The 72,089-nt window shown below is 38.0% G+C and overlaps 3 protein-coding genes and 1 pseudogene across 3 annotated transcripts; all 4 read right to left on the bottom strand.

The window, feature by feature from the left end:
* Window positions 1-6,195: 6,195 nt before the first annotated feature.
* LOC138421021 (olfactory receptor 4P4-like) lies at window positions 6,196-7,134 on the bottom strand. The gene has a single exon (XM_069554744.1). The coding sequence runs from the start codon at window positions 7,132-7,134 to the stop codon at window positions 6,196-6,198; it is 939 nt and encodes a 312-aa protein (XP_069410845.1).
* A 26,867-nt stretch (window positions 7,135-34,001) lies between these two features.
* On the bottom strand, window positions 34,002-34,910 carry LOC138420668 (olfactory receptor 4C11-like). The gene has a single exon (XM_069553979.1). The coding sequence runs from the start codon at window positions 34,908-34,910 to the stop codon at window positions 34,002-34,004; it is 909 nt and encodes a 302-aa protein (XP_069410080.1).
* A 7,458-nt stretch (window positions 34,911-42,368) lies between these two features.
* On the bottom strand, window positions 42,369-43,304 carry LOC138420667 (olfactory receptor 4C15-like; annotated as a pseudogene).
* A 23,172-nt stretch (window positions 43,305-66,476) lies between these two features.
* On the bottom strand, window positions 66,477-67,406 carry LOC138420732 (olfactory receptor 4C6-like). The gene has a single exon (XM_069554154.1). It carries the CDS (start codon window positions 67,404-67,406, stop codon window positions 66,477-66,479), a length of 930 nt encoding a protein of 309 aa, XP_069410255.1.
* Window positions 67,407-72,089: the final 4,683 nt, after the last annotated feature.

Raw genomic sequence — 72,089 nt, 5'->3', positions numbered from 1 at the left:
GAAAAATGGAATTTTTGAGCAATTATCTGATGGAATTTAATGGAGTTAAAATTATCTTTGAAAAAGTAAGATTCATTTACCCAATATCTAGTTTGCTGAAAAACTAAGCCAGGGGTTCCTCAGTTTTATCTAGTCTGATAACCCCACTCCACTCTATTTTCCGCTTTTTCTACTATAAATGCATGCTGCAATCCATGGGGTCACAAAGAGTCGGACACGACTGAGCAACTGCACTGCACTGAACTGCTATACATGTCATTATTGAGGATGAAATCTTTGCTCTCCACGTTTATGATGACTTCCTCCTTGCTGAAAAGCTTTAAATAAAACTTTGAGTGTTGCCAGCAATTTTATGGTTTTTGGTTTCCCTTACCTGACTATTTGGGGAGCTTCTTAGGTGGTGCTACTGGTAAAGAACCCACCTGCCAATGCAGGAGACATAAGAGGCATGAGTTCAATCCCTGAGTCTGGGAGATACTCTGGAGGAGGTTAGAGCAACCCCCTCCACTATTCTTACCTGGATAATCTCATGGACAGAGGAGCCTGGCGGGCTATAGTTCATAGGGTCACAAAAAGACACTACTGAAGCAACTTAGGGCACACACACACACAAACCTGACTACATTAGTGTCTAAACTATACTTTGTCATTTGATGCTTAAAAGAATTTTATTTGCTGCCGGGGTCCAGCCCCGGTGGATCCAGGGTGATTCGAAGGTGGGGACGGAGTTGGCGTCTTTGGAAAAATACATATTTAATCACAGATATACAGAGATTAGAGACGGATAGTGTAGTAGGAAGATTAGTGGAGAAAAAGAGGCTGAATAACTTGGATTACGTGGAATAGCATCCATGCTCCAGATGGGAATTCAGCCAAAAAAACGGGAACAAGAAAGAAGCCACATGGGGGAATCAGTCTTTCCGGAAACTGATCCGATTTCTTTATTTTTGGGTGTGCTTATATACCTTTTGTTACACATAGGGATGAATATAGAGTCATGCGGAAGTCAGCAGTCCTGACCTTTATCAAAATCAGGTGCTTCACCTAAATGTATAAAAAAAGGTACATCATCTTCTGGCCATGAGTGAGGCCTGCTGACATTTTATGATCCTTTCTTTCTGATAACCAAAAAACTTATTTCTTCCAAGGGTGTTTTTTCTTAAACCAAGCACCACCCTCCAAATAAAGTTACATTCCTATAGGGTGAGGGTGTAGTGAGTTACAATCAAGAAAGGAATTTATTTAACCCAAGGTTAACATGATTAGTCTTAAAGGTTAATACTTATTTCTCCTACATGTTAGTTATATTCATTATAAGGGTAGGGAACATGGAGATTTAGCAGCAAACATCAGCCCAACAAATGAAAATCCTTTCACCGATGTTCCCCTTAAGATCTATTTGGTCTTAAGATAGTGATAAAGTTACATTTTTACCTAACAAGGACACAGTGATTTATAACAAAGCACAGTGATCTATTATAAAAGAGAAAATCCATTAACTCAAAAAGTCTAGTATTGCTAACATCAAAAACTACTGTATTTCCTTTTCTATATTCCAAATACATTGATTAATATATTCCCAGGTGCTTAAGGATATGGAGGCCTGGCAGCAATCATTGACTCAAGAAGAAGAAAAAGCCCTTTGCTAATTAAGACTCTCAAAACACTCCAAAACTCTCTGTGCTGTTTATGGTTAAGAGGTAGTAAACAATCATGTGCGTAGTGGCAGGAGTATGGATAATCCTGTCACACAAGCTAGTCTGTCAGCAGAGAGGTTTGACCTGAGACACCCTTGTCCCACCCAGAGCAGGGAATTAGCAGCAATTATTGACACAACAAATGAAAAACCCCTCACCAATATAATTCCTAACCAACCCATTTTCTAATAGTTTCTAACTCCCCCAAAGAATTTGCCTTTAGTAAGTCTAAAACATCTCGTGCCTCTCAGATTGGGAGGCTATAAACAATCACATGTGGCCGGACGAACCTATACAGGCGGGCTAGATAACCTTCAGAGGAGTCCTAAGCTGAAACACTCTTGTCACGCCCAGGAATTTTCATTGCCTTGGAGCTGCACGTTTACTCCTTCTCCGAGAGAAACAGTTATGGGGGAGAGCCCCCCGTAAAGTCAGAGGTGTAGGTGAGAGCATAAAAACTCTGGTTTTGGGGTAGATGCTCGGGAACAGGGGGTTTCCTGAGGCTCGATCACGCCTTTGTGTATGCCAAGCCTCCTTCCTCATGACCTTTGCCATGGGCGGAGTTCCTCACACTGGCTCCCGGAAATCTGCTGAGTTTCAATTTACACCTCTGTAACATAACATAGATAATTAGATCAATATTTCAGAACTAGAGTTTATAGGGCTTTATAAGAAAAAATTATCACATATATCTTGTGAAGATTGAAATCATATTGTATTATAATGCTACTTAAACATGAATGAACATAGGCCACAGAAATTTTCTGCTTGTTTCTAATATAATGAAAAAAGTAAAAATAAAATATTTATTATAAAATTCTTATTTCACAGAAATTAATTTATAGAAATTATTTGAATTGTATTCTAATGTAATATTAGAAATAAGAACAATAGTGAAACAATTTTGAGCAGTTTCCATTCTAAGAACAATATTATACATTTCCTTTAAGCATCACAATTAGCTTATAATCTAGTTACTAATATCTCTAAACAACAGTTCAGTTCAGTTCAGTCACTCAGTCATATCCAACTCTTTGCGAACCTATGAACCGCAGCATGCAGGCCTCCCTGTCCATCACGAACTACCAGAGTTCACCCAAACCCATGTCCATCGAGTTGGTGATACCATCCAGCCATCTCATCCTCTGTCGTCCCCTTCTCTTCCTGCATTCAATCTTTCCCAGCATCAGGGTCTTTTCAAGTGAGTCAACTTCACATCAGGTGGCCAAAGTATTGAAGTTTCAGCTTCAACATCAGTCCTTCCAATGAACACCCAGGGCTGATCTCCTTTAGGATGGACTGGTTGGATCTCCTTGTAGTCCAAGGGACTCTCAACAGTCTTCTCCAACACCACAGTTCAAAAGCATCACATATTCGGCGCTCAGCTTTCTTTATAGTCCAACTCTCACATCCATACTTGACCACTGGAAAAACCATAGCCTTGACTAGATGGACCTTCATTGGCAAAGTAATTTCTCTGCTTTTTAATATGTTGTCAAGGTTGGTCATAATTTTCCTTCCAAGGAGTAAGCATCTTTTAATTTCATGGCTGCAATCACCATCTGCAGTGATTTTGGAGCCCCCCAAAATAAAGTCAGCCATTGTTTCCACTGTATCCCCATCTATTCCCCATCTATTTGCTACGAAGTTATGGGACCGGATGCCATAATCTTCATTTTCTGAATGTTGAGCTTTAAGCCAACTTTTTCACTCTCCTCTTTCACTTTCATCAAGAATCTCTTTAGCTCTTCTTCACTTTCTGCCATAAGGGTGCATATCTGAGGTTATTGATATTTCTCCTGGCAATCTTGATTGCAGCTTGTGCTTCATCCAGCCCAGCATTTCTCATAATGTACTCTGCATATAAGTCAAATAAGCAGGGTGACAATATACAGCCTTGACATACTCCTTTTCCTATTTGGAACCAGTCTATTGTTCCATGTCCAGTTCTAACTGTTGCTTACTGACCTGCATACAGGTTTTTCAAGAGGCAGGTCAGGTGGTCTGGTATTCCCATCTCTTTCAGAATTTTCCACAGTTTATTGTGATCCACACAGTCAAAGGCTTTGGCATAGTCAATAAAGCAGAAATAGATGTTTTTCTGGAATTCTCTTCCTTTTCAATGATCCAGTGGATGTTGGCAATTTGATCTCTGGTTCCTCTGCCTTTTCAAAAACAAGCTTGAACATCAGGAAGTTCACGGTTCACGTATTGCTGAAGCCTAGCTTGGAGCATTTTAAGCATTACTTTACTAGCGTGTGAGATGAGTGCAATTGTGCGGTAGTTTGAGCATTCTTTGGCATTGCCTTTCTTTGGAATTGGTGTGAAAACTGACCTTTTCCAGTCCTGTGGCCACTGCTGTTTTCCAAATTTGCTGGCATATTGAGTGCAGCACTCTCACAGGGTCATCTTTCAGAATTTGAAAGAGCTCAACTGGAATTCCATCACCTCCACTAGCTTTGTTCAGAGTGGTGCTTCCTAAGGCCCACTTGACTAAACTACAGAGGAAAAGGAAAAAGAGAACAAGGTCTTTTCAGGGCCCCTCACTTAGTCAGATATGATTTATCTGTATGCTTCCTGTTCATTTGTTACTAAATTCATATTTTAATAAATCACTTGAATCATAACTGCCATCTTTACTATTAGTACAATTTTAGAGTAACTCAACATTTTATAATAATAATTTTATTGGAAAACAAAGTCTTTTAACCTAAGGTAATGCATTAAAAAATGAAACGCTTAATAATTTCCTCATTGCTTCCAGATCTCTTTAATGAACCGATGCAAACTAGCATGCATCATGCTGTAGACCTCATAATAACTCATAGAATTCGCTAGGTTATCAATTGCTTTAATAATAATTTTTTCTAATTTTTTATTACCTATATGAACATTCCCTTTACTTCCCCACTTGAACTCTGAAATTTTTCATCATCCACTGTGCTGTGACATTATTTTGTCTTTCTCTATATGGATTCATTTACATATTCAGCCTATCTGTAACTTTTTTCCCTTCACACCTGCTGCTGCTGCTGCTAAGTTGCTTCAGTCCTGTCTGACTCTTTGCAACCCTATGAACTATAGCCAGCCAGGCTCCTCCGTCCACAGGATTCCCCCAGCAGGAATACTGGAGGGGGATGTCATGCCCTCCTCCGGATCCTCCCCACCCGGGGACTGAGCCCACATTCCCTTTCCTGCATTCGCAGGTGGGTTCTTTACCACTAGCTCCACCTAGGAAGCCCCTATACGTGTGCAATATAATACATTATTCCTCCCACTCGAGTTATTTTCATGATGTCCAATGACTCTTATTTTGTTAAAGAATTAAGAAAATAAAATAAAATTCAATTATTTGAAAACAGATACTACTTAATTCTGTATATATACCTAGGGGATCTCAAAGTGTATAGAAATTCTATGGAAATTGAAAACATGTACCCTTTGTTTTGAGCCTCCCAGATGGCACTAGCAAAGAATGTGCCTGTAGCGTAGGAGATGCAGGAGGCCTGGGTGAATCCCTGGGTGGGGAAGATCCCCTGGAGGAGGGCACAGCAATGCGACGGTAATGGAAAACCAAAAGTATACACTAGATCGAATAGTTTCAGTACCAGCATTTACTTCTGTTTTTACAACCCCATTGACTTCAACTAAGATAATATGCAGATTCTGCAATGTTCCTGCCACTAACCTTTTCACTAGAAGAGTATCCATACATCTCAGACATTGGGAAGTGGGCAGACATCCTACTTGCTTGATACAATCCCATCCTATGTCCATTATTTCAGCATGATTATTAGCAGAACTCCTCTTTTTACACTCAAATAATCTCAATTTGATCAATAAATCATATAGCTATCCTTTCTATGTCCAAACCAATTTTTCAGTATATTTGAAAATATTGTTATGGTAAAAGGTTATATAATTATTAATTTTTGTCATTTTTAAGATGATTTCATTAAAATCACTTTAGATACATCTTCCAATTTTTATATAGTGATTCTCACATAAATCATATTTTTGCTGTTCAGCTCCTACATAACTAATGTTTGCTTTTCAAATAGTTGCAATGAATATGGGAAGTCATCAGCTGAGTAGAAAATAAGACTTTATATTTCTTATACTCCTTTTTTATGAGTATGCAGGGAGTATAGCAAGGTTCTATGGACTTTCTGTCTTGGATGATCAACATGACTGTAGCTTATGTACATTTGGAGATTCTTTTCAAGAAACTAAATTATGGGGAGAATAGAATGGTATCCTTCATTTAGCGACTTATGGAAAGAGAAAAAAATCAAAGCAAAATGTAACTTCAATAAGGAAATGATGACTCCCGTTACTAGGGGAAGATGTTAATAAGAAACATGGATTGTTAGAAGAAAGGATTTCAACTGATGCTAGTGTTTATGCTTAGTTTTTCTGGAGCAAAGTCCATTGTTTATTAAACTAAAGTAAGCAAATATCACTTGAATAAGATGTGTAATGAGGAAGCAAAATGATTTCAGATGATTTGCCTTGCAATCAAAAATAGCTTCTGGCACCACACCGTCCTCAAGGCACTCTTCATCTCTGCATTTCTGAGAGTGTAAATCAGAGGGTTGAACATGGGGGCAATGATGGTGTAAAAGAGAGCAAACACCTTATCTTCTGGAAACGTTGTGGCTGGTCTAATGTAAGTGAAGAGAATAGGCACAAAGAACAGAACCACAACTGTGATGTGGGAACTACAAGTGGAAAGAGCTTTGTACCGGGTTTCTGCAGGGTAAGCCTTGATGGTGTATAATATCAAAATGTAGGACAGCATCACGACCACAAAGATCACCAACCCCATCATGCCTGCGTTGGCCACCACTAGGATCCCAACTACGTAGGTGTCTGTGCAGGCCAGTTTCAGCAAAGGATACACGTCACAGAAATAGTGATCTATTTCATTGGGACCACAGAATGGTAGGTTAATGGTGAGGAGACCCTGGACAAAGGAGTGCAGAAATGCCCCAGCACAGCAAGCGCTGATCATGGCATAGCGTCTGTGCCTGCTCATGATGATGGTGTAGTACAGGGGCCTGCAGACGGCCACATAGCGGTCATAGGCCATCACGGTGAGGATACAGATTTCAATGCCCCCAAAGAAGTGCATGGTAAAGAGCTGTGCCATGCAGTCAGTGTATGAAATTGTGCTACTTTCTGCCAGCAAGTCAGTGACTAACTTGGGTGTCACTGTTGAGGTGGAACACAGATCTGATAGAGCAAGGTAATTAAGGAAGAAATACATGGGTTGATCCTTTAGCTGACTGCATGTGATAGAGATCATGACGAGCAAGTTTCCCATCCAAATAGCTATGTAACAAAATAAGACTAGTAGGAAGCACACGTGTTTGATTTTCATGCTCTGGGAAAGTCCCAAGAGAATGAATTCAGTGATGTTATTGGTATATTTCATGGTCTAATGCAGTGAAGACTCAGTGAGTTTGCCTTAAAAAAAAAAAAAAAAGACAGGTTAGCATGAGAAATATTGACTAAGCATGGTGTCAATCAGAGTGAGTATTGGAGAAATATATTCATTTAGTAAATCAGCTTCCTACACTATACTTTTAAATAGTTAATTCTAAGCCCCATATGATTAGCTTGCCATATAATATGCCAGATCTGTTTACTTTCTAGAGTGAAAGAGAATAGTATTAATAAGTACACTTGCTCAAATATAAACAAACATGCGCAGTCATCTTATGTATGGGATGAAAAGTGAGCTTAGGAAAGATACATTTCTTTTCCTGAAGCAGCTTGTTTGCTTAGGAGATTCAAACAACCAGACTTAAAGTGAAGGGAGTAAGGTAAGTTGTGCAGTTGCAGGACAGAACCCTGTCTTTATTTTAAATGTTTGTAATTTTTTGTGGAATATGATTTTTTTAATACTGCACTAAATTATTATCTTTATCAGTGAGTTACTTGCACACAGGGCAAGTGACTCATTTGCCTCACTGAAGAAAAGCTATAGCGAACCTAGACAGCATAAGAGATATCACTTTGCCAATATAGGTCCATATAGTCAAAGCTTGGGTTTTTCCAGTAGTCATGTATGGATGTGAGAGTTGGAGCACAGAGAAGGCTGAGTGCCGAAGAATAGAAGCTTTCAAACTGTGATGTTGGAGCAGACTCTTGAGAGTCCAAACAGCAAGGAGAACAAACAAGTCAATCCTAAAGGAAATCAACCCTGAATATTCATTGGAGTGACTGATGCTGAAGCTGAAGTTCCAATATTTTGGCCATCTGATGTGAAGACCTGACTCACCAAAAAAGACCCTGATGCTGGGGAAGATGGAGGGCAGAGGGAAATGGGGATGACAGAGGATGAGATGGTTGGATGGCATCACCGACTCGATGGACATGAATCTGAGCAAACTCCAGGAGACAATGAAGGACAGGGAAGCCTGGCATGCTACATGTAGTCCATGGGGTCACAAAGAGTTGGACACACTTAATTACTGAACAAGAAGAAGTCCAGATTCTGAGAAAAAGTATGATATATTTACAAACAGTGTGGAGAAAAATAAAGAAAATACTGTATCAGGTGAAGCAAAAGTAACTGTGGCATTTCTTTTTAATTTAAATTAGTAAAAGGTAATAGTAATTATGTGTAAAATTGAGAAATAAAGGTTGCCTAAAAGACTAATAACAATAATGAGGAAGTGGATGGCACTTGCTTGACACAGATCAGGTTTCAATAATTTCTATAATAGAATATTTTACAATTTGACTAGTTATAATCTCCCTGCTTTGTTATCTTTTAGGTTACAATGATTGCTTTTAGAAATAATGAAAATTTCATAAATAATATATCCTAAGAAATATTTTTCAAAATATCGCATATATTATTAGTATTTCTATAATCAGAAAAATATGTAAAATTTACTTCCTTAAATAGCTTTACTTTAGGTTTTAGACGCTTTCATTTCCAATTAATTTTCCATTATGCTTCTATAGTTTATAAGCATATTTTTAGTCTAAGAATTTAACATCATTTTGATACTTTGCTCATTAGACTTTTGGAGGAAAGGATACCCTAACCAAAAAAAAAAAAAGTAGAAACATTCCATTAATTCCCAGGCAGGATAGGTTGAAAGTTTGTCTCTCTCATGTTAAATAGATGCTATACTAACAAAATGGGAAAATAATTAGAAAACTTAACTGGTTCCCTTTTTTTTCTCTTAAATATTTCTCCTTGACAGCCTCTAACTTAATATCAGAGACTTTATATTCATGTTATTTAAATTATAACTTATATTTCCAAGACTCCCATGTTATTTCCAGTTTCCTTTGTTAATATTTGAGTTACTGATTTTATATATACAAGATCTTCATATTCATATTTAAGTGATTTAAGGAGAACATTTTGTATCATAAACTATAAGGACTAACATTGCTGCTAACACAAATTCATTATATATGACAACAAATTTCTTTTTAATATGAGCATTTCTAGTATAAATATAATTGTTTTGTGGTAGTGCAGGTAGAATTAGCAGGTACATACTATGAGATGGGCATTGATTATTTTCTCTTTCACTTTGTTTCTCTTCATATCATATAGATTGAGTATCCCATACACCATGAGTATCCCATACACCAGGATAAAAAATAAAAATGTGCTGAAAGATTAACAGCTAAAACTGAAGCTATTACAACTCATATCAAATTGATTGTTATTGAAGGTCTTTCACAAACATAAAAGATAAGTCATGATAATGATAATAATACCTAATATTTCCTGCAAGTAGGTTTAAACATTTCACATTTATTGAACCATCAATCCTAATAAAGACCAGTGATCATTTTGTTATCTCTCTGTTGCAAAAAAAAGGAAGCCAAACAGTTAACAATTTGGATAAATACTGATAAATATTAAAGACTGTTTTTAGGTTTATTTTAAATTTTTTTCACTATTCGGATGTTGCTAATTCGGTTGTCAGATACAAACTATGATTCTAGGGAAAATGTTGCTTTTTCTTTTGTTGTTATTTCTTTCATAACCAAGTTGTCTCACATGACAAAAAGTCATGAATAAGCTAAATTTTTCCCAACAGCTTCAAAGTTTTCTCTTAACACCTGTACCAATTATATTTGGTAAACTAATTATATTTGCTCTGTGTAACTGTTCATCCTGTTCTCATTCTTCCTTATTGGATTTGCTCTACCTTGACATTCCGGATCTTCTGATATCAAGGTTTTCTATACTATAGCCTTCCACTTTTTCAATTAGTCAGTATATACGTATTTTGCAGAGAAGCAAAGGAAGCAGGAGAGTGATAAATCTCTATACTAGTACACTCCCTTAACTTATTTTAACTGTAACCATTTTTTTCTTTAATATTTTTTTTTTCTCTTCTGTCTGAAGCATGGTTTTGTTTTTTGTTTTTTTTACTTTTCTCTTATATAGCCCCTACGTGACACAAATGCTATCATTTCTTCATGAATTTCTCAAAATCATACCAAAAAAAGTCTGTTTAACTTTAGCATCTTCTGAGGCATATGACAAGGGGAATGAACATGTGGAATTAGCATGTTTATAGGTAAAATTTAATTTAAATTATATATGCAAAATTTATTTTTCTTACTTGAAAGTTATTATTTACTATAGTTTGATTGAAATTTGACTTACCAGATTATTATCTCATTAGATAAAATCTTTTATCTCTGAGTAAATGGTGGCAGTGTTCTGAATGTGGTCAGAATCTTAACTGCATTGCTAAAGATTCATGAATTTTATCATATAATCAGCTCACATGATTCTGGTTCTAGGACTTTGCTGCTGTCCTTATAGAAATAGGAAATGCTCTTCTGATTTTTGAAACTAAGACAAAGTGAAATGATTGCTAGCATTTATGTTGAATAGTGGTTTGTTTGTTTGTTTTTTCCTACACAAATGTTGTATCTCTTCTGGGGTTCTGGGAATGGAAATGTACACATAAGCCTTCTGTCTGATTTCCAAAGGTGTTTAAATTAGGTGACCTGGGAGATCATAACCCCCAACCTCCCTGTCACCTTTTCTAAGGATGAGACAGTTCCCCAAAGAAGGGCTGGCCAAGTCCTTAAAAAACAGTTATGCCACAGCTAACAATTTCTTATACTCTGAGGAGTTAGTACTAACTGAAACCCCACTTTTGTTCAATACTGAGACTGTAAATCATGGCCTTTATGTTGAAACACAGTTTGAGGAAACCAAAGGCCAATATAATCAGAAATAAGCTTTTTTTTCTTTTTTTTTTTTTTTAACGTGGACCATTTTTAAAGTCTTTATTGAATTTGTTACAATATTGCTTCTGCTTTATGTTTGGGTATTGGTCATGTGGGGTCTTAACTCCCCAATTCAGGGACCTACCCCACACTTTCTGCACTGGAAGGCAAAGTCTACTGAACTGTCAGGGAAGCCCCAGAACCAAGATTTGAAGTTTGGTTTATTATAGAATAAATGGTTTGAAAAGAGAATGAGAAACATCTTGTGTGTTGCTTCAAATCTAAAGGAACCTCCCAACCTCACTAGTTACTTTATTATATAGTTTTAAATTTCAATTTGTTTAAAACATGTGCTTATTACAATAGATACTTAACTGAATTGTCATCAGACGAGGTGGTCAAAGTAATGAGGATTCAAAGAAAATTAATTTATAGCACAGCATATGATATTTTAAAAAGTAATAACTGTGTGCTTAAATTAAATGCATATTCTAGTCTCTGGCTCAAGTAATCTGTAGCTGTTCATGAGATCTCATTAGATATATAAATTTCTATTTCCATAGGATTTTTATAGTTTCCTAGTGCAATGAAATGTCATTAACACTATTGACATGATTTTTTTCTGTTAATTTTTTCTTTTGATACTAATATGAATACTATCTTTCTTTTCATTAGTGCTTACCCACTCAATATTCTTCCTTTACGTTTAACCACTTGGCATCTTTATTGTTTAGGTTAATCTTTTAAAAATATATGGCTATATTTAAAAGTCTAGACTGATAGTTATTATCTTTTCACTCAATAATTTAAATCAAGCAGTCTGACATAATTTCATGGATTCATTTCAATAGTTCTATATCTGTTTTCTATTTTTGAATATGTTTTTATTTTTATTTTTTATTTTTTTATTTTTTAAATTTTAAAATCTTTAATTCTTACATGCGTTCCCAAACATGAACCCCCCCTCCCACCTCCCTCCCCACAACATCTCTCTGGGTCCTCCCCATGCACCAGCCCCAAGCATGCTGCCCCCTGCGTCAGACATAGACTGGCGATTCAATTCTTACATGATAGTATACATGTTAGAATGTCATTCTCCCAAATCATCCCACCCTCTCCCTCTCCCTCTGAGTCCAAAAGTCCGTTATACACATCTGTGTCTCTTTCCCTGTCTTGCATACAGGGTCGTCATTGCCATCTTCCTAAATTCCATATATATGTGTTAGTATACTGTATTGGTGTTTTTCTTTCTGGCTTACTTCACTCTGTATAATTGGCTCCAGTTTCATCCATCTCATCAGAACTGATTCAAATGAATTCTTTTTTACGGCTGAGTAATACTCCATTGTGTATATGTACCACAGCTTTCTTATCCATTCATCTGCTGATGGACATCTAGGTTGTTTCCATGTCCTGGCTATTATAAACAGTGCTGCGATGAACATTGGGGTACATGTGTCTCTTTCAATTCTGGTTTCCTTGGTGTGTATGCCCAGCAGTGGGATTGCTGGGTCATAAGGTAGTTCTATTTGCAATTTTTTAAGGAATCTCCACACTGTTCTCCATAGTGGCTGTACTAGTTTGCATTCCCACCAACAGTGTAGGAGGGTTCCCTTTTCTCCACACCCTCTCCAGCATTTATTGCTTGCAGATTTTTGGATCGCAGCCATTCTGACTGGTGTGAAGTGGTACCTCATTGTGGTTTTGATTTGCATTTCTCTAATAATGAGTGATGTTGAGCATTGATTCTGTCCTCTTTACTTGTCTTTTAAGAAGATTTTTGTTTGTTTGTTTCACCGTCCTGAAATTTTGGAAGTTTTCATTTCTGTCATTGCTACAGAAATTTGTCACATGTGAATCCTATTTATTATTTAAAAGAAGATTTTTTTTGTTTCTGTCATAGTCCATAAAGTTTAAGGGGCATAACCTTCACTAATGATGCCACTGGTTTAGATCTTTGCGGTGGTAGCAGATATTGTAACAAGAAGTTTATAGAATATAGTAAAGAGAGATTCAATTACTGTGAACAACAATTTATGATAGATCAGTAAGTTCCCAAAAATAGACTTCTTTTTTTCAGTAAGAATCTTGGAATTCTGACATGGTTGACCTCAACTGAAAGCACTTCACTGCTCGAGATAAGGTGGTCCCAGGCCATCTTATATTGGTCTCCATGGGAACAAAGACTCACACTATGTTTATCTCCACAGTTCCTAAATGCACAGCTAAAATAAACATTTTTGATGACAGAAGCCTTTCGTTGGTTTTTTGTTTTGATTCTTATTAAACCCAAATGTAAGCCCATGGAATATAGTTTCCCTACCAGTACAGTGTAACCAAGATAACACCGTATCTCTGATAGACATGCATATATTAAGGTCACCATAACAACAACAACAAATAAACAATAGAAGGCATTAATTTCTATTACACATTCTTCTCAATTTGCTTGTTTAGCCTGGGGATAGATATACCTGGGACTCTGGCAACAGATGTTCATAAATTACTTAGATGATGACTTCAACTGTACCTCCTGTTTCAGATCCAGTAACCTGACCAAAAGCTCATGTCAATGTCTGAGGATTCAGGTCTCTGAGGCAAAGAGTATATCCCTTCCCAAGTGAAAAACAAGGTGGTAAATTTACCACCACGAAAAACTTAGCGATTGCCAGCAATACACCATCAAGTCAGAATGATATCTAAGAGGTTAGGTTTGAACAAATCTCATTGGCTTAAGAAATGTTCATGAAACTCTTGCCAAATTGTCTCTTTTCCCTCAGTCAATAGCTGTGATCTTACAGGGGGTTGGCAGAGGAGGAAACACATGATTGCCTCTGTTTGCATTTAGTTCTATAAGAAAATTCAGCATTGACTGAACATGGAATGTTATAGCATTACAGCCTCAAACATGAATGTTTCCGAAAGGGTAGAGGTGAAAACCTTCTTAGTAGTCAAAACCTCAGCCAATGTATTTGATTGTCTAGTTTGTATAGGCCACAAGATGTCTAGATGTGTAGGTCTATTCCAGTTCATGACATTTGCTAATGATTTCACTGGATGTTTAACTTTAGGAAGCATAGAATAGAAGGCGTGAAAGAAAAAAAACATTTTTTTTCAGCTTCCATACTGTACAGAAACCCAAACTAGTCCTTTGAAAACCCACACATACCAGACAGATACAGATTTTTATGGCCAACAGCTCAGCTGAGGTCCTAGCTCACAGCCAGCATCAACTTCCAGGCATGTAATTCAAGGTGCTAAACAACTTCAGCTGCCAGTTAATGAACTTTTGAATTTTCTAAGCTGCAACCCCAGACATCACAGAGCAAAGATGATGAAGGGTTAATAGGGTAGCAGAGATGTGCCTGCAAATGGGTCTCTCTGCTCGGGCTGAGCATCCTTCCATACGAGGCGTTCTGCCAAAGAGTCTGTACACAGCCTTGAGTTTAATGGTCCCTTGCAAACGAGGGAGCATTCCCTTCTTGAGATAAGAAGGAGATGGGGGCTGTGTGCAGACTCTGCAGTAGACAGAGATTTCATTCCCCTTTGCTATACAATAACATGTATGCACCTGCGCTGTGCTGAAAAGGCTTATTCATGCAGTCTGGAATTCTGCCTAGGGGGCTTTGTATAATAAACGGCAAATATTTTTTTGCCCAGTTCTGTTCCTCTGGCCAGAGTGGTGTCCTGTCTGTCTCTTGTGTGTCTTGTATGTTCTGTGTCATTTTACTCGTAATCACCAGTAACCTACAGATAAGCCATCTTCACTACGTCTAAATTCCTGATCCCAATCACAGAAACAAGGGCTAATTCAGTATTGCATAATTTTCATACATTTAATTATATACTTTTTTCTTCTTTAAATTTCAAGTATTAATTTTACAATCTACTCTTAGTGTTACAGATTATTCAATAAAGATTGCAACTTGAACTAGAAGAGAAACTAGCATTGTCCAGAATGTTCAGGATTTGCATTTTTTTTGGGGGGGAGAGAAAGAGGGAGACGATCTTAAGCATCTTGTTTGGCAAAAGCATAGAGATGTTATTGGTTTTTGTAAGGAGGTTCAAATTTAATGTAGAAGAGTGTTTATAAACAGTAGCAAAAGGAGTTAAATGTCCCACTCATTTACTTATTAGCCTCAGCTCAATAATCCACCTTTAAATGCTCTCCTCTGAGATGCTGGGAGTAAAATTTCACAATATTTTTCCTTTAGCAGATGACTTCCTGTTAGTTTACGTCACTAAGAGCACACTAGAATGAGACTGGCAATCCAAAAGAGAGAATTAGAAAATTAGCTATAAGATACTAGAGAATTCATGTTTCAGTAATAAAGGATGCTTATTTAATATTGGTCTGATATTTTAAGAGGGCTTCCCTGGTAGCTCAGATGGTAAAGAATCTGCCTGCAATACTGGAGACCTAGTTTCGATCCCTGAGTCAAGAACATCCCCTGGAGAAGGAAATGGCTACCCACTCCAGTATTCTGGCATGGAGAATTCCATGGGCCGAGGAGCATAGTGGGCTACAGTCTTTGGGATCGCGAAGAGTCAGACACAACTGAATGATTAACACTTTCACTTTCATTTTAAGAATTGACATAATTATTTTACTCAAATCTAGTAAACATCCACTTCCCACTACTTACCACCTACCCATTTCCTATAAAATTAAGCATTTCAAAATTTAAAAATGTATATATATGAAATTCCTTAATTTGACATTGTGCTATATTGTGCTATAGCATAGTCAAAATACAATGTCAAATTAAGGTATTCTTGAGACAGGTAAGAGAAGAAAAAAGGGGGGAAATAAACATGAAAGAATTAAATTTCCCAAGCAAGAGAGAGCTGAGAAACTGCTTAAGCTTCTGCAGCCAGCTTTTGCAATCACTGTAAACTCTATCCAAACATCGTTTTCTCATCAATTTTATTAAATACTTTGCCCTATATAACAAATATTTTTAATGAGCTCAGTAAATAGAATTGATTTTCTCCCCGTTCCCTATGATTTGTGAGCATTGCTCACCACTTAAAAACACATTGTCTATATTTATAGATTTAATATACTGCTACAAAAATTCAGAATACAATGAATAAGGTAAGAAACAATTTGAAATACCTCAGGGTCATATATGGGTATGATGTGCTAGTTTACTATTCCTTACTGTATTTTTTAAGTGAGCAGTTTCTGAAATTGCCATATACACATTTCAGTTAAAAATCCAATAAAGATAAAATAAAAGAAATATAACAACACAGATTTATGAAGATAATCAGGAAAAGTTTTAATTTAATCTGTTAATAAAAATAAACAAAATTACTCTAAGATATTGGTTATCTTAGGGCATTTGTTAACACTAATTACTGTCGTAATTTTCTCTGCACCACAATAATATAGTTAAATAATTTTTTTTCCTTAGTAGCATTTCACAAAAATTAAGCACTCTTTTATTATTTTGCTGGTTAAATTATAAGAATAGTTGTTATTATAGTTAAGGTAAAATTTCTGCCATAAGTTCAAATTTTCTCTTAGGTGTATCAGAATATGATCTGCTATAAAATTTCCTTAATTGAATTGAATAACTCTAGTCCATTTCAGGATGGCAAGGATTTTGAAGGTAGGAAATTATTAGTCAGTGGAGATATGCAAGCATAAACTGGGCTATTCCTTGATAAGAATATGAAGGAAAATATTAAAGAACCAAAATAAGACTCAATGCAATTCGCTATGGATAGAATATTTTATCACTCTAACTCAGCTGTTATTCTCAGCTGGAATTCTACTTGTGAATAATGTGCAACTAACAGTAAAGTTAGCCAAATAATTTTCTGGTAATCAAAAGTTAAACTAAAGAGAATAAATTTCAATGATGTATAATGCACACTTGTTCAAATATTCTTTTAAAAATATGAAATGTTTTTTTCACTAATTCACTGACAATCACATCTAATGGCTGTGCAATGAATTTTTAGGTTGAATCAGGAGTAGTTTCTTCCTGAAACCTTCACTTTGCAGAGCCTTAGAAAATTGTATATATTTGCCCAGGGAGTAGAATGTGAGTCAGTGAGTCAGTGAGTCAGTGATGGAACCAATGGACCTTCAGATTAAAGTAAATAAATAAAACAAGTATTCTGCAATTCTCACACAAGCAAGCAAACATTTTCAGTCCTGAGAGTCATAGAGTCATCTGTTTTATGCCTATGCCTAATGGAAAATTGGTTGAGAAGAGCAGAATATGACTTCTATGACAATGTAACAATTAGTTGGCCTTTGAATATTCTAAGAAATCATGTTCCCAGAGGCATTTCTAAACAAAGCTTCACAAAAAGCCTCCCACCTCGCTGTCCAAGGTCATGTCCCTGGAGCTGTGGACATTGCCTATCTCAGAGCTTCTATTCTGCTGACCATTTTGTTTTTCTCTTATGCCACTTCATTTCCACAGATCATATACTCTCAGGCCCAAAAGTACACCCTAAAGTTCAGGTATTTAATCCCTTACTTCATACCAAAATCCATGTGTTTCTTTCAAGTATGTAAGACTTCAGAAAATCAATTTTTATAATATCTTAAGTACTACAAAGTAATAATAACGATAGTTTACTGAAAGATTATTCATGCTTCAAATTTATAATCCCATCTCACAATAATGACATAAATGGCAGTACCTCTATTGTGTTAAGAAGAACATAAAGTAATTACCAAGCTGATCAGAATCTGTTTTATTCACTCACAGAAAGCACTCAATTATTTTTCTCCTGTTTACTAGCTATTTGAACTAGTCACTTAACTTCTAGAGACTCATGTTTTTATCTTTTACCTAATAATATTCATGTATGTGTCCACCATATCTTCTCATGGCATGGCAGCTCATTTATTTTTAATACTGAAGTGTATTACATTGTCAATATGTGCCTCAGTTTGGGGCTTCCATGGTGCCTCAGCCATTAAGGAATCTGCCTGTAATGTGGAAGACCTGGGTTTGATCCCTCGGTTCAGAATATTCCCTGGAGAAGGGAAGAGCAACCCACTCTAGTATTCTTTCCTGGAGAATCCCATGGACAGAGGAGCCTGGCAGGCTACAGTCCATGCAGTTGCAAAGAATTGGACATAACTCTTTTACTTTATTTACTGAAGGTCATCTTAGATGTTTCAAGGTATGGCAGTTATAAATGAAGTTGGTATAGACATCCATGTGCAACCAAATGTATTTCCAGTCAGTTTGTTTGTTCTTTTCTATATCACATTTGTCTTTTGCTGATTTTCTTTTATTTTTCCTAAGTGTATAAGGTGAGGTCTTTGGTTTTGGCTCTTATTCACTAATCAGTTTTAGACAAGTAGGAGTAGATGAATATTTACACATTTTAATTTAGTTCCTTAGGTTTTATGGGGAATGTTTTTAAAATGTGGTCAGTAGGTAAAATATATGTTAGTCTGAATTTTTGCTTCTTCCTCTGTCTACGCTAATTACAATTATTATTTTTTATTTCAAAGGAAAGTCAGGACACTTGACACAGAAACTACCTTAAAACATAATCTACATACTGGTATTCTTTGTCGCTGTTGCACAATTCATTTCTCAATGACTCTAGAGGATGTATATATGAATGTTCTATCAGAAATTGTAAATATTGCTTTAATTTTAGATTGCAACTTCTCCAGTACCACAGAATCAGTATCAGTACATGATTTGATGCATAAGTACAATGTTTTTAATAAAAATATAATTAAAAATATATTTGCTATTTTTTTTTAAGGATACAGGATGCTTGGGGCTGGTGCACTGGGATGACCCAAGGGATAGTATGGGGAGGGAGGCGGGAGGGAGGTTCAGGATTGGGAACACGTGTACATCCGTGGCAGATTCATGTTGATGTATGACAAAGCAAATACAATATTGTAAAGTAAAAAAAAAATAATAATAATAAAATAAAATATATTTGCTTATAATTCATTGATCCATTACTTCTCATTACATAATAAAAGTCATTTATGACAAATCCATAGGTAACATCATGCTCAGCAGTGAAAGCAGAAAGTCTTTTTGTTAAATCAGAAATGAAACAAGCCTGCCCAATCCCACCACTTATATTTAACAAAGCATTGGAAGTCCCACACAGCAATCAGACAAGAAGAAGAAATAAAAGCTATCCACATTGAAAGGGAAAAAATAAAACTCACTCTTTGCAGATGACATAACTTTATATAGAAAAGTATAAAGTCTCCTCCTTTAAAATATTAGAAAAATGAACTTAGCAAAGTTACCAGATTTAAGATTAGTATATACCTGTTGCTTTTCTAACACTAATAATGAACTAACAAAAAGGGACAATATTTTTTTTAATTCCTGGTTAAAATGACATCAAAAAGAGTAAACTACCTAGTAATAGTTTATTGTGGTTCATGGGGTTCTTATGGCCTTGAGAACCCAATGAACAGTATGAAAAGGCAAAATGATAGGATACTGAAAGAGGAACTCCCCAGGTTGGTAGGTGTCCAATATGCTACTGGAGATCAGTGGAGAAATAACTCCAGAAAGAATGAAGGGATGGAGCCAAAGCAAAAACAATACCCCGCTGTGGATGTGACTGGTGATAGAAGCAACGTCCAATGCTGTAAAGAGCAATAGTGCATAGGAACCTGGAATGTCAGGTCCATGAATCAAGGCAAATTGGAAGTGGTCAAACAAGAGATGGCAAGGGTGAACGTCAACATTCTAGGAATCAGCAAACTAAAATGGACTGGAATGGGTGAATTTAACTCAGATAACCATTACATCTACCACTGTGGGCAGGAATCCCTTAGAAGAAATGGAGTAGCCATCATGATCAACAAAAGAGTCTGAAATGCAGTACTTGGATGCAATCTCAAAAATGACAGAATGATCTCTGTTCGTTTCCAAGGCAAACCATTCAATATCACAGTAATCCAAGTCTATGCCCCAACCAATAATGCTGAAGAAGCTGAAGGTGAATGATTCTATGAAGACCTACAAGATCGTTTAGAACTCACATCCCAAACAGACGTCCTTTTCATTATAGGGGACTGGAATGCAAAAGTAGGAAGTCAAGAAACACCTGGAGTAACAGGCAAATTTGGCCTTGGAGTACAGAATGAAGCAGGGCAAGGGCTAATAAAGTTATGCCAAGAAAATGCACTGGTCCAAGCAAACACCTTCTTCCAACAACACAAGAGAAGACTCTACACATGGACATCACCAGATGGTCAACACCAAAATCAGATTGATTATATTCTTTGCAGCCAAAGATGGAGAAGCTCTATACAGTCAACAAAACAAGACCAGGAGCTGACTGTGGCTCAGATCATGAAATCCTTATTGCTGCATTCAAATTTAATTTGAAGAAAGTAGGACAAACCACTAGACCTCAGGTATGACCTAAATCAAATCCCTTATGATTATACAGTGGAAGTGAGACATAGATATAAAGGCCTAGATCTGATAGATAGAGTGCCTGAAGAACTATGGATGGAGTTTCGTGACATTGTACAGGAGACAGGGATCAAGACAATCCGCATGGAAAAGAAATGCAAAAAAGAAAATTGCTGTCTGGGGAGGCCTTACAAAGAGCTGTGAAAAGAAGAGAGGCGAAAAGCAAAAGAGAAAAGGAACAGTATAAGCATCTGAATGCAGAGTTCCAAAGAATAGCAAGGAGAGATAAGAAAGCCATCCTCAGTGATCAATGCAAAGAAATAGAGGAAAACAACAGAATGGGAAAGACTAGAGATCTCTTCAAGAAAATTAGAGATACCAAGGGAACATTTCATGCAAGATGGGCTCGATAAAGGACAGAAATGATATGGACCTAACAGAAGCAGAAGATATTAAGAAGAGGTGACAAGAATACACAGAAGAACTGTACAAAAATGATCTTCATGACCAAGATAATCACAATGGTGTGATCACTCACCAAGAGCCAGACATCCTGGAATGTGAAGTCAAGTGGGCTTTAGAAAGCATCACTATGAACAATGCTAGTGGAGGTGATGGAATTCCAGTTGAACTATCTCAAATCCTGAAAGATGATGCTGTGAAAGTGCTGCACTCAATATGCCAGCAAATTTAGAAAACTCAGCAGTGGCCACAGGACTGGAAAAGGTCAGTTTTCATTCCAATCCCAAAGAAAGGCAATGCCAAAGAATTCTCAAACTACTACACAGTTGCACTCATCTCACACACTAGTAAAGCAAGGCTCAAATTCTCCAAGCCAGGCTTCAGCAATACATGAACTGTGAACTTTCAGATGTTCAAGTTGGTTTTCGAAAAGGCTGAGGAACCAGAGGTCAAATTGCCAACATCCACTGGATCATGGGAAAACCAAGAGCATTCCAGAAAAACATCTACTACTTCTTCTTTATTGACTATGCCAAAGCCTTTGACTAGTGTGGATCATAATAAACTGTGGAAAATTCTGAAAGAGATGGGCATATCATACCACTTGACCTGCCTCTTCAGAAACCTATATGCAGGTCAGGAAGCAACAGTTAGAACTGGATATGGAACAACAGACTGGTTCCAAATAGGAAAAGGAGTATGTCAAGGCTGTATATTGTCACCCTGCTTATTTAACTTCTATGCAGAATACATCATGAGAAACGCTGGACTGGAAGAAGCACAAGCTGGAATCAAGCTTACTGGGAGAAATATCAATCACCTCAGATATGCAGATGACACTACCCTTATGGCAGAAAGTGAAGAGGAACTAAAAAGCCTCTTGATGAAATTGAAAGTGGAGAGTGAAAAAGTTCGCTTAAAGCTCAACATTAAGAATTGAGCCAGAGGAATGGTATGAGGAGGGAGGTGGGAAGCGCGTTCAGGATTGGGAACATGTGTACACCTGTGGTGGATTCATGTTGATCTATGGCAAAACCAATACAATATTATGAAGTAAAAAAAAAAAAAAAAGTAAAAGAAAAAGAAAATAAAATCAATTTTTAAAAAAAGAAAGTAAACTAAGATCATGGCCTCTGGTCCCATCGCTTCATGGGAAATAGATGGAGAAACAGTGGAAACAGTGTCAGAATTTAGTTTGGCAGGGGCTCCAGAATCACTGCAGATGATGATTGCAGCCATGAAATTAAAAGACACTCCTTGGAAGGAAAGTTATGACCAACCTAGATAGCATATTCAAAAGCAGAGACATTACTTTGCCAACAAAGGTCTGTCTATGGTTTCTCCAGTGGTGATGTATGGATGTGAGAGTTGGACTATAAATAAAGCTGAGTGCAGAAGAATTGATGCTTTTGAACTGTGGTGTTGGAGAAGACTCTTGAGAGTCCCTTGGACTGCAAGGAGGTCCAACCAGCCCCAGGGAGACCAGTCCTGGTGTTCTTTGGAAGGACTGACGCTAAAGCTGAAACTAAAACTTTGGCCACCTCATTCGAAGAGTTAACTCATTGGAAAAAACTCTGACGCTGGGAGGGATTGGGGGCAGGAGGAGAAGGGGACAACAGAGGATGAGATGGCTGAATGGCATCACCGACTCAATGGACATGAGTTTGAGTGAACTCCGTGAGTTGGTGATGGACAGGGAGGCCTGGTGTGCTGCAGTTCATGGGGTCACAAAGAGTTGGACATGACTGAGCGACTGAACTGAGCTGAACTGACCTAGTAATAAACTTAACCAAGAAAGCAAAAAACCTACACTCTGAAAAAAATTTTTTAAAAGGAAAAGGAAAATGATGGAAGAAATTGTAGACAATGCAAATAAATGAAAACACATCTTATGCTCTTGAATTATAATAATTAATATTATTAAAATATCTACACTATTTAATACAACCTAGAAATATAATACAATTCCTATCAAAATACCCATGAAATTTTTACAGAACTAGAACAAATAATTTAAAATTCATATGAAGCAGAAAGATCCCAAATTAACAAAGCAAATTTGAACAACAACCAAAAAAGCTGAAGGTATCACAATTCCACTCTTCATACAATATTCAAAGCAACAGTAAACAAAATGCATGGTATTGGTACAAAAACAGACTTATGGATCAATGGAACATAATGGACAGCCCAGAAATAAACCCATGGACACCTATGGTCAACTAGTCTTCTACATAAATGCCAAGAATACATAATGGGGAAAAATATAATTTCTTCAGCATTCCCTGTCTGGTATAGCATGGGATTTATGCTAATTTTTAGTTTTTCTGACATATTATTAATAAATAAGGTGAATTTTATATACAAGAGAACAATATATACATTCATTGAAAAGAGAATACAGAGTCTTTGAATTTAATTTCATAAATGTTTAATTACAGTTTAGTAAAAGTGAAATCGCTCAGTTGTGTCTGAGTCTTTGCAACCCCGTGGATTGTAGCTCTCCAGGTTCCTCTGTCCACAGGATTCTCCAGGCAAGAATACTGGAATGGGTTGCCATTTCCTTCTCCAGGGGATCTTCCCAACCCAGGGATCGAACCCGGGCCTCCCACATTGCAGGCAGACGCTTTATTCTCTGACCCACCAGGGAAGCTAATTGCAGCTTAATTTGTCTCAAACTTATTATAAGAAACTTCAGAGGTACAAAGAAATAGAAAGATACATAATTTTTGCCTCAGTCAAACAGGGAAAATGCAATTCACACACACACACAAAAACAGTAGTATGGGGTTTGAGTTATTTGGTATACAGTAAATGTACAGCTGAAAACCAATAAAAGGAAAAGAAAAGCAAAAGGGAAACACTTCTGGTCTATTTATGGATCTGCAAAATATTCCTGAATAAGAAATATCTGAAATGTGAATAATATTTAAGACACGAATCCTAAAACATAAGAGTAGAGGGATCCTAGCCAGAGAAAATAGAAGAAAAAAAGTCATAGATTGCCAGATTTTAAGGTAAGTTTAGAGAATGTAGAGGGGCCCAATGTAGCTGGATAAAAGCATCTAATGAAAGGGAATTGAGGGAAAAAAAGATAAAGAAACAAGAAAGAACCTAGTATGAGTTTCTTGTAGCCATATCCCAAGCAAAATTTAAGAGATGGTAGCCCAATTCATAGTTCATTTATGAAACATAATATTATCTCATTCCATAGACATTCATTTTCAAAAACATTAGAATTAGAACAAATTTCTAAGAGAAAGGCATAAAACCAAACAAATTTAGGAGTCACCCAGGTTTCCTTGACCACACAGTCTCATTGTAACCCCATAATTTCTTTCAATGTGATGATTTATGAAATTAGATAGTTATACCTAATTTTCTAATGCACGAGTGAGAAGGTTGGATTTTATTCCAAGGAAAATAGGGTTCCTCTGCAATTATTGGGCAGGCCGATCGTACAATAAGAGATGTACTTTAAAAGGACAATTCTTGCATTCCTCCAAGTGGTCACACGCAAAACTAGTTGGCTCCTTTAAAGTGAAGATTGTAGTCTGAATCACAGCAGCATGCTTCTTTGGCTAACCTAATGCCAGGTGTGAGAGGTAGACTATAAAGAAAGCTGAGCACCAAAGAATTGATGCTTTTGAACTGTGGTGTTGGAGAAGACTCTTGAGAGTCTCTTGGACTTCAAGGAGACCCAACCAGTCCATCCTAAAGGAAGTCATTCCTGGGTGTTCAATGGAAGGACTAATGCTGAAGCTGAAACTCCAATACTTTAGCCATTTGATGCGAAGAACTGACTCATTTGAAAAGACCCTGATTCTGGAAAGATTGAAGGCAGGAAGAGAAGGGAATGACAGAGGATGAGATGGTTGGATGGCATCACCGACTCAATGGACATGAATATGAGTAAACTCCAGGAGTTGGTGATGGACAGGGAGGCCTGGTGTGCTGCAGTCCATGAGGTCGCAAAGAGTCGGACATGACTGAGCAACTGAACTGAATGCCAGACGACATTTATTTCAATTCCTCAAAAAAGTGTGTATGTTTTCTTCTGATACCTCAAAGGACTCAAGTCCTGGAGACGAGACATGAACTCTAAACCGTAATGAATATCACCCTATTTACTTTAAATCTGAATGTGTCACTTTAGGCCATACCTTCCTCATGGCAAATTTCATCTCCATGTTTCTCAGGGTGTAGATGAGAGGGTTCAGCATGGGGGTAATCTTAGTGTAAAACACAGAGATGTCCTTGTTCTTGTTCTCGCTCCCTGCAGGAAGAACATAAGTATAGATACAGGGCACAAAGAATAACACTGCAACTGTTATGTGAGAACTACACGTTGAGAGAGCTTTTTTTCACCCTGCAGAAGAATGCATTCTAAGGCTATATAGTATGACTATGTAAGAAGCTACTAGAAGAAATATGACAACCACAACCATTCTTGAATTTGCAATCACTAAGATACTCACAACATGAATATCTCTGCACACCATTTTCAAAAGAGGCTTCACATCACATAGGTAGTGATCTATCTGATTAGTACCACAGAACGGTAACTTGAGTACCATGAGAATTAAAGCAATAGAATGCCAGAAACCCACAGCCCAGGCCAGGACAATCAACATGTCACACCTCTGTCTGTTCTTGATGACCATGTAGTCCAGGGGCTTGATGATGGCAATGTAGTAGTCAAAAGCCAAGGACACTGAGATGAGTATTTCTACATCTGCCAGCAAGTGGGCAGTGAAGATCTGGGTCATACAGTTGTTATAGGAAATGTTTCTTCATGCTGCAACTAAGTCCCTGATTAGTCTGGGGACCACTGCCGGGAGCCAACATGAGAGATCCCACCCATGGCAAAGGTCATGAGGAAGAGACCTGACAGGCAAAGGCGAGTCAGGACTCCTCGAGAGACTCCCCAACCTCACCCATGACAAGGTCATGCAGAAGAGGCCTGATGGGCAAGGCAGATCAGGACTCAAGGGGTCCCCTGGATCTGCTCGAGCATCTACCCATGAAACCAAAATCTGTCTGTTATACTACACTCCTCTGACATTAACAGGGGCTATCCCCGACCACCTTTCTCTGAAGAAAATCAACTTAGAGCTCTAGTTAATAAATTTCCTGGGCATAATAGCGTGTTCCAATCCAAACCCCTCTGATGACTTTTTAGCTTGCCTGACAGGTTTGTTCAGACTCCTGCAGTTACCCATGTGATTATTTACAGCCTCCCAACTGTGAGAGGCATGGGAAGCTTAAAACATTCTAGGAATGTAGCACCTTTCAAGGAGTTAAAAATCATTAGAATAGACCTGGTTAAGGGTTTTATTGTTGAGCCAATACTTGCCACCAAGTTTTCATATCTTTCATTGTGTACCTGGATTGCATTAATTAATATAGTTGATATACAGAAATATAAGTAAGTAGCCTTGATATTTACAACATTAAACCTTGAGTTAATAAATTCCTTCCTTTTCATAGCCCACCGCACCTTTGCCCTATAGGAATGCAACTTTATCTAGTGCTTTCAGGGAGTGGCACTAGACTTTAGAAGAATCACCTTAAGAAAATAAGTTTTCTGGTTAATTAAGCTTTATCAGAAAAAAAGGGTCATAAAATGTTAGCAGGCCTCCTGGCCAGATGATGATGTAAATCGTGTAAAACTTTTGCATATGAAAAGGTGTGCAGAAAGAAAGCCTGGTCTCAATAAAGGTCAGGACTTCTGACCCTGCATGACTCTGCATCTTCCATTATTCTCTATATTCAGCTCAAGGTATATAAGCTCCCCTGGAATATAAAGTTTTGGGCCTTGCCTCATCATCGCTTGGCTCCCCCATGTCTGTCTTTGTTTCTTTCTTTATCTTTTCAGGCTGACTCCCTGGGGTGTAGGGGCCCTCTGAGTTCACTCTCCTGCCCAGGCTTCTAAGACCCACACAAGAAGGAGCCCAAGGCGGGGCACCTTCCACTGTTCAAGAGGGTGCCTATGGCCTACATGAACAGAGCAAGTCTCTTGTCTGAGGCTTTATTGGCTTTCTGCGTAAACCAAGGAATATCAGTCTCTTTTCTCTCCTCTATTCTCTTAACTGCAAATTCTTTCTTCATCTCTCTCTATATCTATATATCTCTCTTGCCTCGCCGTCCACACTTCGGATACCCTGGATCCAACCAGGCCTAGACCCCCGGGGCTGGACCACTGTGGAGGTGTAGCTGACATCCCTGAGGGAAAGGTGACAGAGGAAGCATTGCATCGGTTGTGGCATTAGAAGGCTGCAGGTGATGGTGAGAGAGACGGCGAAATTCCCCAATAAGGCAGCCAGGTAACAGAGAAGGACCAAGGAAAAGAACAGCAGCTCTATATTCTTATTTCCCCACAACCCTATGAAAACAAATTCTGCGACATTGTTTTGGTTTTCCATGAGGCTGAGTAGAGTTCAGAGGACATAACAGAAATTCAGTTCATCTGAAACAATACAGAACATAATACATCTTTAATTGCATATTTAAAGTTTTGGATTATTGTACATTGAGCAAAGATGTAGGTCACAGAAAATTTACTATAAGCAATCTATCATTTGATATTCAGAGCAAGATATTTTGAACATTATTTAATAAAATAGTAATTATTTCTGAAACATAACAACCCAACCAAGAGGTGGTATTCTGATACTCATTTTATACTTGTAAAATAAAAGCAAGAGGTTTCAGTAATTTGCACCAAATCATTAAGATATTAAGTTGCAATCAAACTAAGATGAGCCTGACTCTGATACCAGAGTTCATGGTCTTGGGAACTATGCAACAACATTAACTGACCATAGAAATTCCAGCTTTTGTCCATCTCTGTAAAAAAACATAAAGTCATTCTCCATCCCAGCCTTTAGCCAACTATGTAATGGCTATTTAAATACTTAAGAAAATCTCTCCACTTCTTCATGTGCATGTAAATCACGTACAAAGTCCCAATTTCAGATGAACATTCTATACATTCAGTGGAACTAAATATTATTTTTGAAAATTTTGAAAAATGCTTTTAGTCACAGCAGAGCATACCTGTATTAGTTGAAAAATATTTTCAGTGACTCTCCTTGTAGTCATGTGTGATAAAGATCCAGAACATGGAGAGACTGGAAACAGAGAAGTTAAGAACAATGTGAACCATGTGAATATAGGAAGAAAGGTTATTGCTACATAAAAATTCACTTTAACCTTAATTTCTATAAATATATGTTTCAGAGGTTTCTGTTGATACTCCTTAGAGCTAGTAGGTTGTTTTGGGTTTTTTTTTTTTTTTCTTTTTTGACATTGGATGAACTGAACACAAAGAATGACCTATTTAGTTAAACACTTTTAGAACAGTGGCAGCTTTTTGATATAGTAAACCAAGGAGAACAGAGTGAATATGTTGAAAAAAATCAACTTTTACCCAAAACCAAATGTTCTCCAGAATAAAATCATTGTTTGCATCAAATAGTGTTAATTGTAATTGGCTGTTGTTTAATGGCATCATTGAGAAACAATGGGATATGTTGATAGATCCATCATCTAATGATACAAGCTCACATGTTCTGTTTGATTTTTGTTGAATACTATACGGTTCACCCTCTCTAAGCCTTCTTCAGCTGCTAAGTGAAATTAATACTGCTGGGTCTATTTTCCTTACAGCAAGAACAAAAGTGAAATTCACACCTAGTCTATATTTATGTGGAAGACTGATCACAGGATATAAACAAATTTAAAGATACTTTTTATTAAAATTATAATAGAAATTATAAAAAACTAGAGAAGCAAAACTGTAGAAAATGCAACTCTTAGTTTAGCATATTTTTTAAACAGTAGTACAAGCCTCAGTTTCCCTTAATATTTGAATCAGTGCTGCGCTACTTGCAATAGTTGAGCAGAACTTTGGAAAATACAGACTCACAGAAAAAGATCCTTAAGCGCAGGGCTTATTCATCTTTTGGTCTTCCTTCAAACCGAGAAAAAAAAAAAAAAAAAGACTCCACCTTGTCCCTTTCTTTGTCCCTCTCTGTCTAAGCAGGTAAAGAAGTAAACCTCCGACATGCTCAGTGCATGTCCTGACTAGTAAATGAGTGCAAACTTCCAGATGGGTCAAACAAAGAAATCAGCATTTTAGATATATATCTGAAAAATAATAGTAAGGAGTAAGGGACAGAGAGATTAGAGAACGGTGGCAGAAATCAGAGCAAACGGGGAAATTTTGATTGTGAGAAAGAGCCAGAAAAAGAAGAAGAATTAGGGGATGAGACAGGGCAAATCTCACTAGGCAAGGGTGAGCAAAGACCCATGTTAGGGATAAAAAGTAGTTTATCCCAGGTTTTCACTGGAGAGTTGATTTTTCTCTTCTCCAGTCCTCATATTATCCCTTACTCCAATCCCAAAAGGAGAATGCAATTTGGGGCTGTAAGTAGGAGTGATAGTGTGTCCCCGACAGAAAATGTTAATGTAATAATTAGGACAATAAGTATCACAACATCACCAGGATCAGTGCATACCCACTGCATATCATTAATCTGTGCCCTTGTCCTTTTCCTATCGCTATGCCTTGTAAATAAGAAAAGTGTAGGCATAGAATATTGTACCTCTGCTCCCTTCAATATGTCCCCTTTTGGTTAAGAATTGAGCCTGAGCCAGTGTTGCATTAAGCAGAGATGGAGAGTTGGACTGTGAAGAAAGCTGAGCCCCGAAGAATTGATGCTTTTGAACTGTGGTGCTGGAGAAGACTCTTGAGAGTCCCTTGGACTGCAAGGAGATCCAACCAGTCCATCCTGAAGGAGACCAGTCCTGGGTGTTCATTGGAAGGACTGATGTTGAATCTGAAACTCCAATACTTTGGTCACCTGATGGGAAGAGTTGACTCATTGGAAAAGACTCTGATGCTGGGAGGGACTGGGGGCAGGAGGAAAAGGGGATGACAGACGATGATATGGCTGGATGGCATCACCCACTTGATAGACATAAGTCTGAGTGAACTCCGGAGATTGGTGATGGACAGGGAGGCCTGGCGTGCTGCAGTCCATGGGGGTCGCAAAGAGTCGGACACGACTGAGCAACTGAACTCAGCTGAATGAAAGAAGTGAAAGTGAAATCGCTCAGTCGTGTCAGACTCTTTGCGACCCCGTGGACAGTAGCTTGCACCAGGCTCCTCCATCCACGGGATTTTGTAGGCAAGAGTACTGGAATGGGTTGCCGTTTCCTTCTCCAGGGAATCTTCCCTACCCAGGGATCGAACCCAGGTCTCCCGCGTTGTAGACAGACGCTTTACCGTCTGAGCCACAAGGGAAGTAATGAAAAAAGTTCGGTTCAGTCAGTTCAGTCGCTCAGGAGTGTTCGACTCTTTGCGACCCCACGAATCGCAGCACGCCAGGCCTCCTTGTCTATCACCAACTCCCGGAGTTCACTCAGACTCAGGTCCATCGAGTCAGTGATGCCATCAAGCCATCTCATCCTCTGTCGTCCCCTTCTCCTGCCCCCAATCCCTCCCAGCATCAGTCTTTTTTCCAATGAGGCAACTCTTCGCATGAGGTGGCCAAAGTACTGGAGTTTCAGCTTTAGCATCAAAAGAAGAGGCGCTCCCAAATATTAGAATCCTCTCATCGCCAACCGAAATGTGTTTCTTGAACTTGAGGTTTCTCAGGAGACAGAACTGGACAGAGGCAACTGAACTAAAACCCAGTCTTGAATGGGAGGCAACAAAAAGGAAATTGTCCAGTTGGACTTGAAAACTTACCTTTTTACTTTGTGGGGGGAAAAAACAAAAGGATAAAGCTATGAGCTCTTGCTCCTTCAATTCTGATTTGCTATGAAGATGAATCATGCTCAGTATTTGCAACGTGTACATTGTACTTCAAATGGGTCCACTCTGCTTTCTGTCCCATGACCTACAGGGAGCGAAGAGACTCCATAGATACCAACACTTCCTAGAAGGCCTGAGTTAGACTCTTTTTGAAAGGGTCTGTAATACTGGCAGAAAGTTTCTTACTCTGCTCTTATAAATTTCTAGAATAAATAGGAAATATTCCCACTAGTCTGTGATAAAACTATCTCTAAATAGCCAGATTCATTACCCCAAATCCTTCCCTGGCAGAGCATGTGAATTAAACATTTCCTCTTCCTCCAACAGATATTTATAGGGATTTCATGAAAAGTTCTTTGCTGAGGCTTTGAAGGAAAAAATGTCTTCACCCTTCCCACCCAACCCTGAAGGATTTGCTAAATGAGCTATTTAGTTCAGTTAATCCAGAATCACAGCAAACCATGAGGCTAATAAATCCCAGACAAGATTGTCAAATGGGAGATTCTGCCCGGAAAGCCCTCCTCTTCTCCTACTCTGTCCTAATGAATGGGACACCTTCCATTCCAGTTACCAAGAGCTGCACTCATGTACCCTACTCCAAGGAAAAACACACTTTCGAAGTCACATGGAGGTATAGACTACAAAAAGTTACCAAAGACTCTGTCCTTTAAGTCAAATCTTTCCCAATGACAGAGGCAGCTCTGAGTATAGGGAAAGGTTCAGATGGATCTGATCTAAAAGAATTCTAGCTTCAGGACTTATGTTTCTGTGGCTTTAAGCAAATTTCTTAACTTCTCCTAGTTTCATATTCTAGAAACTGTTACTGTTAGGTATGTTAATTATTATATAAATCCTGATGATACCAGTGAAATATACCTAATGACAATGAAAACTACTAATTTAATTATCTATAATTCCTATAGCATTTTGAAATCAGTCACTAGACAAAGGAAGGGAGAAGAGAAAAATGGAAAGAAAAATGTTTTTACATACTTTTATATTTAAATGAACTTCTTAAAGTATGATTTACATACAATAGACTGCACCATTTTAAACATACAGTAAATAACTTATGACAAATATATGCACTCATGTAAATGCCACCACATGACAGGGGAATATTAATTTTGTTCTTCTAGTCAAAGGACCAGATTATGGCTTTCTGTGTCTTCTCTTCATAATTATATTCTTTACTTTTCCTTCTGCTTTTTATTATTTGGTATTATAAAATGGTTTCTTCTGAAGTAAGACAGACAATCCATTCCGTGCCACTCTCTAGCCTCTGGTGGTTTATATATGTTTCTACAATTATTTATTTATTACCCGACAGGTACTTGACCATTTACACTATGCCAGGTGCTATTCTAGGCACCAAAGATGTAATATTATTTTTAAGACACAAATTCCTACCATCGTAACCAGAAAATAAAATGAATAAACTGTATGACAGGTTAGAGAATAAGTGTTAAGGAGAAAAATTAAGCAGAGGTGGAGGAATAGGAGATACAGAAGGTTACTGGATGGGTGCTGCAATTTTATGAAGTAGTCTGAAAAGTCATTATTGAGAGGATACATTTTAATGATAAATCAAAAGGATTGAGGGTATAAGCTATGAATATATCCAGAAGAACAGTAATTGAGAGACAGGAAACAGGCTTGCAAAGATCCTTAGAAATGATCACAGCAAGAAGACCAGTTACTATCTTTAACCATGAGAAGCTGTTAACAGAAGAGGATATAATCAGATCTTCCACGTTTTGACTGTCAGAGTCTGAAGGTCCATGAGTGCTGAGACTCCCAAAGAGACACGCTCATGCAGAACATCTCAGAGTGGCATTGTATGAGCTCATCTGCCACAGTTCATAGTCCAGTTTTCAGATCTGTAGGAAAATCAGTCAGTGCAGTCGCTCAGTCATGTCCAACTCTTCGTGACCCCACGGACTGCAGCATGCCAGTCTTCCCTGCCCATCACCAACTCCCAGAGCTTGCTCAAACTCACGTCCATTGAGCCAGTGATGCCACCCAACCATCTCATCCTTTGTCGCCCCTTCTCTTCCTGCCCTCAATCTTTCCCAGCATCAGGGTCTTTTCCAATGAGTCAGTTCTTCACATCAGGTGGCCAAAGTATTGGAGTTTCAACTATAGCAAAATAGTCTGGATTATATTTATTCTCAGAGGTAGACTCAATGTCTGTTTCCTTGTGGGCTGGCTCCTACTGCTGATACTCATTAGTTAACAGTACTCAAACAAGAATACAAATTTAGTGAGATACATGAAGAATAAGAGCTCCCCAGGTGGCATGGAATCTGCCTGCCAATGCAGGAGATGCAAGAAACGCAGGTTTCATCACGGGGTCAAGAACATCTCCTCGATAAGGAAATGGCAACTCACTCCAGTGTTCTTGCCTGGAGAATCCCATGGACAGAAGAGGCTGGCAGGGTGCAGTCCATGGGGTCTCAAGACAGTCAGACACGACTGAGCAACGGAGCTCACACACACACATTATGACATTAGTTCTGTTGTATTTGTCAGTTATTGCCTTTTTCACATGTGTGATCTCATCCATAGGTGTTAGATTTTATAACTCTAACAGCTTTATAAAATGGTCATCCATTCAGAAGTAACCAAAGATGGGGAAGTGTCCATGAATTTAAACTACAAAAACAGATATATATAAAAAACTAAGAAATATGAAAATAATAATCAGCATGATGAACAAAACATATTAATGTATATACAGAGAAATTATGTATCAATACAGTGAATATCTTTGTTATAACTAGAATTATCTGATTTGAATAGGAAGTGATGCATTATTTCCCTGTACACACGCAGGCAAAGAAAAAGCTAGTTTTTAAGAGTATTACAAAGGGGAGACAAGCACCAAATAAAGAGGCTTGACTAGTTGATATTTATGTTCCTTGGGGAGCATATGTTTCTGGGAGTGATGTTATGCGATTGACTCTTGAGCCAGAAAGTATGTGATACAGACGTAGCAGTCCCAGAGCTGGTTTACCAACAAAATGGATGATAGAAATCAGGGACAAACTATTAAACTTGGATAAGAAAAATAAAAAAATAATGTACAAAACCAGAAGGTAAACCTACAGAAAGAACAGGATGTGCCTCACAAGCAGAAACATAGAAGCAGACAGCTGACAAGAGGAATGGGCCTGTGCCCCACAAATGGATGGGACTTCATGTTGTCTCTCTGAGACATCGGTTAAAATAATACAGATTTTGCCAGGTGCTCATTCTGCCTATTCCCCTAAATGCCCCACTGGAACGCATTTATACTGTCCACAATAGAATGAGAACATTTTCTCTTTTCCATCAGTCCAATTATACTTAAACTCTGACAGAATTAGCAGTTGGCATCTTTCTGCTCTTCGCCATCTCGAGTCAGACTTTGTTGCACCATAACTTTCTCATGGCCTGTTTGACTTCTGCATTCCTCAGAGCGTAAATCAGAGGGTTGAGTAAGGGTGTTAAAATAGTGTAAAATACAGCCACCATCTTGTCCACTGGAAATACAGTTAGAGGGCGAGCATATATGTATATACATGGTACAAAGAATAAGATAATAACAATAATGTGGGAGGTGCATGTGGAAAGGGCTTTCCTTCTTCCTTCTGTGCTACAGTTACTCAGAGAATGTAAGATGAAACCATAGGAGATAAGCAGCAACAAGAAACTCACCATGCATATGGTCCCACTGTTAAACACTGTGAGTAGGTTGATGACATAAGTATCCACACAAGCAAGTTTCAACAAAGGTTGCATATCACAGAAATAGTGATCAATAACATTGGGGCCACAGAAGGGTAATTTCAAAACCAAGAGAATCTGTGCTGAAGAATGGATACAAGACCCCATCCAGGCCAGTCTCACCAGGGCACCACAGACACGCTGGCTCATGATGGCTGTGTACCGCAGGGGCTTGCAAATGGCCACATAGCGATCAAAGGACATGAGGACAAGTACCAAGATCCCCATGCACCCGAAGAAGTGAAATGCAAAGATCTGGGTCATGCACTCATTGTAGGAGATGATTTTCTTTTCAGATACGGAATCTACAATTAGCCTAGGGGCAGTGGTTGTTGAAAGACAGGCATCAACAAAGGACAAGTAGAAAAAGAAGAAGTACATAGGGCTCCCAAGTGTCTGGCTATATCGTATGGTCATCACAATTAGGAAGTTTGCCAACAGAGTCCCAAGGTATAGAAATAAGAAGATAACAAATACTTTCTCCTTTAGTACATCCTGTGTTAACCCAAGCAGGATGAACTCACTCACACTGCTGTTCTCCATCACGGTTATGGTGAATATAGAACAGACACAGCTGAAAAGTGGTTCATCTGCAAAAAAAGAGTTGGAGAAATGATGACTTGGCAATAGCAGTTTATTTGGATACAGAATTGCAACTTTTAGAGTTCTAATTTCATCAAACGTATAATTTAGTGTTTCTCAAAGTTTTCATACTATACTATAGTTTTCAGACTATACTCACTCAGGAATTTTTTTTTTTTTAATGTTGACATGTTTTAAACATTGGCATTGATTCAAGGTCTTCTTATGGGTTGCCAAGACTTATTTTGTGGGGGAAAAAGCCCTCAAGTGTTTGTGCATTTTGCCATGGTCTGAGAACTCCTGAATTTGCTTCATGATCTTGATAAGATCATGTTAATGTCTTGAGGCTCTTTTTTATATGATAGAGAATTAAACAGATACATTATTAAGCATATGCATATGATACATATATGTGCATATAATGTGTATGCTCATCAATTACTGATAATAATATCCTTATATAATTTAGAAATAATATATTTGGAGATTCTCTCCTGACTGAATATATTTGTTTATTTGAACGACAGTTTGTACCATTATTTCTGATCTCTCAGTATCTTTGTTGGGTTATAATTAAGAAAAAAAACTTATTTTTCCATCTTTAGCTTCATTGCAGTTATAACTTCACCTTCATTGCCATGAGATATTTGAACAAATCATTGAGGCTAACAATATTTTTCAAGTTGCTATATATTTGATATAAGCCATTACATATGTTATATGCATGCTAGTAAATTTCAAATTCCGTGGATCCAGCCTGTTATTTCACTTCCTATATTTCTGTAACCTGTGTACTATCTTCCTTCATATCTGATTCTCCTATCACTATCGTCTAGAAGATTGCATTCTTTCAAGTTTTATCTCTTTCAAATTTGTTTAAAATGTATTTCAGAAATTCAACATAAAAATAGATCTCCTTGCTCTCCTTTACTTTTTCCTTATATGCATTCTGCTGCTGCTGCTAAGTCGCTTCAGTCGTGTCCAACTCTGTGCGACCCCATAGACGGCCTCCTACCAGGCTCCACTGTCCCTGGGATTCTCCAGGCAAGAACACTGGAGTGAGTTGCCATGGCCTTCTCCCCTATATGCATATATCTATATAATTTCAATCATCTTATTGTATTTTCTGATTTTCCTGTTTTAATTTAAAAGCCTCTTCTAAGTAGTTAAACTGTATTTGTAGTGTAATTATCTACTTATCAGTTATAAATAAACATGATGTTAGTAATTCAGTCATGCTTGTCTCTTTGTGACACCATGGACTCCACCAGGCTCCTCTCTCCATAGACTTCTCCAGCCAAGAATACTGGAGTGGGCTGCTATTCCTTCCTCCGGGGATCTTCCCAACCCAGATACAAAACCCAGGTCTCCTTCATTGCAGACAGATTTTTTACCAGCTGAGCCACCAAGGGAGCCCAAAATTAACATATAAAAGTCTTAAAAATCTTAAAATATAAAGTCTACCATTCATTTTTTGTTTTTCCAAATTTTCATCTTAATTAAAATATTTTTAATAAACTCTTCTCATATAGCTTGTGCTTATTTTAATAGTTTCATCAAATATATGCCCAGGGGATTCATAATATAAATATCACTATTTTAAGTCAACGTCCAACTCTTATTCACATGGACTGTACCCCACCTGGGAGAAGGAAATGGCAACCCACTCCAATGTTCTTGCCTGGAGAATCCCAGGGATGGGGGAGCCTGGTGGGCTGCCGTCTCTGGGGTCGCACTGAGTCGGACACGACTGAAGCGACTTAGCAGCAGCAGCAGCAGCAGTAGCCCACCTGGCACCTCTGTCCATGGGATTTTCCAGGCAAGAATACTGGAATGACCCAGGAAATACTTTCTGACCCAGGAAATCGAGCCCACATCTCCTGCATTGCAAGCATATTCTACCACTGAGCCACCAGGGAAGCCCATAACTATTGACACTATTCTCAAATAATCTTTCAATTTGATTGATTCAATATTTATTAGAAAATTAATTATTGTATGGCTATATCTGTATAATAAAATGTCTGGAACTTTCATTGTATTACAGGGTGAGAAAAGTGCCCTTCAAAAATTCGTACTTAACCAATCCCATGGTAGTGTTAGTCACTAGTCCTGCCAGACTCTTTGTGACCCCATGAACCCCATCAGGTTCCTCCGTCCATGGGGTTCTCCAGACAAGAATACTGGAGTGGGCTGCCATTCCCTTCTCCAGGATGTCTTTCCGACCCAGGGATCAAACCCAGGTCTCCTACATTGCAGGCAGACTTTTCACCATCTGAGACAGCAGGGGAGCCCATAAACCAGAAGTAAAAGTTAGTTCCCTACATATTCTGCTGGCTTTTCAGATATGTATGTATGTATATACATTCAAATGTATATGTGAACTATTTTAATATACAAACTAGATCATTTTCCATTGTTTCTAAAACTATAACTATATGACAAATTTAGATTATAAATATAAATTATAAATAAAATTATAAATTATAAATAAAAATTTAACTTGAGGCACTATTATATTTGCTTAGTTAACAGAATTAACATTATGAAATATATATTTTGATTAGCCATACAGTATAACATTTTTGTATATTTTATTTGTCTTGAATTTTGTAAGTTTTGTCTTTTTAATATTTTATATCTTCAAGTTTTGAGCTCTTTTTTTTCAACACTATGCAATAAACTCTATCAATTTTACGCTCACATTTCCATTTTAGTCAATCATGCCTTTAAAATTTAATGTCAAATAGGGAGAGGGAGAGGGAGAGGGTGGGATGATTTGGGAGAATGGCATTCTAACATGTATACTATCATGTAAGAATTGAATCGCCAGTCTATGTCTGACGCAGGATACAGCATGCTTGGGGCTGGTGCATGGGGATGACCCACAGAGATGTTATGGGGAGGGAGGTGGGAGGGGGGTTCATGTTTGGGAACACATGTAAGAATTAAAGGTTTTGAAATTAAAAAAATAAAAAACTAAAAAAAAAATTAATGTCAAATGAAACAAATTTTAACATGAATTTTGATGTATGTGTCCTCTTTCTGATTAATCATCAGTTCTTTGGTGATTCAATAACATTATCAACTCAGTCATCAAACGTGTGCTGAGAACCTACTCATAGCTGGAGTCAACTTATAGAGCATGAAGAGATGTCCTCAACCTCCTTACAACCACATTGGAGGGATAACATATCTTAATTAAGATTAAGATTCTTAATCACTGAAAACAACACACAACTCTGTGATAAAACCAAGTGAATTTTAATTTCATAACAGAAAAATGCTAGAAAATAATTTGATTGGTCATTAAAGGTTTAAACATGGGAAATAAGTGAAATTATGGCTTTAATTGAGTTAAACTGCAATTTCCAACAAGGTTCTCTGAAAATTAAATATTCAAAACGTTTACAAAGGGTTTCCCTAAGTAAGATAAATATATTAATATCAGTAAATCAAACTATTTAACTCTAGTAAAGTTACACATCTAAATACAATTAGGTTTTCCTTGCAGGTGAGCTAAAATAATATTAGTTCACTGTGAGAAATTAGAACTATCACAATAATTGCAAACTCTTATTGGAAGTTTCCATTTTTTCTAATGATTATTTAAAAAAGAAAATAAATCAATGATTATTTACTTTTAATACATAAGGTTTCTGGTAGGGGATAAAAACAAAAAAGAGTGAGCCCTTTGTTGTGAGAAGAGGAGGAGTTAGGATAGAAGAGTAATTAAATACTTATAAAAAGGGAACATGCATTACTTCAGGAAAAAATAGATGTCCCCTTCATTAAAAGTTACACTCTCATTGAATCCAAAAGTTTGAAGAGATAAATTTTGGGTAGGTAACAAACAACCACAATATCCAGTTCAAGTAATTCTATTTTATTTTAAGTAAGCAAAGAGAAGATTTGGAGACATACAGACAGGAAAGCATCATTGACAAGATGTATGCATTAGATCAGATCAACACCACCTGAGGACTTTACTACTAGTTCAGCCATTATCTCCAAACTTCTCTAGACCACCCTGCCTCTTTGATTTGGGAGGGCATCATGGTTACAGAAGGTCTTTTTACTTCCTTGATCCTTAAATTTTCCTTTTACCTACTGAAATGTTGGCCAATTCAAGTATATTTGGTGCCAAAATTCTTCCATTCTTCCTAAATTAAATAAACATCTGCCTCTATCTCCTTTGTTCCATATATATATATATATTTAATCATATATATGAACTGTTTATCCCACAGTTCAGCTTCTTTCTCCCTGAACAACCATGCCATCACTTACTCCAATTAAAGAGAGATTGTTGTGTGTTGTAGCAATATATATGTGATATATATATATATATATATATATATATATATATATGACTGAATAAGGCAATTCAGGATAAAATATTCTTGTTCCATAATCTTATCATTCAAACAAGTTTTTGCTTGTGTTATTTCATTTGACCTACAGTTTGTGTGTGTGTGTGTGTATTTTGGCAAGGTAACTGACCGTGTGATTCATCCATTTCTATTTACAAAGCATGAGCTGTGATAAGGAGTGCTCTAATTAAGGCACTTAGGCTAGAACTAGAAAGGGATGTTACTAGGCAGGCTCCCCTCAGCATTCTCCTTACATGTCATATAAAATATCAAATCCTAATCATCACGTGGACTGCATCTTAGAAAAGAGAAATGATGAGTAATTAGAGAAGGATGACAATTGATATCTTAAATTTCTGTCCTGGCTCCAAAAGCAAGTTCATTAAACTGCATGTTGAGGCTAATATCAAAGCAAAAGAAAATAAAGATCTAACTGGATAATAGTGAAGAGGAGGAAAGAAGCAGACTAATGTAGTCAGAACAGGAGAGAGGAGGGAGCGGGTACCAGGGAAAGAAGAGTCGGGGATGGGATATAGAAAGGCATAGCGTGGGAAGGAGAGCAAAGATCTTAGAGAAAGTAGTTTCAGCCAAGAGTTCATCCCACAGTTCAGCTTCTTTCTCCCTGAACAACCACACCATCACTTACCCCGATTAAAGAGAGATTGTTGTTGTGTGTTGTAGCAAGGATTGCCGAGGATCTTGAAAACCCAGGTGTGTAGAAAGGGGAGCCCAATTTCATGCTCTGTCCCAGAAACATCAGCACTGACCATGAACTTTGAACCAGGAGCTCCCAAGAGAGAAACTTCGGCCAAGCTGGCCTTCATTCAGTGTGTTGCAGCCTCTGTGAGCAGAGATGCATTTGAGAGGTAGTTCAGCTATGTGCTGAATCCAGGGAAGGCCTAGGAAGCCTGAACCACCATAATTCTTCATTGGTAGAAACTCTCCCTAGGAGCTCTGTCATTTGTTAGAAGGCACACTGAATATAGATCCCAAGAGATCCGTGTTTAGGGCTCAGATGGTAAAGAAAGTCAGGAAAAGAAAGTGAAGTCATCCAGTCGTGTCTGACTCTTTGCGACCCCATGGGCTGTAGCCTGCCAGGCTCCTCAGTCCATGGAATTTTCCAGGCAAGAGGACTGGAGTGGATCTCCATTTCCTTCTCCAGAGGATCTACCCAACTCAGGGATCGAACCTGGGTCTCCCGCATTGCAGGCAGATGCTTTACCATCTGAGTCACCAGGGAAGTATATGGTAAAGAATCTGCCTGCAATATAGGAAACCTGGGTTCAGTCCCTGGATTGGGAAGATCACTTGGAAGAGTGCAACCCACTCCAGTGTTGTTGCCTGGAGAATCTCATGGACTGAGGAGCCTGGCAGGCTACAGTCCCTGAGGTCACAAAGAGTCAGACACGACTGAGAGGCTAAGCACAGCACGGAAGAAAATATTTCAGACAGACTGAGAAACTTACCTCTTTTCTTACAACCAAACAGATGACTTCCAATAGAGTGCATTTTTCATATCTTCAACTTTGATTTACTTAGAAGGTGAATTATGTGAAGCTTGAATAAAACACACAAACTATACTTCATTGAGATTTATCATTGCCTTCTATCACAAGTGATGATGGGATGTAAAGAGTTTATGGAGAAAGGGAACTCTTCATGTAGCCATAATTCACACAGCTCCTTCCTGGAAACACTGGGTCAGACAGAACAGCAAGGTCTGTATTGGAGCAGAGAGAATGCTCTGAAAATGGAGTGAATGTCTTAATTCGGTTCTTGGAAACTTAACTGGTGTAAACTATTCCCACAGTCTGAGAAATAAATGCCTCTGTGGCCAGCTTCCTTCCCACTGTATCTCTTTGTGTGTGTGTGTGTGTGTGTGTGTGTGTGTGTGTGTGAAAAATCATGAGGCTAAGTGTTTTATTTTTCCTGTACTGCATATTTATAGAAATTCACACAAAAGTTTGCGAATGCTTAAGGTAGGCTTTAAGCCTCAGGAGCTCCAAGGAAGCTGTTTCTTCCAGACTAGTCCCAAGTGATATGCAATGAGCTACCTAGCTCAAACAGTCCAAGGGCAAAATCAAGCCTTGGGGACAATTGGTTAACTTCAATTTATATGACTTGATATGAGGCAATTCTGTTCTCTTCCCCATAAACTTTCCTTAAGTTCATCTCTTCTAGAGCTCTAGAAGTCTATGAAGGCAGTTGAAAGCCCATAGATGAAATATGTGTGGCTAACTACTCTTGTTTGTTTTATATCAAAGTGTGAACAGGTTTCCCTGGTGGCTCAGATGGTAAAGCATCTGCCTGCAATGAGGGAGAGCAGGGTTCTATCCCTGGGTCAGCAAGATCCCCTGGAGAAGGAAATGGTAAGCCACTCCAGTACCTTTGCCTGGAAAATCCCATGGACAGAGGAACCTGGTAAGCTACAGTCCATGGGGTCACAAAAGAATTGGACATGACTGAGCGATGTCACTTTCACTTTCAAAGTGTGAATTATGGTTATCATCAATATCAAAGGGCTAATGTCAGCAATAATTACAGTTCTTTGGCAAATCTGAAACATTAATATGTTAATGTTTTTCTTTCTATTGTTTATTATTTTTTAAAATAGAGTTGATTTACAATCAACTCTGTTTTGCTATTTTCAGTTGTACAGCAGATACATTAGGTTGGGCAAAAAGTTCATTGATATATATACATTTATATATGTAAAACCTAATCTCTAAGATCATTTTGTTTTCCCTCCAGAAATATTTTCCAAAATATCAAATGAGTAGCAAGAAGTGAGTAATTTTTTCATTCTTTTTTGACTTTCAGATTCTAAGTAAGCATAAAATTCAAGTCTTCTTAATTTTCATTTGAGGTTATTGAATTTCCAAATAAGAGTTCATACATGATCTAAGAATGAAAACTAAATTAGTTCCTGGAACTTATGTTATCTTTTATAATATTACCTTACTTTATCCCCAGTCAAACAATGCTCATTCGTATAAAATTTTTGTCTGATTAGAAAATTTGAATTTTTTACTCAACTTTCAATGTTTTATTTTTCATTAGAAAGCACCATTATCCTGTCCCACACTTTCCTCATGGCACTTTTCACTTCTTTATTCCTAAAAGTGTAAATCAAAGGATTGAATAAGGGAGTTAGGATGGTGTCAAATATGGCTACCATTTTGTCAAAGGAGAAAGAATATGGAGGTCGTACATATGTAAACATGCATGGGATAAAGGACAAAATCACAACAGCAATGTGAGATCCTCAGGTAGAGAGGGCTTTCTGCTGCCCTTCAGAGCTGTGGGTTCTCAGAGATAGCAGGATGACCCCATAGGAGACAAGCAACAAGGAGAAGATTAAGATGCCAGAAAAAACCCACTGTTGGTGACTACCAAAGGCCAAAGATGTGAGTGTCAGTGCAGGCAAGCTCCAGCAGTGGGTACAAGTCACACATGAAATGATCAGTGATGTGGAGCCACAGAAGGGCATCTGGAAAATGAAGAGAATCAGTGTCATGGAGTGAACGAAGCCCCCTGTCCAGGCTACTGCCATCAGAAGGGCACAGAGTCTGCGGTTCATGATAGAAGAATAGTGCAACGGTTTGCAGATGGCCACATAGCGGTCATAGGCCATGCCACTGAGGACAGTCACCTCCACCCCAGCACAGGAGGGTTCAGCAATGAGCTGGGTCATGCAGCCTTCAAAAGAAATGGTTTTCCTCCAAAGGAGAGCATCCAAAATCATCTTTGGGACAATGATGGAGGAGAAGCATGCATCCAGGAAGGACAGAAAAGCCAGGAAGAAGTACATGGGGGAGCCCCAGAGTGCTGGGCTGCTACTGATGGTCACCACAATTAGCAAGTTGCCTCCGACAGTTGCAATGTAAATGAACACAAATACAACAAATATTATTTTCTGCATGGTTGGATTCTGTGATAGCCCCAGGAGGACAAACTCAGTTACAAAGCTTTGGTTTTGCATAATTTCCAAGGAAAAGGTGAAAGGTACCACAGTGAGCATGTAGAATCTACAGTTAGAAGAAAGACAAATGTGTCTCAGACCAGTTTTTGGAGTCATTATAGTCATCAACAAATCGGTGCATCCATGTGAAAAATTGACTTATGTTCTTGTGCTTACTTTTTCCTTGAGAACACAAAGCTAGAAATTAGTTGAAGGTGGTAGGGGGATACCAGGAAGAATTGAAGCTTAGATAAATTGTTCAATGTTTTAAGATAGAACTTCAATGTAGAAGGGTAGGTATCCACCTGGGGTGGGGATAAGAAATAGTTGTTATCTAAACTGCCGACTCTGGTCATATGTTAATAGTACTGGTTTCCTGGAGTGAATTGCGAGACGAGTTCTGAAGCCACATCCATGATCTGAGGAAAGGAAAAGAGCAGTTTATTGGCCACGCCTGCCCTGTGCATGGGTGGGAGAAGGGGGAATTGCATGTCCTCCGTGATCAGGTGACTTTCTTATCTCCAGATAGAAGGAGAAATAAGGCAAAACTGAAGAAGTGCTTGGATCATAGCTATACTCCTAGTTATTTCTTTTAAATCTAAAAAAATTGAGACTTTAAAATCAACTAATTCATTCTTCAAAAAAAAAAAAAAAGAAAGAATGATCATTGGGAACACACCTTGCTGTAGACTAATACATAATAAATATCCATGTGTTAAGTTGGCTTTCTTTTCACTCATTATTTAACAACAAGAATAGAAGCTGATAAAAATAAGCAATACCTACTAATATGTACTATTATGATGACTAAGTTAAATAATGCAAGGAAGCAGTGTTCAGAGTTAAGCGACTAGAAAACAGTCCATGTCAGATCTTATTACCTAGTTTTACTGGTAGGAAGCCCATGCTTAAAGAGATAAAATTAAAGAAATAACAAATGCTGGCTCTGGAGACTTAACCCAGAACCTCTGACTCCAGCATGGAAGTGACTGACTCTACAGGGAAAGAAGCAGAAATTTTTCTAGCAAGAGCTTCAGAGCAGGAGGGGCTTCTCTAGAGTCTCTATTCACTGTAGAGGTTATAGCGTGATTCCTGTGTTCATGCTTGACTGATGCTTCTTGATGAAGGACACGGAGCCAGTGATGTAGACTCAGAAGGTAAAGGCCGGATTATTTACAGATACAAACTGACAGTAACCACATGGGTAAGAACAGAAACAGAATGCTGACTATAGTCAGAGCCTGAGGCTTTACTAACTGTTAAGTATTTATTCAAGGTGGCCCATCAGATCAAGCAGTACTCACAAGTGTGTGTCTGTTTCAAATGTATATGACTTACTGTAATGTAGGGAGATTCACATATAACGTCCCTACCCATTTCATACAATTATAATGAGGGTCAAATTGGAAAATGTGAAATTGCTGGCTTATGATAAAATGCCCTTACTGATTCTAGTGACTTTTCTGTCACTTAAAAAGTCGAACAGCTTACCCACAGAAAGCTTTTCCATTAGTCATCCAGATATTACTCCAACTTTTGACTTCATTTCTTATAGCAAGACACCGCTTTGAAGAATGACCATGTCCTTTGTCGTTGTTTAGCCGCTCAGTCATGTCTGACTCTTTGTGACCCCATGGACTGTAGCCTGTCAGGCTCCTCTGTTCATAGTATTTCCCAGACAAGAACCCTGGAGTGGGTCGTCATTTCCTTCTCCAGGGGATCTTCCTGATGCAGGGATTGAACCCGTGTCTCCCGCATTGGCAGATGGATTCTTTACTGCTAAACAACGAGGGAAATATGATTGTATCCTTCCTTGTACATATGAGAAATTAATCAGTTAAGTGGCAAGTGAGTGTGGGTGTGTGTGTACATATACATACTATCTATGCTTGTTAAATAAGGAAGTAGAAGAATATTGGGCTTTCTGAAAGAATTAAAAATGAGTTGATTTTTATGAATGACACTGACAGCTAAAAAAATGATTGAAAATATGAATAAAACTAGCAAATATACAGATGTATATACAACACGTCTTTTTTCTTACTTTAAAACAAATTGTTTCCAGGGTACTAGACATTTCTAAACAGGACCTGTACTCTGAACTCCATATTCAGCTACGTCATCAAGCAAACAAGAACATGAAAAAAACCTTATAAGATCATTCTATCAGTTAATGACTATGAAAGAGTAAAGACTATCAATATATGCAGAGACAATGAAATGAAATAAAGACGTCAAGTTCAGATTCATAGAGACCTAGGTTCAAATCCAAGCTCTTGTACTAAGTTATATTATGTGATGAGGAAAGTTACTTAAAATTCTCAAGAGCTCAGATTCTGTTCTGTAATTGTGTATAATAACAATACTTATTGATAAGGTTCTTGGAAGAATCTGATAAGGCAATATTGATATTGATAAAACCATTAATGCAGTTAGATGCACTGGAGAAAAGCACCATAAGTGCCAACAAGCTCCCAGAGCCTTTGACACAGAGCAAAGATGACAATCCTTTTACTCCTATTTTATGTTTTACCATGATCTAGGCTTACAAATATCTTTACTCATCCTTTTACATATTCACAAATATAAAATAGTTTTATTGGTTACCACAATGAAGATATGTTATCATTTAAATTTGCAACACTTTTAAGTCTTTAATAATCCCTGAATACAGTTTTATAGTCTTCAGACCCTCATGTTTGCATGTGTGGGTGTTAAGTTGCTTCAGCTGTGTCTGACTGTTTGTGACCTTATGGACTGTAGCCTGCCAGGCCCCTCTGTCCATGGGATTCTCCAGGCAAGAATATTGTAATGGATTACCGTGCCGTTCTCTACCTGCATCTCATCTGTCTCCTGGATTGGCAGGCAGGTGTCTTTACCATTAACATCACCTAAGAAGCCCAGATACTCAGGTGTCCACTTCTTTTCCAGGTAGTGTCATTGTACAAAGAAAATCAAATAATGCAAACAGTGGAGCAAAAGAGCAAGGTTCTGTATTAATCTAACAAATAATTCTTAGGCTCTGTACTTCCCTACTCTGGGAAGTGTCTAAGAAATACTAGTTTAGAATCAAATGCTTATTAAATATGAACAAATCAAACTGCCATTTTTTAGATAAAAGGAATTTCCAAAGCTACTGTTAATACTTAGGCAATGGAGAAGACAGTGTCTTCAGAGTTTATGATCACAAGGTTTATGATTATAAATTATTTAAAAGGTAATTAAACGTGCTGTGTTGTCCTGGATTGACCCCTAGAACAGAAAAGTAATAGAAGTGGAAAAGTTGGTGAAACATGATTAAAATCTTGTGCATCTTTAAGAGTAATATAATCAATGTTCATTCCACAGTTTTGACAAATATACTACTAGTAAGGTTAGATGATAATTATTAAGGGAAAATAATTAAGGAGTAGACAGAAACTCTGTATTATCTTGGCAACTTTTCTATTAATCTAAAATTATTCCAAAATGAAAAGTTAATTAAAATAATATAATAATTGTTCAGTTTCCAATATAAAAAATCTAGAAGCTACAGGTTTATAGTCATGTGTCACTGAAGAAACCACGAAGCTTAAAACAGAGTACCATTTGTTCAAGCTGTTGACCTGTGAGAGTCAAATAAGACAGTTACTATGAACTGCTTTGTAATGTATAATTCAACAGGAAGATGCGAAATATTGATATAAGCTTTATTTACTTATTTATTTTTTTTACCTTCATACTTCAGACAGTAATTTAATTATGATAGTCTTTTAGTGTTTACACATACAAAGTGCACTGAAGAATCTATCATAAGAATAAAATAGGTTTCTGAGTCAGGTTTTTAAAAAACTGTGTCTTCTAAATTGCAGTGAAACAGCTTCATTCATATTATCTAATTGGGAAATGTTTTAGCAAAAGTTTTAGAGTCATAAAAATGGCTATATTTTTTATACAAGTAACCCCAACCCTAAAAATTATTCTAAGAGTCAAATAAAGTGATGTAAATTTTATGGAGATGATATTTCATTTATGAAAAAATCAGAAATATCTAAAATGTTGAATAAAATGTTTATGCAACTCAGTCTACTATAAATAAATAACAAAACATGCTACGAATAAACACTAAATAACATAAGGGCATACTTGGTGAAGAATTTTTATAGCATGTTAAATGAAAAATTGTAGCAACTTTATTCATTAATAATGTATGAAGATAGTAGAGTCTTTATTTTCAACATGCACTTTGAAATAATAACAAGAAAAATTAACATTAAAAATCCATTTTAAACCCCACAACATCGTATTATTTATTATCTAAATATTTGTTCTGGAAAAGATGATGTTTGAGGATAATTTTATTACTTATCCAGTGTAATTAATTTGTACTGGTGGAACCAACATGCTAACATAACATAGAATCTTGCACTGTAAATATTTTCCTGGTATAAAGAATTCACAGATAGCCAAATCATAGGCCTAGCCCTCCCTATCAACTTTCCCTTCATACGTTTTTCTTGGAAACAGCTTGTTCTGTTCATATTTCTGACAAAATATCTCACAGACTTCCCTTCCCTGAGAGCTATGTTCTTCAGACACTGGAGATGTGCAGAAGATTGCTGAGGACCCTTCCTACCTGAACTGAGGGCTCTGAACCATATTTTGGACCTGCTGCTGCTGCTGCTAAGTTGCTTCATTCGTGTCCGACTCTGTGCGACTCCATAGACAGCAGCCCACCAGGCTCCCCATCCCTGGGATTCTCCAGGCAAGAACACTGGAGTGGGTTGCCATTGCCTTCTCGAATGCATGAAAGTGAAAAGTGAAAGTGAAGTCGCTCAGTAGTGTCTGACTCTTAGCGACCCCATGGACTGCAGCCTACCAGGTACCTCCATCTATGGGATTTTCCAGGCAAGAGTACTGGAGTGGGGTGCCACTGCCTTCTCTGACCTGGACCCTGGAAATTTTGCCTCCTGACTCTTACCATTACTCACTGTTTTCTTCCCATTCATTTTGGCAGTAACATTATTGATCATTCTGAAAATAATATAGAAATTTCTATGTCTAATTTAAAGCTGATATAACTATTTTATAATAGTTTATATAATAGCTTTATAAAACAAATACAATATTCAAAATTATATGAGAAATTAGTAATAGTTCAGTTCAGTTCAGTTGCTCAGTCGTGTCTGACTCTTTGCGACCCCATGAATCGCAGCACGCCAGGCCTCCCTGTCCATCATCATTCCCGGAGTTCACTCAGACTCACATCCATCGAGTCACTGATGCCATCCAGCCATCTCATCCTCTGTCGTCCCCTTCTCCTCCTGCCCCCAATCCCTCCCAGCATCAAAGTATTTTCCAATGAGTCAATACTTCGCATGAGGTGGCCAAAGTACCAGAGCTTCAGCTTTAGTATCATTCCTTCCAAAGAAATCCCAGGGTTGATCTCTTCAGAATGGACTGGTTGGATCTCCGTGCAGTCCAAGGGACTCTCAGGAGTCTTCTCCAACACCACAGTTCAACAGCATCAATTCTTCGGCACTCAGCCTTCTTCACAGTCCAACTCTCACATCCATACATGATCACAGGAAAAACCATAGCCTTAACTAGATGGACCTTAGTCGGCAAAGTAATGTCTCTGCTTTTGAATATGCTGTCTAGGTTGGTCATAACTTTTCTTCCAAGGAGTAAGCGTCTTTTGATTTCATGGCTGCAGTCAGCATCTGCAGTGATTTTGGAGCCCCCACAAGTAAAGTCTGACACTGTTTCCACTGTTTCCCCATCTAATTCCCATGAAGTGATGGGACCAGATGCCATGATCTTCGTTTTCTGAATGTTGAGCTTTAAGCCAACTTTTTCACTCTCCTCTTTCACTTTCATCAAGAGGCTTTTTAGCTCCTCTTCACTTTCTGCCATAAGGGTGGTGTCATCTGCATATCTGAGATTATTGATATTTCTCCCAGCAATCTTGATTCCAGCTTGTGTTTCTTCCAGCCCAGCGTTTCTCATGATGTACTCTGCATAGAAGTTAAATAAGCAGGGTGACAATATACAGCCTTGACATACTCCTTTTCCTATTTGGAACCAGTCTGTTGTTCCCTGTCCATTTCTAACTGTTGCTTCCTGACCTGCATACAGATTTCTCAAGAGGCAGGTTAGGTGGTCTGATATTCCCATCACTTTCAGAATTTCCCACAGTTTATTGTGATTCACACAGTCAATATAGGGATTCATTATATGCCGTGTTTTTTAATTATATTTTAACATTAAAATAATAGGTTAAAAACCCATTCTAATTACCTTCCCTGTTAAATTCCTTGAATCCTCTGCATTTTTATCCTGCATTGTTATTTACTCTAACAATAATAGTTTAGTTTTTCATCTATTTAAGCATCTTCTTTTCCTTTATGGCCTGAGAAATGTGTTCTCTTCAGATTTCAGATCTTTTACTCTCTCCTCAATATTGCTCTGCTGATTTCTCTAAAAGTCTCAACTTATATACTCTCACTATTTGGGGAATTTAGAAAAATAACCTTTCAATGTTCCTACCTGTGCCCTTCCTGATGGATGCCTGAGCCTTTATCTTTCTGTTTTCTTAGTTATTTAGTTCATATTAAGAGAGAGAAAAAGCCACAACAATTAGAACTAAGGCAGTTAGTAACTTCAGCCATTTAAATATTCTTGAACAATTCTGGAGCAGAAATTTAATGCTATTTATGACATCAAGTGTACATAGAGACAATTAAATGAGCAAATTTAATATCAGAAGACTCTGCTCTAAAAAACAAAACAAAACAAAACAAAACTCTGCTCTATCAGTTGAGTAAGACACTATTACCCTTCATGTCCTTTCCTGGGCCATTCTTTAGTGCTTTTTGTAGGAGATTCACTACTGTATTACATATCAATAGTTCTCTAAATAAATCAGCTTCCTTCTACATAGGCATTATGTAGTCCACTTTTTTAAATCTAAAACACTAGGATGAGTGGTAAAAGAATGATAAATATAACATATAAAGAAAGAATAATTAAATGATAACAAATTAAGAAACAATAATGATAAATGATAAGATCTCAAGAAACAGTAAATAAAATGCAATTGACCAGTTCTAACAAAAATACTCAGATGTTGCATTTTATAGTTATTTGGATTTAACTTGAAGATAAAAAATTGATGATAGCTCTAATTTCATTAGACTTGCATAGAAACACATAACCCTCCAAAAATGTGTGTATTCAAACAGCTGCTATATATTCAACACTTAATTTCAAGTCCTATCTAAGTAATTCCACATGTATTATTTTATTTGTTTCCATATCCTTTGGCCTTGTAAACATATAACCTCCATTAAAAATAAACATTATGAGGGCAAAAAGGTTTACAGAACTGGCCCAAATGTACCCAAACAAATGATAGACCACAGCTTGTCTTAAACTTGGTAGCCTGCATCACAACACCCATAATTTTACATACTACATCACAATTTAAAATCACCTGTGAATATGCAAAAATGTGAATTATAATTCTTAGTCTGTGTCAATCTCTTGAAAATCCTGGCAATGGTAATATCCTTCTCTCTATGGAGAAAAACCCATTCAACAGCTGGTCAAAATGTGACATAAAATTTCTAAGTCTTACTTCTACATCTAAGAAAGAGAGACGTTGCAATCCTGGTAGATGTGGTAAAGAATTTTCCCTACTGATTCTCAAACACTGTCTTCACCGTGGTCTCAATGAAAACATAAAGAAGAAAACTTTCATCCTTGACCTGTAAGTGGAATTTAAACAGGTTTCCCTGAGAGGTCATGAACCTTAGGATTGAATCTCAGTTTCCCTCAGGGTATGGACATTTCCCATCATCACAATTTTCCAAGACACAGTTATTTATGGTTTGACTTCTTCAAGTGTTTGTAAAAATTGTATGACCCCAATCAGTCAGTGTTTTGTTGTTTTGGGGGGGGGGCTTCTCCTGGGCTTCTATTTCTAGGTGCTTTCAATTCCCTTCATATTCAGAAAGAGAAAACTGTATAAATTAGGACAGAACATAGTCCCTTTGCAGACTGCCGTGAAATGTCTGTTTATTTACTAAATGCAAAAGATGAGTTCTGGGATAAGGCAGAGCATCAGTCACAAAGGCAGGTACTGTGTGGGGACTAGAGCAATAGTCATGCTTACTAAAGAGTAACAACTTTTATGTGTGAATGTTTTTCATGAAACAATCTATTCATTAACCCAGAATCTGCTTTTCTTCTCTCTGTACATGATCTTGATATGCCATAATTTTAAAATTAAAAGTACAAAGGGAGGTCCTAAGATGGCAGAGGAATAGGAAGGGGAGACCACTTTCTCCCTCAAAAATTCCTCAAAAGAACATTTCAACGCTGAACAAACTCCACAAAACAACTTCTGAATGCTGGCAGGGGACATCAGGCACCCGGAAAAGCAGATCATTGTCTTCAAAAACAGGTAGGAAAAAATATAAAAGACAGAAAAAGAGACAAAGGAGGTGGGGAGGGAGCTCCATCCCTCCTGGGAAGGGAATTTTAAGAAGAGAGGTTTCCAAACACCAGGAAACACTCTCCCTGTCAAGTCTGTGGCGAGCCTTGGAAGCACATAGGGCAACACAACAGGAAGGAAAAATAAATAAATAATTAAAACCAACAGATTACAAGCCCAACAGTAACCGCCCCCCCCCCCCAGTGGAAAAGCAGCGCAGATGCCTGCCTCCGCCACTAACAAGTGGGGGCAGGGCAGGGAGGTGCGGGAGGCACGGGCTGCAGTGCTTTGTAAGAATCGGGCAGGAATGCCCCTCGCGTAACCAGAACAAACTAACTCGGGCTAGCAAACCAGACTGTGGGATAGCTACCACGTGAAAAGCTTGAACATAAGACACCGCCAGGACCGAGCACAGAACAAAGGACGGAACGGAAATAGCCAGCCCAGACCATCCCAGGGACAGGCAGCCAGAGCCGTAAGGGCTGGAAAGGGGCAATCGCAGCCCCGGAGAGACTTTACCTACCAAACTGCAAGCAGGCTTCTTTGCTAAGACTTCTGGGGGTGCTGGACAGTCACCATCTGCCTCACAAGGGGCGCCAGTGGTACACCCAGAAAACTGAGCAGCAGAGACAGGAAAAGCGACAAGTCGCAGCGACCACGCTCTCCAAACACCTGAGATACTCGGACCTGGGAAGGGCACAAAATGCAGTCCCAACCGAATCTGCGCCTCTGAGGGCTACCTGAGCGCCGAACCTGAGCGGCTTAGACAGGGGAGGTGCCCGCAGCCTAGGGCCGGCCTCAGACGGCTCCCGGCTGAGCATCGTAGGGCTGGAGTGGTTTGTGCACCGCGAGCAGGGCCAGGCCCAGCGGGGCTGAGACACTGCGAGCATACAACATGCTATTTGTTTGCAGCATCCCTCCCTCCCCACAGCGTGACTGAACTAGTGAGCCTAAAAAAAAAAAAAATGTCCACCCTGTGTCAGGATGGAAATCGAAAACTGAAGAGACCAGCAAACAGAAGAAGTTAAACAGAGGGAACTGCCTTGGAAGTGACCCCACACTGCCCACAACACCAGAGAAAGGGCCAGAAATATCTTTACTATTTTTACAATCATTCTTTTTTTTTCTTTTTTCTTTTTCTTTCTTTTTTTTTTGTTTTTTGATGATGCTGTTGTGGGGTTGTTTTTTTCTTCTTTTCTTTTCCTCTTCATTTTTTTTTCTAACTTTTTAAAATTGTTAAGTCCTCTGTTTCTCGTCTAATTTTTCTTTCTATAACCTACTATTACTTTTCAAAAAAAAAAAAAGACTCTATTTTGTAAAGCAAACACCATATATAGTCTTTGTGTGATTGTTGTTGGTGTTTTTTAATAATTCTTGTGGCTTTTTTTGTTGTTGTTGTTTGTTTATTTTATTGTTTCCTTTTTTCTTTTTTCCTTCTTCTTCTTTAATTTAATATTATATTTTTGAAAATCCAACCTCTACTCTAGATTTTTAATCTTTGCTTTTTGGTTTTTGTTGTCAATTTTGTACATTTAAAAACCCAAACTTCACTACCCAATTTTACCTGAGAGTGAGATTACTGGCTTGACCACTCTCTCCTCCTTTGGACTCTCCTTTTTCTCCACCAGGTGGCCTCTGTCTCTTCCCTCCCCTTTCTCTTCTCTATCCAACTCTGTGAATTTCTGTGTGTTCCAGACGGTGGAGAACACCTAAAGAACTGGTTACTGGCTGGATTTGTCTCTCTCCTTTTCATTTCCCTCTTTTATCCTCCTGGCCACCTCTATCTACTTCCTCCCTCCACTCTTCCCTGTATAATTCCATGAATACCTCTGAGCGGTCCAGACTGTGGAGTGCACATAAGGAAGTGATTACTGGCTAGCTTGCTCTCTCCTCTTTTGACCTCACTGCATCTCATTCCAGTCACCTCTAACTACCCCCTCCCTCTTCTCTTCTCCATGTAACTCAGTGAACCTCTCTGGGTGTCCCTCAACATGGAGAAACTTTTCATCTTTAACCTAGATGTTTTATCATCGGTGCAGTGCTGTATAGATGGAGAAGTCTAGAGGCTACTGTAAAAATAAAACTGAAAACCAGAAGCAGGAGGCTTACTTCCAAAGCCTGAGAACATCAGAGAACTCCTGAATTCAGGGAACATTAATCAATAGGAGCTCATCAAATGCCTCCATACCTACACTGAAACCAAGCTCCACCCAAGGGCCGACAACTGCCAGAGAAAGACATACCACCCTAATTCTCCATCAACACAGGAACACACCCCTGAGCTTCAATATAGAGGCAGCTTAAAGTTACTACAAAACTTTGATGTCTCATAACCTATTATTGGTCACTCCACGCACTCCAGAGAGAAGAAACCCAGCTCCACCCACCAGAACTCCAACACAAGCCTCCCTAACCAGGAAACCTTGACAAGCCACTGATACAACACCACCCGCAGTGAGGAAGCTCCATAATAAAGAGAACTCCACAAATTACCAGAATATAGAAAGGCCACCCCCAAACGCAGCAATATAACCAAGATAAAGAGACAGAGGAATACTCAGCAGGTAAAGGAACAGGAGAGTTGCCCACCAAACCAAACAAAAGAGGAAGACGTAGGGAATCTACCTGAGAAAGAATTCCAAATATTGATAGTGAAAATGATCCAAAATCTTGAAATAAAAATGGAATCACAGAAAAATAGCCTGGAGACAAGGATTGAGAAGATGCAAGAAAGGTTTAACAAGGACCTAGAAGAAATAAAAAAGAGTCAGTATATAATGAATAACACAATAAATGAGATCAGAAACACTCTGGAGGCAACAAATAGTAGAATAACGGAGGCAGAAGACAGGATTAGTGAAATAGAAGATAGAATGGTAGAAATAAATGAATCAGAGAGGAAACAAGAAAAACGAATTAAAAGAAATGAGGACAATCTCAGAGACCTCCAGGACAATATGAAACGCTCCAACGTTCAAATTATGGGAGTCCCAGAAGAAGAACACAAAAAGAAAGACCATGAGAAAATCCTTGAGGAGATAATAGTTGAAAACTTCCCAAAAATGGGGAAGGAAATAACCACCCAAGTCCAAGAAAACCAGAGAGTTCCAAATAGGATAAACCCAAGGCGAAACACCCCAAGACACGTATTAATCAAATTAACAAAGATCAAACACAAAGAACAAATATTAAAAGCAGCAAGGGAAAAACATCAAATAACGCACAAGGGGACTCCCATAAGGATAACAGCTGACCTTTCAATAGAAACTCTTCAGGCCAAGAGGGAATGGCAAGACATACTTAAAGTGATGAAAGAAAATAACCTACAGCCCAGATTACTATACCCAGCAAGGATCTCATTCAAATACTAAGGAGAAATCAAAAGCTTTACAGACAAGCAAAAGCTGAGAGAATTCTCCAACAAATGCTAAAGGATATTCTCTAGACAGGGAACACAAAAAGGGTGTATAAACCCGAACCCAAAACAATAAAGTAAATGGTAATGGGATCATACTTATCAATAATTACCTTAAACGTAAATGGGTTGAACACCCCAACCAAAAGGCAAAGACTGGCTAAATGGATACAAAAACAAGACCCCTCTATATGCTGCTTACAAGAGACCCACCTCAAAACAAGGGACACATACAGACTGAAAGTGAAGGGCTGAAAAAGATATTCCATGCAAATAGAGACCAAAAGAAAGCAGGAGTGGCAATACTCATATCCAGTAAAATAGACTTTAAAACAAAGGCTGTGCAAAGAGACAAAGAAGGCCACTACATAATGATCAAAGGAGCAATCCAAGAAGAAGATATAACAATTATAAATATATATGCACCCAATATAGGAGCACCACAATATGTAAGACAAATGCTAACAAGTTTGAAAGGGGAAATTAACAATAACATAATAATAGTGGGAGACTTTAATACCCCACTCACACCTATGGACAGATCAACTAAACAGGAAATTAACAAAGAAATGCAAACTTTAAATGATACAATAGACCAGTTAGACCTAATTGATATCTATAGGACATTTCACCCCAAAACAATGAATTTCACCTTTTTCTCAAGTGCTCACAGAACCTTTTCCAGGATAGATTACATCCTGGGCCATAAATCTAACCTTGATAAATTCAAAAAAATCGAAATCATTCCAAGCATCTTTTCTGACCATAATGCATTAAGATTAGATCTCAATTACAGGAGAAAAACTATTAAAAATTCCAACATATGGAGGTTGAACAACACGCTTTTGAATAACCAACAAATCACAGAAGAAATCAAAAAATAAATCAAAATATGCATAGAAACTAATGGAAATGAAAACACAACAACCCAAAACCTGTGGGACACTATAAAAGCAGTGCTTAGAGGAAAGTTCATAGCAATACAGGCATACCTCAAGAAACAAGAAAAAAGTTAAATAAAGAACCTAACTCTACACCTAAAGCAACTAGAAAAGGAAGAAATGGAGAACCTCAGAGTTAGTAGAAGGAAAGAAATCTTAAAAATTAGGGCAGAAATAAATGCAAAAGAAACAAAAGAGACCATAGCAAAAATCAACAAAGCCAAAAGCTGGTTCTATGAAAGGATAAATAAAATTGACAAACCATTAGCCAGACTCATCAAGAAACAAAGAGAGAAAAATCAAATCAATAAAATTAGAAATGAAAATGGACAGATCACAACAGACAACACAGAAATACAAAGGATCATAAGAGACTACTATCAGCAGTTGTATGCCAATAAAATGGACAACATAGAAGAAATGGACAAATTCTTAGAAAAGTACAATTTTCCAAAACTGAACAAGGAAGAAATAGAAAATCTTAACAGACCCATCACAAGCATGGAAATTGAAACTGTAATCAGAAATCTTCCAGCAAACAAAAGCCCAGGTCCAGACAGCTTCACAGCTGAATTCTACCAAAAATTTCGAGAAGAGCTAACACCTATCCTACTCAAACTCTTCCAGAAGATTGCAGAGGAAAGTAAACTTCCAAACCCATTCTATGAGGCCACCATCACCCTAATACCAAAACCTGACAAAGACGCTACAAAAAAAGAAAACTACAGGCCAATATCACTGATGAACATAGATGCAAAAATCCTTAACAAAATTCTAGCAATCAGAATGCAACAACACATTAAAAAGATCATACATCATGACCAAGTGGGCTTTATCCCAGGGATGCAAGAATTCTTCAATATCTGCAAATCAATCAATGTAATTCACCACATTAACAAATTGAAAAATAAAAGCCATATGATTATCTCAATAGATGCAGAGAAGGCCTTTGACAAAATTCAACATCCATTTATGATAAAAAAAAAAAACCTCTCCAGAAAGCAGGAATAGAAGGAACATACCTCAACATAATAAAAGCTACATATGACAAACCCACAGCAAACATTATCCTCAATGGTAAAAAAAAATGAAAGCCTTTCTCCTAAAGTCAGGAACAAGTCAAGGGTGCCCACTTTCACCACTACTATTCAACATAATTCTGGAAATTTGGGCCACAGCAATCAGAGCAGAAAAAGAAATAAAAGGAATCCAAACTGGAAAAGAAGAAGTAAAAAAAAACTCTCACTGTTTGCACATGACATGATCCTCTACATAGATCCTCCCCTAAAGACTCCACCATAAAATTACTAGAGCTCATCAATGAATATAGTAAAGTTGCAGGATATAAAATCAACACACAGAAATCCCTTGCATTCCTATACACTAATAATGAGAAAGTAGAAAAAGAAATTAAGGAAACAATTCCATTCACCATTGCAATGAAAAGAATAAAATACTTAGGAATATATCTACCTAAAGAAACTAAAGACCTATATATAGAAAACTATAAAACACTGATGAAAGAAATCAAAGAGGACACTAATAGATGGAGAAATATACCATGTTCATGGATTGGAAGAATCAATATAGTGAAAATGAGTATACTACCCAAAGCAATTTACAAATTCAATGCAATCCCTATCAAGCTACCAGCCACATTTTTCACAGAACTAGAACAAATCATTTCAAGATTTGTATGGAAATACAAAAAACATCGAATTGCCAAAGCAATCTTGAGAAAGAAGAATGGAACTGGAGGAATCAACTTGCCTGACTTCAGGCTCTACTACAAAGCCACAGTCATCAAGACTGTATGGTACTGCCACAAAGACAGACATATAGATCAATGGAACAAAATAGAAAGCCCAGAGATAAATCCACACACCTATGGACACCTTATCTTTGACAAAGGAGGCAAGAATATACAATGGAGTAAAGACAATCTCTTTAACAAGTGGTGCTGGGAAAACTGGTCAACCACTTGTAAAAGAATGAAACTAGATCACTTTCTAACACCACACACAAAAATAAACTCAAAATGGATTAAAGATCTAAATGTAAGATCAGAAACTATAAAACTCCTAGAGGAGAACATAGGCAAAACACTCTCTGACATAAATCACAGCAGGATACTCTATGATCCACCTCCCAGAATACTGGAAATAAGAGCAAAAATAAACAAATGGGATCTAATTAAAATTAAAAGCTTCTGCACAACAAAGGAAAATATAAGCAAGGTGAAAAGACAGCCTTTGGAATGGGAGAAAATAATAGCAAATGAAGCAACTGACAAACAACTCATCTCAAAAATATACAAGCAACTTATGCAGCTCAATTCCAGAAAAATAAATGGCCCAATCAAAAAATGGGCCAAAGAACTAAATAGACATTTCTCCAAAGAAGACATACACATGAAAAGATGCTCAACATCACTCATTATTAGAGAAATGCAAATCAAAACCACAATGAGGTACCACTTCACACCAGTCAGAATGGCTGCAATCCAAAAATCTGCAAGCAATAAATGCTGGAGAGGGTGTGGAGAAAAGGGAACCCTCCTACACTGCTGGTGGGAATGCAAACTAGTACAGCCACTATGGAGAACAGTGTGGAGATTCCTTAAAAAATTGCAAATAGAACTACCTTATGACCCAGCAATGCCACTGCTGGGCATACACACCAAGGAAACCAGAATGGAAAGAGACACATGTACCCCAATGTTCATCGCAGCACTGTTTATAATAGCCAGGACATGGAAACAACCTAGATGTCCATCAGCAGATGAATGGATAAGAAAGCTGTGGTACATATACACAATGGAGTATTACTCAGCCATTAAAAAGAATTCATTTGAATCAGTTCTGATGAGATGGATGAAACTGGAGCCTATTATACAAAGTGAAGTAAGCCAGAAAGAAAAACATCAATACAGTATACTAACACATATATATGGAATTTAGAAAGATGGCAATGATGACCCTGTATGCAAGACAAGAAAAGAGACACAGATGTGTAGAGCGGACTTTTGGTCTCTGAGGGAGAGGGAGAGGGTGGGATGATTTGGGAGAATGGCATTGAAACATGTATACTATCATGTAAGAAATGAATCGCCAGTCTATGTCCAATGCAGGATACAGGATGTTTGGGGCTGGTGCATGGGGATGACCCGGAGAGATGTTATGGGGAGGGAGGTGGCAGGAGGGTTCATATTTTGGAATGCATGTACACCCATGGTGGATTCATGTCAATGTATGGCAAAAGCAATACAGTATTGTAAAGTAAAATAAAGTAAAAATAAAAATTAAAAAAATTAAATTAAAAGTACAATTTCCAGACCTTAAAGAAAATTTTCTGTTTTTATTTTATTTTTTTAGAGAAAGATTGACAGTTTGTTTACTCTGATGGAATGTAGCATTGCAATTGAACCTGGAGAGAAAATCGGGGCTTAGTTCATGAGGTCCCTGCAGAGTCTATACCAGTGAGTGTGCCCCTCTATATACTCTTATATTCTACCTAGTTTTAATGTTTATTCATACTCCCCAGAAAGGAACAGTATTGAAGTGATTCATCAGAAAGGTAAATATTTGTAATTGCCTAGACTTCATTTGCACATGGTATTAAGGGACTAGTGCTATTCTACTTTCAATGAAATTTTAGATGCTTTTCCTGACATGGGTTAGCCATCTGACATGGACCACTCTCCTAGAAGGGATATTTTAAAATTATGACTCAACAGCAGGACTCCAGCAATTAATCCTAGAGCCCTGGTTCCTACTTCAAAACACATGTACCATTTTCTACTTTATTCCAAGTCTTGGTTTACTTAATCCTTTATTATTTGCTTCAGCTAGAGGAAGTGAGCGGGATAAGAAATAATATTGTGATGATGGCATGGGCCAGATAACGTAACAGGTATGTTATAGAAACAGGGTAAATTCAGAGAAACCTTACAAATCAGAAAAGAGAGAAGGACACAAGGAGCAAAAAAGCACAAAGAGTGTGTGAAATGAGAGGATGATGTGGAGGTGAGTTAAGTGACAATATGGCTCTTTCAGAATTTATCCAGTAGTCCACGCTTCCTGACAGATTAAAATTTCTTCCTGGTCATTAATTAATTAAACTATAGCATTTATATTAAATCTACAAATATAGAGAACTCAAGTCTGGACCATTTCTTCTGTCCTTTAGGATTATTTATTCATGGGAATATAGCAAAAAAATTACAAAGTAAAGCTTTGCGATATGTTCTAACAACTAGTAAATCTAGTTTCCTATCTAGTTTTCCTGTTCTTCTCTCCTTTTGTCACCAAGCTTATTTAAAGACAGGCACATATGCATATAATTTTAGAATTGTTATATCAATTTCCATGAAAATATGCTTTGTCATTGGGGCCAGTAAAGAAATCGATTAGTCATTCAGGTGGAAATACCATGGAGGAATTTGGATTTCCAGGTCTCAACCTCCAAGAATCATTGCTCAAAGAAAGTGTGCCAAGAAAGACGGGATGAAACACTGCTGGTGGATTTTGTAGGATGGGAAGTGAGTGATGAGAGTTATGTTGAATAACATGGAGGGCACTGGTGACCCAAAAAAGGGAAATTTAACTGAAGTGTGGCTGAAAGGATTTAAACAGAACAGAAGAAGAGAAACGGGAGACAAGTGTTCGAGAATCTCTTGTGTTTTGTAAGAAAGAGTAGAGAATTAAATGGAAGAGCAACTGATGAAGGAAAAGGAATCAATGAAAGATTTTACGTGAAAGATGAAGGGTATAACAGATTTGCTTCCTTGCTGATGTAAAATTATCAAATAGAAAGTGAAATGTAGATAAAATAGATTTAGAAGCTATTTTTAGACCAATGCCCTCACGCAAACAAGAAGGAAATAAGGTCTAGAGTACAATAAAGAGGTTGATTGCTTTGCATAGGAGCATAGATAGTGAATGCATTTTTAAGAGTAGGTAAGAAGGTAGCAAATATCTGAATGGGTGCTGGAAATTGGTAGACATAGTTGTAAGAGTCTAAGGAAGTTCCCTTCAGATGGCTTACATTTTCAGAGTGAAATAGGAAGTAAGCTTATTTAATGTCTCTAAATAAGTTGGATGTTTGCAGTAGTTTTTTGTTTTTTAGACAAATACTCTCCTTCAAATTAAAATGCTATCTTATTCGTAAACTTAAAAAAAATAAAAATGGAAATAAAATGCTATCTTATTCCTACTTTGTAATGTCTTTGTATCATAAATAGTATTGAAATTTTCTACTGTAATACACAGATTAGATTATTTACAATCAATTATCCACAGTGAGTTTCTTTAAAAAAAAAAAAAAAAGCAGCAAGACCAAGATTTGTTTCAAAATAAGAGCATTAAAGAACAAAACAAAAAAGGCGAGCAGTGAGCTGAAAAGTAATAGGTTTAGTGAATAAAGCTGTTTCATGTGAAGAAATTAGGGAGACCTACAGAAGAGAGAAGAGGTTTGTGGACTCTAATTGCAGGTAATAACTTCAGCATAAATGGTCAGAATGACCTTACTTTGTACCAGAAGCGTGGCGGCTACGACAGACTGCAGAAGCACGGCCAAGAGGAGCCACCCCAGGCCGGAGGTCAGGGACAGCAGCCGCTAGGAGTTACTTTGTAATAGAAAATGTAAATTCTGTACCTACTTTGATGCTGGAGAATTACCAAAAATATTATTTATCTTTAGGGATCTCATTATGAACCTTCCAGTTCTCATAATTAAAATAGTAAAAATGATCATCAGAAAGTTTTCACAAAGATCAACATTTACAAACTGTCAGCAGCTTTTTCTTCTTTGACATGAGGCAATAAAAATAATTATTAGGTGAATTCAGATGTTCAATTTTTAGATATTGTAGGCAGCCAGTAAACATCATCTCTGTTATGACGAAGCAAAAATCAAATGGACACTCTGTGCAAAGATGCGCGCATGCATACCAAGTTGCTTCAGTCATGTCCTACTCTTTACGACCCCATGGAGCCCACCAGGCAAGAATACTGAAGTAGGTTGCCTCGCCTTCCACCAGGGGATCTTCCCGACCCAGGGTTGGCACTAGCGTCTCTTCTGTCTTCTGCATTGGCAGGCATGCTTTTTCCCACTAGCACCATCTGGGAAGCCTATGTGCAAAGAAGTTTGATGCCAAATTGCTGAGTTATCCATAAACACATGAAGGATTTGATTTTTAATTATTCTTCTAGTCAAAATTATTCTTTTGCCGATCATTCTTTTTGAACTTAGAAGTCAAAAAATAACAGATTTCTTTATCAGAAGAAACCTGTGTAATTTTCACATCTCACCTTGCATCACATTCCTTCCTGTCAACTGATTATTATCTTCAGTTCAGTTCAGTCTCTGAGTCGTGTCCAACTCTTTGCAACCCCATAAACATCAGCATGCCAGGCCTCCCTGTCCATCACCAACTCCTGGAGTTCACCCAAACTCATGTCCATTGAATTGGTGATGCCATCCAACCATCTCATCCTCTGTTGTCCCCTTCTCCTCCTGCCCTCAATCTTTTCCACAATCAGAGTCTTTTCAAATGAGTCACCTCTTTGCATCAGGTGGCCAGAGTATTGTAGTTTCTGTTTCAACATCAGTTCTTCCAATGAACACCCAGTACTGATCTCCTTTAGGATGGACTTGTTGGATCTCCTTGCGGTCCAAGGGACTTCAAAAGCATCAATTCTTTGGTGCTCAGCTTTCTTTGCAGTCCAACTCTCACATCCATATATGACTACTAGAAAAACCAGAGCTTTGATTAGATGGACAAAGTAATATATCTGCTTTTAATATGCTGTCTAGGGTGGTCATAGCTTTCCTTCCAAGGAGCAAGCGTCTTTTAATTTCATGGCTGCAGTCACCATCTGCAGTGATTTTGGAGCTCCCCAAAAATAAAGTCAGCCACTGTTTCCACTGTTTCCCCATTTATTTGCCATGAAGTAATGGGACCAGATGCCATGACCTTAGTTTTTCTGAATGCTGAGCTTTAAGTCAACTTTTTCACTCTCCTCTTTCACTTTCATCAAGAAACTCTTTAGCTCTTCTTCACTTTCTGCCATAAAGGTGGTGTCATTTGCATATCTGAAGTTATTGATATTTCTCCCAGCAATGTTGATTCCAACTTGTGTTTCCTCAACCCCAGCATTTCTCATGATGTACTCTGCATATACATCAAATAAGCAGGCTGACAATATACAGCCTTGACATACTCCTTTTCCTATTTGGAACCAGTCTGTTGTTCCATGTCCATTTCTAATTGTTGCTTCCTGACCTGCACACAGGTTTATATTTCCCATAGGCTAGGTGAGGGGGGTAGTTTTAAAGGGATCAGTATCTCTCTAGTGACAGGCAAAGCAAAATCTGGAGGAAATGAAATGTCATTTGGATTTTCAAATTCAACTCTATGATGTAACAGCAAGAAAAAATTTCCCACAGTTAAATAAAAATTTAGGAGAATCTGGAGATCTTTTCATTGAAATGTTAAAAATGTTACATATTTTTTGAATAAATGAATCAATGAATATTATTATAGCATTCTTAGTTGTTTAATACCTTTCTGTGAATTTCCACATATATCACATTTCTAATGACAGTCAACTGAGAAGGGCAATGAGAAAAACACCAAAGTTTTCATGAGATGCTAGAAACTAGAAATCACTAGTAACTAGAAATCATGGACGCTAAGTGAAAGTGAAAGTGATAGTCACTCGGTCCTGTCCGGTTCTTTGCTACTCCCTGGACTACACAGTCCATGGAGATCTCCAGGCTGGAATACTGGAGTGGGTGGCCTTTCCCTTCTCCAGGGGAATCTTCCCAACCCAGGGATCGAACACAGGTCTCCCACATTGCAGGCAGATTCTTTACCAGCTGAGCCACAAGGGAAGCCCATGGAGACTAAACGAAGGGGGGGGGGAAGCATTTAAGTGCAACTGTGTGCTAGATATCTAATCTATGGAGAGAGAAAGTGAGAGATTAACTGCATCTTCTCAACAATCCTTATAATTTAGGCATTCAGTTCAGTTCAGTCGCTCAGTCGTGTCCGACTCCTTGTGACCCCATGAATCGCAGCACGCCAGGCCTCCCTGTACATCACCAACTCCCAGAGTTCACTCAGACTCACATCCATCGAGTCAGTGGTGCCATCCAGCCATCTCATCCTCTGTCATCCCCTTCTCCTCCTGCCCCCAATTCTTCCCAGCATTAACATTCCTATTTTAATAAATAAGCAGCCCATCTGTTGATGGGGAATGTGTGAATTGCTACAAATTTTAGGAAAGTAATCTGACAATACTTACTGGAAGTTTTAATGTGCCAACCTTTAGATCCAACAATCCTACTTCAAGATATATTTTCTTAAAAAATGAAAGCACCTATGCATAATGATATATGTACAAGGATGTTTATTACAGTATTGCTTTCAGTGGTAAAAAAATAAAATTAACCAATTAGAAGTCACATCAATAAAAGCATACCACAGAATAATGTGTACAGTATGATCTTATTTTTGTTTTAAAAAAAAAAGATAATGGGTTTTATGAAAAACAAAATCTATATACAATGTATATATATGAAAAAAAAGAGAAATTTAGGTCTCTATAGAGTTACTTTTTTCTCATAAAGGGCATAGCTACAGACACTAGATTCTGAAATATGTTGACTCCCAGTGTAAGTGATTCTTATTCTGCCTCTTTAAAGGAGAAATAACAATAGCAGAGAATTTTGGCAGTGCTGTAGCCCTTATTAAATAGTAAACTACTAAGTAAAGTACTAATCCGAGATTGTACTTGCTTCCAAACATCTTTGGAAAAGACACTTGGAAACATGAAATCAGATAATTCTAACGTCTATATTTCATATATATATATATATAAATATATATATATGTAAAAGTTCAGTTCAGTTCAGTCGCTCAGTCATGTCCAACTCTGCGACCCCATGAATCGCAGCACGCCAGGCCTCCCTGTCCATCACCAACTCCCGGAGTTCACTCAGACTCACATCCATCGAGTCAGTGATGCCATCCAGCCATCTCATCCTCTGTCGTCCCCTTCTCCCCCTGCCCCCAATCCCTCCCAGCATCAGAGTCTTTTCCAGCGAGTCAATTCTTCCCATGAGGTGGCCAAAGTACTGGAGTTTCAGCTTTAGCATCATTCCTTCCAAAGAAATCCCAGGGTTGATCTCCTTCAGAATGGACTGGCTGGATTTCCTTGCAGTCCAAGGGACCCTCAAGAGTCTTCTCCAACACCACAGTTCAAAAGCATCAATTCTTTGGCGCTCAGCCTTCTTCACAGTTCAACTCTCACATCCATACATGACTACTGGAAAAACCATAGCCTTGACTAGACAGACCTTAGTTGGCAAAGTAATGTCTCTGCTTTTGAATATGCTGTCTAGGTTGTTCATAATTTTTCTTCCAAGGAGTAAGTGTCTTTTAATTTCATGGCTGCAGTCACCATCTGCAGTGATTTTGGAGCCCCCCAAAATAAAGTCTGACACTGTTTCCACTGTTTTCCCATCTATTTCTCATGAAGTAATGGATGCCATGATCTTCGTTTCCTGAATGTTGAGTTTTAAACCAACTTTTTCACTCTCCTCTTTTACTTTCATCAAGAGGCTTTTTAGTTCCTCTTCACTTTCTGCCATAAGGGTGGAGTCATCTTATTACATATATGTATATATATATATATATATATATATATATATATATATCTCCCCCTACTTTTTGGTATTGATTTGTATAAAGAAAAAACAAGTTACTTTTAGACTTATATTCATTCAACAATATTTATTAAGCATAGCATGAAGCAATAAACACAATCTCTGACCTTACAAGGATTACAAATTTGTTGGATGGAAAACGGAAAACAAAAGCCAAGAAATAATTGCTAAAGTTTAGTTTCTGACATTGATACTAAGGATGTAGTCAGATGAGGAGTTAAACAGTGACCTAGAAGAAAGTCATCAGGGAAAACGTCTAAGGAGATAACAGTTCATCTGAAAGAAGAAAAAAAGTAGTGCCAGAGAATAACTCTCGGAAAGAGATTTTCTAGAGTGAGCAGTGTAAGAAAAGCAAAAGACACAAACTAGAAAAGGCTTGAATTATTCAAAAGGCAGGAGAAAAATGTCGAGAGAGAAAGAGAAAGTGGGCAGAGCCTTGTGAGAAAAGGAATGGAGCACACACTGCACTGCGGGGTGGGGGTGGGGGGCGGGTAATAGGATTATAGAATCTTAGCCTGATTTGCATGATTAAATGATGCCAGTGACTACTGTATCCTCAATAGATCGGAATGAATGGGAGGGTAAAAGCACATTGTCCTTGTAAGAAAGAACTGCTCTTAGCATGTAAGTTAATGACCACACGAGGCCCCTTGTTTCATCCACAGTTTCCTCGTGGCGTTTTTCACCTCCATGTTCCTCAAGGTGTAGATCAGGGGATTTAACACGGGTGCAACGATGGTAAAGGACACAGCCATTGCTTTGTCTATGGGGTAAGTGACCACAGGCCTCATGTACAAGAAAATACAAGGCCCAAAGAACATGAAGACCACCATGAGGTGGGAGCCACAGGTGGAGAGGGCTTTACGCTGCCCTTCGGAGCTGCAGGACTTCAGGGAGCAGAGGATGACCACATAGGAAGTGATGAGGATGAGGAAGATGGCCACACACATCACCCCACTGTTGAAGATGACTAAGAGGCCCAGGATGCGGGTGTCCATGCAGGCCAGTTTCAACAGTGGGAACAAATCACACATAAAATGATCAATGACATTAGGGCCACAGAAGGGAATTTGATACATGAAGAGAAGCTGCAGTGTTGCATGGGTCAATGCCCCTACCCAGGACCCTCCCAGTAGTAAGCAGCACATCCGAGGCCTCATGATGGTCATGCAGTGCAGGGGCTTACAGATGGCCACGTAGCGGTCATAGGCCATCATGATAAGAAGGATGATGCCCACTCCACCAAAGAAGTGGTCAATGAAGAGCTGGGTCATGCAGGCTTTGAGGGAGATGGCAGTGCTCTCAGAGAGGGAATCCGCAATCATCTTGGGGGCAATGACGGAAGAGTAGGTGACATCCGTGAGAGAGAAGGACATAAGGAAAAAATACATGGGTGACCTCAGACTCTGACTTTTGACCACAGTTACCACAATGAGGAGGTTTCCCAAAATGGTGGACACATACATGATTAGAAACACAGCAGAGAGTATTTTCCGCAGCTCTGGATTCTTTGCAATGCCCAAAAGAATGAATTCCGTCACATTGTTGGGATTCCCCATTTACTGTGGGCTGATGTAAGCTTATCTCTCTGAGTTGGAAAATCTACAAAAGAATATTATTCTAAATTAGTAATTATTACAAATTTGAGATTTTTATTTTTTGGATTCTCTCTCACACCCTTTTGACTTACCTTTTCCTTCAGCCATCAGTACAGCAACTAGCTGCAAACAATCGTATCCTGATAACACCTTGATCCTTGTCATTCCCCGTATAACACCTCTCACCAGTGTATCTCTTGCTTTTGTGACACTTGCTGCTTGAGACACTTAGAAGACCCTGCTTCATCACCCTGGGAAGTCAACCATGTGGCGATATGGAGAATTAACATACCTTTAGGAAATTCTAGATCACCAGTCGATAGAAGCCAGCGGATAAATGGTAACCAGCCTAGCACAATCTAACATTCAGATCTGCTCCTCTCCTGTTTCACTCTCCCCCATTCACTGCCTTCATTTTCTTTTCCAAAATGAACTACCAACACACAAGTCCTCTTAGCTGCTGCCTTTTAGGAACCTCAAGCTAGGAAGCTGAACTTAATATATCCCTGGACATACCTAGTAACCTCAGAACATTTTATTTCATCTCATTTGTTTCATATTCTTACTGATTACTACAATGTTCTAGTTGAAGAGCTTGCAAAGCAGGTAGGTCATATCCCAAGGGCTCTCCACTTATTAAGAACTATGCTCTTTTCATCTGCATTTCTTCCTATCAAATTAGATTATTATTGCATACTGTGACTATTCAACAAATCTCTCTTGTGTATCAGGCACTAGACTATCCCACGAAGCATTTTCTGAATTTTAGAGATAAGATACTGAGGCAAAAATGGGTGAAAAAATGACAGCAAGCTCCCAAAGATAATAAACACTGAGGCCAAGTTCAAGCCCAGGTTTTCCTGCATCAAAATCAATACCAACAATGACCTATATTGCTCCTTTAAGTATAACGTTGAGTACTCAGTATGAAAGAGATACTGAAAATTCAATAATTTCTATATCATGACAATACAGAGAGGCAAATTCATGCTACCTATGCTTATCTTACTCAATAATTCTACAATAAAATTCAATGATTAATTCAATGATGAGACTATAATGAAGAATATGTTTTTACTATAAATATAATCCTGAAACCATGATTTATAACCTTTAACTAACTTCTCAAAATTCTAATTATTTTCCAAAGATGCTGATTAAAGAAAACAAAAGCTTAAATCTCTTTCTTTGCTCCAGGAAGATCCAGATTCAACTCGGCCAGCCTAATCCCAGCAGACGAGACAGTCAACATAAATCCTTTCTTCCTTTTTTTTTTTTTTTTTTTTGTGAAGGGGTGCACTCAGATAAAGCCAAAGATTCTAAAGAATAATAAAAATCTTAATAAAGGAACTAATCTATTTCGCACTCACTATGTGACAGCAAGGTGTTTGGTCTGTTTTTTGTGTTATTACATTTATTTTCATATCACTTGGGACAGGGTACTGTCACAGATCTCATCTTGAGGATGAGGAAACAGAAGTTTAGACACATTGAGCACCTCAGTTAAAAAGAGCAGAAATTACAAATCCATGTCATCTCATTTTAAAACACAAATTCATAGTCGTTGTCTTATACCACTAAAGAAATGAATAGTGGCCTTCATTGACTAAATGCAGTTGTTACCACAGTTGGATGATGAAATGGTAAGACAAGTGCTTCATTAGCCAAGGTCTCTTTGTGAGGGATACTCAAGCAGAGGCTGTCTTGGTGGACCTCTGTTAGAGATAATTGCTTTAAATGGGGATGCAAACTACAAAGTCTCTGAGACTCCTGTAAACACCTAAGACCCACTTTTAGGGTTATCCTATTACTACACAAAATTATACAATTTTCAGGACACTCTTTGCAAATATACAATGTAGATTAGCTTCAATCACTCTCATCTCCAGTCTAAGAACTTCAAAAAATTTTAATAGCACAAATGAAGTAGAAAGGACATGTTCTTGGAAATCAGGAAAGCTGGGTTTTATTCCAGGTTGTCCCTCTCACTCCTAGGTTATGTTGTTACATTGTTCACTATTCTGGGCCTGTATTCTCATCTAGAGAATGATGCAGTTATGGCAGGTTATTAGAGAACTGGGGTTCGAAGGAGCCAGCATAGAGACTCTGTTCCCTTCAAACACAGCAGCTCAGCTCTTATCTACATTAAATGTTTACAATTCCAAGTAATGTTTCCTCTGAACTATCTCATGGCTTCAAATATTTTAAAACAAAATGTACTATACTAAGATAACAAAGCCCTTCTATTTCAATATATGTTGACTACTAGTTCACATCTCAGCTTTCTATTTTGAAATTCAAGACTCCCCAAAGAAAGCAGTCAACTTCATCTTTTTCTACAATTCCCTCTCACTGCCATAAAGCCCATATCTAACTGTCAGAACACATTTGTGTTTTTTGCAGTGTGTAAATCCATGGGGTCAAGAATGAACAACACAATTGTACACTGCAGTCAAGTCATTTACTGACTACACAACCTATAAATTCTGTAAAAATAAAGCAAAGCAACAACAGTTCAAGTCATTAAGTGTTAAGGAGTTATTATTTGAGCGTACTGTGCTAAAATCTTTATGGTTTTCTGTTTTAGTTCCCACAAAACCATTTGAAATAGGACCTAGCATTATCCTGATTTTCTTTCTTTATTATTATTTTTTTTTATTTTTTTATATATTTTTTACTTTACAATATTGTATTGGTTTTGCCACACATCGACATGAATCTGCCATGGGTGTACATATCCTGATTTTCTGATGCAGTGAATAAGGTTTCAGTTCAGTTCAGTTCAGTTCAGTTCAGTTGCTCAGCCATGTCCGACTCTTTGTGGCCCCATGGACTATGGCATTCCAGGCCTCCCTGTCCATCACCAACTCCCAGAGTTTACTCAAACTCACATCCAGAGTCAGTGATGCCATCCAACCATCTCATCCTCTGTCATCCCCTTCTCCTACTACACTCAATCTTTCCCAGCATCAGGGTCTTTTCAAATGAGTTAACTCTTCACATCTGGTGGCCAAAGTATTGGAGTTTCAGCTTCAACATCAATCCTTCCAATGAATATCAGGACTGATTTCCATTAGGATGAACTGGTTGGATCTCCTTGCTGTTCAAGTGACTCTCAAGAGTCTTCTCCAACACCACAGTTCAAAAGCATCAATTCTTTGGCCCTCAGCTTTCTTTACAGTCCAATTCTCACATCCATACATGCCTACTGGAAAAACCATAGCTCTGACTAGATGGAACTTCGTTGGCAAAGTAATGTCTCTGCTTCTTGATATACTGTCAGGTTGGTCATAATTTTCCTTCCAAGGAGTAAGCATCTTTTAATTTCATGGCTGCAGACACCATCTGCAGTGATTTTGGAACCCAGAAAAATTAACTCTGTCAGTTTCCACTGTTTCCCTATCTATTTCCCATGAAGTGATGGGACCAGAGGCCATGATCTTAGTTTTCTGAATGTTGAGCTTTAAGCCAACTTTTTCATTCTTCTCTTTCACTTTCATTGAGAAGCTCTTTAGTTCTTCTTCACTTTCTGCTATAAGGGTGGTGTCATCTGCATATCTGAGGTGATTGATAAATATCTCCTGGCAATCTTGCTTCCAGCTTATGTTTCATCCAGCCCAGCATTTCTCATGATGTACTCTGCATATAAGTTAAATAATCAGAGTGACAATATACAGCCTTGACATACTCTTTTCCGTGATTGGAACCAGTCTATTGTTCCATGTCCAGTTCTAACTGTTGCCTCCTGACCTGCATACAAATCTCTCAAGAGGCAGGTTAAGTGGTCTGGTATTCCCATCTCTTGAAGAATTTTCCGCAGTTTATTGTGATCCACACAGTCAAAGAGTTTGGCATAGTCAAAAGCATAAATAGATGTTTTTCTGGAACTCTTTTCCTTTTTCGATGATCCAACTGATATTGCCACTTTGATCTCTGGTCTTCTGCCTTTTCTAAATCCAGCTTGAACATCTGGAAGTTCATGGTTCATATATTACTGAAGCCTGGCTTGGAGAATTTTGAGCATTACTTTACTAGCGTGTGAGATGAGAGCAATCGTGCAGTAGTTTGAGCATTCTCTGGCATTGCCTTTCTTGGGGCTTGGAATGAAAGCTGACCTTTTCCAGTCCTGTGCCCACTGCTGAGTTTTCCAAATTTGCTGGCATATGAAGTGCAGCACTTTCACAGCATCATCTTTTAGGATTTGAAATAGCTCAACTGGAATTAGTGTATATATCTTGCTCAAAGCTCAAAGCTTGTGTGATTAAGTTGATACCTCAGCTCACTGACCACAGCCCCTCCCCAAATTTTACATCCTGTCTCACAAAACTGTCATGAAAATCAAAGGATGTAAGAGACATGAGAATGTTTGGAGAGCACTATCCAAATATTCATTATGCTTATCTTCCATTCCTATCAGCTCCTGGCCTCCCCTTCCCATGTTCATGTCATTTGTTAAACTAATCCATTACACTCACCGTTCAGCCTCACATCATCTCCCAAATCTCCTTCACCTGTTATTCTGTATCTGTATCTGTATGTATGTATGTATCTGTATCTGTATGTATGTATGTATCTGTATACATGTATCTGTATAGCTTGCATATCAGAAGTAATTCATTTATCTCCTTTCTTAGCTAAATTTTT

Source organism: Ovis canadensis, chromosome 15, assembly GCF_042477335.2.
Source record: "Ovis canadensis isolate MfBH-ARS-UI-01 breed Bighorn chromosome 15, ARS-UI_OviCan_v2, whole genome shotgun sequence".
Classification (NCBI taxonomy): domain Eukaryota; kingdom Metazoa; phylum Chordata; class Mammalia; order Artiodactyla; family Bovidae; genus Ovis; species Ovis canadensis.
The sequence above is the reverse complement of the archived record's forward strand: the minus strand, read 5'-3'. Positions and strand labels throughout refer to the sequence as shown.

What these genes read in the sequence shown, in the direction of transcription:
- LOC138420732 (XM_069554154.1), bottom strand. Translation starts at nt 67,406, where the DNA reads ATGGGGAATCCCAACAATGTGACGGAATTCATTCTTTTGGGCATTGCA.
- LOC138420668 (XM_069553979.1), bottom strand. Translation starts at nt 34,910, where the DNA reads ATGGAGAACAGCAGTGTGAGTGAGTTCATCCTGCTTGGGTTAACACAG.
- LOC138421021 (XM_069554744.1), bottom strand. Translation starts at nt 7,134, where the DNA reads ATGAAATATACCAATAACATCACTGAATTCATTCTCTTGGGACTTTCC.